At 38.7% G+C, this 72,089-nt stretch overlaps 1 protein-coding gene across 2 annotated transcripts; it reads right to left on the bottom strand.

Annotated features, from left to right (window-relative positions):
* Window positions 1-35,007: 35,007 nt before the first annotated feature.
* Window positions 35,008-71,338, bottom strand: UPRT (uracil phosphoribosyltransferase homolog). Of its 2 annotated transcripts, XM_043570661.1 has the most exons (7): window positions 70,783-71,338; window positions 45,786-45,828; window positions 42,825-42,894; window positions 41,695-41,757; window positions 39,651-39,812; window positions 38,857-38,955; window positions 35,008-36,201 (listed from the first exon to the last, which is right to left on the bottom strand). In XM_043570661.1, exons 1-7 carry the CDS (start codon window positions 71,157-71,159, stop codon window positions 36,095-36,097), a joined length of 921 nt encoding a protein of 306 aa, XP_043426596.1. In that variant the 5' UTR covers window positions 71,160-71,338; the 3' UTR covers window positions 35,008-36,094. The 2 variants fall into 2 exon arrangements, with proteins under 2 accessions (XP_043426596.1, XP_043426597.1); XM_043570662.1 differs by lacking the exon at window positions 39,651-39,812 and having other exon boundaries at window positions 70,783-71,321.
* Between the last annotated feature and the right edge of the window lie 751 nt (window positions 71,339-72,089).

Genomic DNA, 72,089 nt, shown 5'->3' with positions numbered 1-72,089 from the left:
AACTAGTGATTGCCAGAGACTGAGGGAGGCAGAATGGAGAGTGACTACTAATGAATACAGATCTTCTTACTGTGATAATAAATATATTCTTGAATTAGATTGTGCTGGTTGCTCAATGTTGTGAATATATTTAAAAAGATTAAATATTTTATTTTATTTTATTTTATTAATTTAATTTTTTAAATTTACAACCAAGTTAGTTAGCATACAGTGCAACAATGATTTCAGGAGTAGATTCCATAATGCCCATTACCCATTTAGCCCATCCCGCCTCCCACAACTGGGAGAACTGTTTGTTCTCCCTTTTAAAAGAGTTTCTTATGTTATGTTCACTATTTTTATATTATTTTTGCTTCCCTTCCCTTGTGTTCATCTGTTCTGTATCTTAAAGTCCTCAAATGAGTGAAGTCATATGATTTTTGTCTTTGTCTGACTGATTAATTTTGCTTAGCATAATACCCTCCTGTTCCATCCATGTAGTTGCAAACGGCAAGATTTGATTCTATTTGATTGTCAAGTAATACTCCATTGTATATATATATACCACATCTTCTTTATCCATTCATCCATCGATAGACAATTGGGTTCTTTCCATACTTTGGCTATTGTTGATAGTGCTGCTAAAATACTGGGGTGCATGTGCCCCTTCAAAACAGCATACCTGTATCACTTGGATAAATACCTAGTAGTGCAATTGCTGGGTCGTAGGATAGTTCTATTTTTAGTTTTTTGAGGAACCTCCATACTGTTTTCCAGAGTGGCTGCACCAGTTTGCATTCCCACCAGCAGTGCAAAAGAGATCCTCTTTCTCCACATCCTCGCCAACATCTGTTTTTGCCTGAGTTGTTAATGTTAGCCATTCTGACAGGTGTGAGGTGGTATCTCATTGTGGTTTTGATTTGTATTTCCCTGATGATGAGTGATTTTGAGCATTTTTTCATGTGTCAGTTGGCCATCTGGATGTCTTCCTTGGAGACGTGTCTATTCATGTCTTTTGCCCATTTCTTCACTGGATTATTAGTTTCTTGAGTGTTGAGTTTGCTATGTTCTTGATAGATTTTGGATACTAACCCTTTATCTGATATGTCATTTGCAAATATCTTCTCCAATTCTCTAGGTTGCCTTTTAGTTTTCTTGTTTCCTTTGCTGTGAAGGTTTTTATTTTAATGAGGTCCCAATAGTTCATGTTTGCTTTTGTTTCCCTTGCCTCCACAGACGTGTTGAGTAAGAAGTTGCTGCAGCCAAGATCAAAGAGGTTTTTGCCTGCTTTACCCTCGAGGATTTTGATGGCTTTCTGTCTTACATTGAAGTCTTCCATCCATTTTGAGTATATTTTTGTGTATGGTGTAAGAAAGTGGTCCAGGTTCATTCTTCTGCATGTCGCTGTCCAGTTTTCCCAGCACCACTTGCTGAAGAGACTGTCTTTATTCCATTGGCTATTCTTTCCTGCTTTGTCAAAGATTAGTTGCCCATACGTTTGTGGGTCCATTTCTGGGTTCTCTATTCTGTTCCATTGAACTGAGTGTCTGTTCTTGTGCCAGTACCATACTGTCTTGATGATTATGGCTTTGTAGTATAGCTTGAAGTCTGGGGTTGTGGTGCCTCCTGCTTTGGTTTGCTTTTTCAAGATTGCTTTGGCTATTCGGGGTCGTTTCTGATTCCATACAAATTTTAGGACTGTTTGTTCTAGCTCTGTGAAGAATGCTGGTGTTACTTTGATAGGGATTGCATTGAATATGTAGATGGCTTTTGGTGGTATCAACATTTTAACAATATTTGTTCTTCCTATCCAGGAACATGGAATCTTTTTCCATTTTTTGGTGTCTTCTTTAATCTCTTTCATAAGCTTTCTATAGTTTTCAGTGTATAGATTTTTCACCTCTTTGGTTAGATTTATTCCTAGGTATTTTATGGTTTTTTGTGCAACTCTAAATGGGATCGATTCCTTGATTTCTCTTTCTGTCGCTTCATAGTTTGTATAGGAATGGAATCAATTTCTGTGCATTGATTTTATATCCTGCAACTTTGCTGAATTCATGAATTAATTCTAGCAGTTTTTGGTGGGATTTTTTGGGTTTTCCATATACAGTATCATGTCATCTGCAAAGAGTGAAAGTTTGACCTCCTCCTGGCAAATTTGGATGCCTTTTATTTCTTTGTGTTGTCTGATTGCAGAGGCTAAGACTTCCAATACTATGTTGAATAACAGTGGCGAGAGTGGACATCCCTGTCTTGTTCCTGACCTTAGGGGGAAAGCTCTCAGTTTTTTCCCATTAAGGATGATATTAGCATTGGGTTGTTCATATATGGCCTTTATGATCTCAAGGTATGCTCCTTCTATCCCTACTTTCTTGAAGGTTTTTATCAAGAAAGGAGGCTGTATTTTGTCAAATGCTTTCTCTGCATCTATTGAGAGGATCATATGGTTCTTGTCTTTTCTTTTATTGATGTGATGAATCACGTTAATTGTTTTGTGGATATTGAACAAGCCCTGCATCCCAGGTATAAATCCCACTTGGTTGTGGTGAATAATTTTTTTTAATGTATTGTTGGATCCGGTTGGCTAATATCTTGTTGAGGATTTTTGCATCCATGTTCATCAGGGAAATTGGTCTATAGTTCTTTTTAGTGGGGTCTCTGGTTTTGGAAAGCAATTAAATATTTTAAAGTGTTATTTTTATGGTATGTGAATGTCACAATAAAAAAAGTGATGAGAGAAAAAAGCATGAAAGCTTTACATACCTTTATGAATGTGTGCTCACATCCAACATGAGGGCAAGCAAAGAATGGTCCCAATTGTAGAGTCTCTACTTCTGTAGGGGACCTAGGGATGTAAGGATAGGGGAGATACTACATAGCTATTCAGTCTTTTCACACACCACTTCAAATTTTTTTCCTACTTGATAAAGTGGTTTTAGGACCAGGACTACAACAGTGCCTGTCAGAACAAGGGATGATCCGTAAGAAACCAGTTATACCTTTAAATCTTTATGGCAGAATTTCTAAGTTCCTTTTGGTATGGATTATACTTTGACCCCATCTTGCAAAATTGGAATTGACAATGACTGCAGTTGTATTGCCCAATGGCCCAGATAGCCGACTAGTTATCTATCTGTGTAACCCTATTCTATACAAATGGGAATGGACTGGAAGGAAAGCACTTGCTAGACTCTTACTGTTGTTGCCAGCAATCTGAACCAGCACTGTCATTGAATCTGGAACTCCTTCTAAAGATGGAAAGGTTTGGGTTAAAACCAATGACAAATACAAAGAATAAAGATAGTAGTTGTAGGTAAAAGAAATAATAAATGGGTTATGTAACAAAGGACATCCCACATTACATATTCCCTTAAGAGGCTCAAACGAAGAGAAAAATACTGCCTCATCATAATTACACCAGCTATCAAGAGGGTGAAGCTGTATGTTTGCCCAGACCACCACTAATTTTGGATTTTGACAAGGTTGAATGGAAGCTTGCAAAGCTGCGTGGTATTATTATTACTCTGGGAGAGATTCTGGTAATATGCTATAATGAACTGGATCCACTGTTGATGACTGAATAAAATTTTAATAATATATGCCACTACATTTTGCTTCTTAAATTTCAGGTTATATCAACTACAAAAGATATTATTTAGGAAGAAAATTCCAGGAATTGCTCTGTTGAGCCATCAAACGACACAACTCCTGGCAGACTGATCACTATGTAAAACTATAAACTTTGATCCCCAAATACTTAGAAAGGTTCTGGGCTATTATGGTCACAATATACAGCATCTGCATACCTATGATGCCAAAGTGTGCTATGTATAAACACTTAACACACTTCTTTTGTGGTTATAAAGCTAGTAAATAAAGTAGAATGGGTTTCTGATAGGAATAAGGTTGTAGGCATTATATGATTGGCTCAAATCCCCATGGAAAATGGCTTCATCTTGAGATAACGAAGGCTAGGGTAAGCCTTCAAGGCATACTGAAAGTAAACTACATGTAGGCATGACTGCTACCTATATAACCTTACACATGGGACCCAACATTTTAGGGTACGAAACATTTATTCTAATTGCACTCAGGCAATTAGTAGACAATGGCAACAATGTATCTAGTGGATTAAACATTGGTCCATGAGATACAAGAAAGCTATAAGAGAGATAGGTACAAGTTTAAGCATCAAAGGACAAATGGAATTAACTTTCAATAAATGGCATTCAAAAGAAAAAGAAGTGTTAGAATAAACCATTAGAATGAATACTCTTCTAGGAGAAAGAAAAAGGTCAAGAATCAGCCTGGAGAGATGAGGCTTTAGTGAACTGGATCAGGCAGATTTAATAAATAATGCTGGACAATGCTAGGACTCAATGTTGGGAAAGTGTTTAAACCAAGATCCAACAGGATCTCTTGACTATTTTAAAACAGATTGAGCCTGAAATAGCAAAGAAACAATAACTCTTCATTCTAGGGCACACTTCTGAAAATCTTATGGGTCTCCAAATTTACGGACATTCTCTGAGGGCAAGGGCAATTTACACTGATGCACTCTGCCTGCACTCATTCCAAGAATGAATAAAAATAAGATATACCCTGTAGCAGAGTTAGCAGAAATAAGAACCATTCTAAATTATAGTCTTATATTTGTCCTAGGAGGAATGAGCCATGCTACATAACAACACATAATGGAAAAAATCTCCATAAAATCATATGAACTGAGATAAGATGACTAGGTTTGTCCCCATGTTATGGACTGAATTGTGTATCCCCAAAATTCACATTGCAGCCCTAACTCCCAGCACATCGGAATGTGACTAAAATGGAGATAGAGCCTTTAAAGAAGTGATTTAGTTAATCACCCTAATCCTTTTAATCAAATCTAAACTGACTGGTATCCTTATAAAAAAATGAAATTTGGACACACAAAGGGACTCCAGAGATGTGTGTACACTGAGAAAAGACCATGTGAGAACACAGCAAGAAGGTAGCCATCTATAAGTTAAGGAAAGAGTCCTCAGAAAAAAAATAAACCTGCCAACACATGGATCTTAGACTTCTAGTCTCCAGAACTGTGAGAAAATAAATTTCTATCATTGAAGTCACTTAGTCTGTGGTACTTTTTTATGACAGCCCTAGCAAACTAATATAACCATGTGAGTTGGAAACAGAAAATAACCAATTCCTGGTCAAATATAATAATCCTATCCATAACATCTGGTATGGGGCAAAGGCCTATTACACCTGGCAAGAGGGTAGGTGTAATAAATAAATATCTCTCTAATTCTTACTGAGTTGTGCAATAAAACAACTGGACTAAAACCATAGTGTGATATGGTGTAATATCAGCATTACTGGTAAGATTCAATTACCTTATATAAATAAGTCATATAGATATTGATAATTGTATGTATTGGGAAATTAAGCCTCCTCAGGATGTGATATCAATGGAAAATAGTTGGCTTTAGGAGGAACTAATGTTATATCAATGGAAAATACTTGTCTTTAGGAGGAGCTAGATCTAGTTAACATCAGTTAATTAATATGCTAAATAGTTCTATACAAATTTATCACAAAGTACAAATAACTGTAGACTAAGAGAAAATTAACACAAAAATATGTGGTATAATGGCATTATAGGATGGATTAGTTGTTTCTTTATTTCTCTCCCTATCCCACACTGGCTCTTCCAAATGCTGGGCATACTCCTGTTGATATTATTACTATCTCTATTATATAAATGCTATACTAAATGTAGGTTCTCAGAGAAATATGACCATTTTCCTGTAAGAGAGCCTAGGCCAAAGGGCTGGAGGTTGAAAAGTGCAGGAAGTTGACTTATCAGGTCTAAGTTGCTTGAACCTTACACATTCCCAGGAATCCGGTTTCATGAATTGCCCTATTCCAACAACTGGGAGTTAAATTCTTGGAATGTTTTAGCTCATAAAAGTGTTTTTGCATACTTAGAGCTGTTAACCACACTGTACTAATATGTCTAGTTAATTTGTGTAAATAATGTGATTTATTTGCTTCCACTTCAGATTTCACACTTGCTTTCCTAAATCATCTGTTTTGGTAACTGTGATCAATCACATATACACAGTGTGTCAATGTGACCAAACTGCAATAAAAATTCTGGAATTTTAGGCTTAAGCAAATGTCCCTAGTGGACCACACTTCACACATGTTGCTACAATTTGTAGATAAACAAATAAAGTGCATCCAGTGCATTTCCACTGGAAGAGAACTCTTGGAAGCTTGTGCCTGGTTTCTTACAGATTTTGTTCCAGGTTTCCTCCAGATTTTGTTCCATGTACCTACTCCCTTTGCTGATTTTGCTTTGTATTCTTTTTCTGTAAGAAATCATAACCATGAAAACTACAATAAGATATCACCTTACACCTGTCAGAATGGCTAAAATCAATAACACAAGAAACAACAGGTGTTGGCAAGGATGTGGAGAAAAAGGAAACTTCTTGCACTGTTGGTGGGAATGAAAACTGATACAGCCACTCTGGAAAACAGTATGGAGTTTCCTCAAAAAGTTAAAATAGAACTACCCTATGCTCCAGCAATTTCGCTACTAGGTATTTACCCAAAGAATACAAAAATACTATTTCAAAGGGGTGCGTGGACCCTTATGTTTATAGCAGCATTATTTACAATAGCCAACATATGGAAGCAGCCCATAAGTCCATCGATTGATGAATGGACAAAAAAGATGTGAGATACACACACACACATACACACATGTGTGCACACATGCAGGAATATTATTCAGCCGTGAAAAATAATGAAATCTTGCCATTTGCAACAACAGGGATGGAGTTAGAGAGTATAATGCTAACTGAAATAAGTCAGTTAGAGAAATAAAAATACCATATGATTTCACTTATGTGTGGAATTTAAGAAACAAAATAAATGAGCAAAGAGAAAGAGAGAGATAAAGTAACCAAGAAACAGGCTCTTAACTATAGAGAACAAACTGATAGTTACCAGAGGCAAAGGTGGGGTGGGGGGTGATGGGTTAAATAGGTGATTGGGATTAAGAAGTGCACTTGTGATGAGCAGCAGGTAATTTAGGCAATTGTTGAATCACTATATCACACGCTTGAAAATAATATAACACTGTATGTTAACTGGAATTAAAATTAAAACTTAATTTAAAAAATCATAACCATGAATATAAATCTGAGTCCTATTGAGGCCTGGGGGTGCTCTTGGGGAGCCTTGATACAGACACACTAGAAAATATCTAACATAAAAAAAGCAGGAATGGGGGAATAGAAGAACAAAACATATATATAAGACATCTAGGAAACAAATAGCAAAATGGCAGATATAAATCCAACTTGATCAGTAATTACATTAAGCGTAAACAGAAGACTTATAAACATGCAAGAAAGATAGTGAATCATCTTTATAGTATTGAAAGAAACAAAAGCTTCCAATATAGAACTCTCTATCAGCAAAATACTTTTTCACTCAAACACTGAAAGAATCCATTACTAGGGGACCTGCACTATACTAAATATTAAACTAAGCCCTTTGACCTTTTGTAGCAACGTGGATGGAACTGGAGAGTGTGATGCTAAGTGAAATAAGCCATACAGAGAAAAACAGATACCATATGGTTTCACTCTTATGTGGATCCTGAGAAACTTAACAGGAACCCATGGGGGAGGGGAAGGAAAAAAAAAAAAAGAGGTCAGAATGGGAGAGAGCCAAAGCATAAGAGACTGTTAAAAACTGAGAACAAACTGAGGGTTGATGGGGGGTGGGAGGGAGGAGAGGGTGGGTGATGGGTATTGAGGAGGGCACCTTTTGGGATGAGCACTGGGTGTTGTATGGAAACCAATTTGTCAATAAATTTCATAAAAAAAAAAATAAAAAAAAAATAAACTAAGCCCTTTGAGTAGAAAGAAAATAATACCGGATGGAAATCTGGATCTACACAAAGAAATGGAAAGCACCCAAAATGAATGAAAAGACTTCTTTTTTCTTATTTTGTTTTATATCTCTTTAAAAGATAACTTGAGGGGCACCTGACTGGCTCAGTTAAGTGTCTGGCTATTGATTTCAGCTCAGGTCATGATCTCATGGTTCATGAGTTTGAGCCCCACATCAGGCTCTGTGCTGACAGTGCAAAGCCTACTTGGGATTCTCTCTCCATTTCTCTCTGCCCCTCCCTTGCTCATGCACTTTCTAAATGAATGAATGAATGAATGAATGAATGAATGAAAAATAAATAAATAAATAAATAAATAAATAAAATAGCTTGAAAGAAAAATAATTATACATTATGGGGTTTCACATGTGTAGAAGTAAAATGTATGATAATGATAGCACAAAGGCTAGGAAGGGGGGAATGGATGTATATTATTTAAGTTCTTATAGGTGAAATGGACTGTGATAAGTTAAAGGTACATATTATAAGCTCTAAAGGAACCATTAAAAAACCAAAGCATTATATCTAACAAGACAGTAAAAGAAATAAAATGGAATCATAAATAATACTCAATCCAAAAGAAGTTAGAAAAAGAAGAAAAAGCAAATAAAAACAAATGGGACTAAGAGAAAGCAAATATCAAGATGGTAGATTTAAAACCAATAATCACATTAAGAGAAAATGGTCTAGATACCCCAATTAAAAAGCAGAAACTATTGAATTGGATAAAAAACCAAGACCCAACTCTAGCCTACCTACAAGAAACCCTATTTATTTATGTATTTATTTATGTATTTATTTATTTTACATCTTATGCCACATACTTTATTTTTCAATATATGAAATTTATTGTCAAAATGGTTTCCATACAACACCCAGTGCTCATCCCAAAAGGTGCCCTCCTCAATACCCATCACCCACCCTTCCCTCCCTCCCACCCCCCCATCAACCCTCAGTTTGTTCTCAGTTTTTAAGAGTCTCTTATGCTTTGGCTCTCTCCCACTCTAACCTCTTTTTTTTTCTTCCCCTCCCCCATGGGCAAGAAAACCAATTTAATATAAAAACACAAATAGGTTAAAAGCAGAAGGATATAAAAAGGTATAATATACTAACACAATCAAAAGAAAGCTGGAATGTATATAAAATGCCAGCCAAAGTAGATTTCAAAAGAAAGAATATTACCAGGAGTAAAAGAAGACATTCCATAATGATAAAGTTCCAATCTATAAAGAGGATTTACCAATCCTAAAATTTATGCACCTAACATGAGGCAAAAATTGATGGAACTGAAATGAGAAACACACAAATCAAAAAATTTAGTCAGAGATTTCAACACCCTTCTCTCAATAACTGATAGAACAAATTAACAGAAATATCTGTAAAACAAGGACTTGAACAAAACTATCAACTAACTTAACCTAATTGACATTTTATACAACATTCAACAATAGGATACACATACTTTTCAGTTTTTATTATTTTTTAAAATATAACTTATTGCCAAATTGGTTTCCGTACAACATCCAGTGCTCATCCCAAGTGGCCTCCTCAATGCCAATCACCCACTTTTCCCTCTCCCCCACTTCTCGTTAACCCTAAGTTTATTTTTTGTATTTAAGTCTCTTGTGGTTTGACTCCCTCCGTCTCTATAAATTTTTTCTCCCTTCCCCTTCCCCATGGTCTTTCTTCTGTTAAGTTTCTCCAGATCCACATGTGACTGAAAACATTATGGTATCAGTCCTTCTCTGACTGACTTATTTCACTTAGCATAATACACTCCAGTTGCATCCACGTTGCTGCAAATGACCAGATTTCACTCTTTCTCATTGCCAAGTAGTATTCCATTGTATATATAAACCACAACTTCTTTATCCATTCGTCAGTTGATGGACATTTAAGCTCTTTCCATAATTTGGCTATTGTTGAAAGTGCTGCTATAAACATTGGGGTGCACGTGCCCCTATGCATCAGCACTCCTGTATCACTTGGGTAAATTCCTAGCAGTGCTATTGCTGGGTCATAGAGTACTTCTATTTTTAAATTTTTGAGGAACCTCCACACTGTTTTCCAGAGTCGCTACACCAGTTTGCATTCCCACCAACAGTGCAAGAGGGTTCCCGTTTCTCCACATCCTCACCAGCATCTATAGTCTCCTGATTTGTTCATTTGAGCCACTCTGGTGTGAGGTGGTATCTCAATGTGGTTTTGATTTGTATTTCCCTGATGAGGAGTGATGTTGAGTATCTTTTCATGTGCCTGTTGGCCATCTGGATGTCTTCTTTAGAGAAATGTCTATTCATGACTTCTTCCCATTTCTTCACTGGATTTTGTGTTTTTCAGGTGTGGGCTTTGGTGAGTTCTTTATAGATTTTAGATACTAGCCCTTTATCCGATATGTCATTTGCAAATATCTTTTCCCATTCCGTTGGTTGCCTTTTAGTTTTGTTGATTGTTTCCTTTGCAGTGCATAAGCTTTTTATCTTGATGACGTACCAATAGTTAATTTTTGCTTTTAATTCCCTTGTCTTTGGAGATGTGTTGTGTAACAAATTGCTGCAGCTGAGGTCAAAGAGGTTGTTTCCTGCTTTCTCCTCTAGGGTTTTGATGGTTTCCTGTCTCACATTCAGGTCCTTTATCCATTTTGACTTTATTTTTGTGAATGGTGTAAGAAAGTGGTCAGGTTTCATTCTTCTGCATGTTGCTGTCCAGTTCCCCCAGCACCATGTGTTGAAGAGACTCTCTTTTTTCCATTGGATACTCTTTCCTGCTTTGTCAAAAATTAGTTGGCCATACATTTGTGGGTCCAATTCTGGGGTCTCTATTCTATTCCATTGGTCTATGTGTCTGTTTTTGTGCCAATACCATTCTGTCTTGGTGATTGCAGCTTTGTAGTAGAGGCTAAAGTCTGGGATTGTGATGCTTCCCATTTTGGTTTTCTTCTTTAATATTACTTTAGCTATTTGGAGTCTTTTGTGGTTGCATACAAATTTTAGGATTGCTTGTTCTAGCTTTGAGAATAATGCTAGTGCGATTTTGATTGGGATTGCATTGAATGTGTGGATTGCTCAGGGTAGTATTGACATTTTAATTTTTTTAACGTTTATTCATTTTTAAGAGACAGAGTGTCAGTGGGAGAGGAGGAGGAGCAGAGACAGAGAGAGAGAGAGAGAGAGAGAGAATTGGAAGCAGGCTCCAGGCTCCAAACGGTCAGCACAGAGCCCAACGCAGGGCTCAAACTCACGAACAGCCAGGTCATGATGTGAGCCAAAGTTGGATACTCAACCAACTGAGCCACTCAGGTGCCCCGACAATTTAACAATATTTATTCTTCCAAATCCATGAGCATGGAATGTTTTTTCATTTATTTGTGGCTTCTTCAATTTCCTTCATAAGCTTTCTATATTTTTCAGCATACGGATCTTTTACATCTTTGGTTAGGTTTATTCCTAGGTATTGTATGGTTCTTGCTGCGGTTGTAAATGGGATCAATTTCTTTATTTTTCTTTCTGTTGCTTCATTATTGGTGTATAAAAATGCAACTGATTTCTGTACATTGATTTTGTATATTGTGACATTGCTGAATTCATGTATCAGTTCTAGCAGACTTTTGATGGAGGCTGTTGGGTTTTCCATGTAGAGTATCATGTCGTCTGTGAAAAGTGAAAGTTTGACTTCGTCATCACCAATTTTGATGCCTTCGATTTCATTTTGTTGTCTGATTGCTGATGCTATCAGTGAATTCAAACACTATGTTAAACAACAATGGTGAGAGTGGACATCCCTGTAGTGTTGCTGAACTGAGGTGGAAAGCTCTGTTTTTCCCCACTGAGGATGATGTTAGCTGTGGGCTTTTCATAAATGACTTTGATGATACTTAAATATGTTCCTTCTGTACCGACATTCTTGAGGCTTTTTATTAAGAAAGGATGCTATATTTTGTTGAATGTTTTTTCTGCATCTATTCACAGGATCACATGGTTCTTATTCTTTCTTTTATTAATGGGATGTAACTTCTTCCAGGTTGTCCAGTTTGTTGCCATATAATTTTTCATAGTATTCTCTGATAATTGTTTGTATTTTTCAGGGAATGGTTGTAAAGCATTTGGATTGCTGTGTTTTCCTTTTCATTGGTTTCCATATATTTTTTAGTTTCTTCTCTAATTGCCTGGTTGACCCATTCATTCTTTACTAGGGTGTTCTTTAACCTCCATGCTTTTGGAGGTTTTCCAGGCTTTTTCCTTTGGTTGATTTCAAGTTTCATAACATTGTGATCTGAAAGTGTGCATGATACGAACTCAATTCTTTCATATTTATTGAGGGCTGTATTGTGACCCAATATGTGAGCTATTTTGGCGAATGTCCCATGTGCACTTGAGGAAAAATTATATTCTGCTGCTTCAAGATGCAGAGTTCTAAATATATCTGTCAAGTCCATCTGGTCTAGTGTATCATTCAGGCCCATTGTTTCTTTACTTATTTTCTGTCTAGATGATCTGTCCATTGTTGTAAGTGGAGTATTAAAGTCCCCTGCAGTTACCACAGTCTTATCAATAAGGTTGCTTATGTTTGTGATTAATTGTTTTATATACTTGCGTGCCCTAGAATTTGGTGCATAGGCATTTATAATCATTAGTACTTCCTGACAGATAGACCCTGTAATTATTATATAATGCCTTTCTTCATCTCATTTCAGCCTTTAATTTAAAGTCTAGTTTGTCTGATAGAAGTATGGCTACTCCAGCTTTCTTTTGACTTCCAGTAGCATGATAGATAGTTCTCCATCCCCTCACTTTCAATCTGAAGGTCTAAAATGAGTCTCTTGTTGACAGGACATAGATGGGTCTTTTTTTTATATCCATTATTAAACCTTTTCTTTTGATGAGAGCATTTAGTCCATTTACATTCAGTGTTATTATTGAGAGATATGGGTTTAGAGTCATTGTGTTATCTGCAGGTTTCATGCTACTAGTGATGTCTCTGGTACTTTGTGGTCCTTGCAACATTTCACTCACAGCATCCCTCTTAGGATTTCTTGTAGGGCTGGTTTAGTGGTGATGAATTCCTTCAGTTTTTGTATGTTTGGGAAGACCTTTATCTCTCCTATTCTGAATGACAGGCTTGCTTGATAAAGGATTCTAGGCTGCATATTTTTCCTGTTCATCACATTGAGGATTTCCTGCCATTCCTATCTGGCCTGCCAAATTTCAGTTACTGGACTGCTACTACCCTTATGTGTCTACCTTTGTATGTTAAGGCCCATTTATCCCTGGCTGCTCTCAGAATTTTCTCTTTATCCTTGTATTTTGCCACTTTCACTATGGTATGTTGTGCAGAAGATTGATTCAAGTTACATCTGAAGGGAGTTCTCTGTGCCTCTTGGATTTTTATGTCTGTTTCCTTCCCTGATTGAGGAAGTTCTCAGCTATAATTTGTTCAAGTACACCTTCAGCCCCTTTCTCTCTCTCTTTCTCTTCTGGAATTTCAATGATACAGATAATGTTCCATTTGATTTAATCACTTAGTTCTCTAATTCTCCCCCTAATGATGGTGGATTTTTTTATCTCTTTTTCTCAGCTTCCTCTTTTTCCATAATTTTATCTTCTAATTCACCTTTCTCCCCTCTTCCTCTTCAATCCATGCTGTGGCTGCCTGCATTTTATTTTGCCCCTCATTTATAGCATTTTTAATTCATCTTGACTATTTTTTAGTTCCTTGATCTCTGCAGGAATAGATTCTCTGCTGTCTTCTATGCTTCTTTTCAAGCCCAGTGATTAATTTTATAACTTTTATTCTAAATTCTTGTTCAGTTATATTCCTTATATCTCTTTTGATCAATTCTTTAGCTGTCACTTCTTCCTGGAATTTATTTTGAGGGGAATACTTCCGTTTCATCATTTTGGCTAGTTTTCTGTCCCTTACAAGTTTTAAAATCTTGTTATGTACTCTGCACCTCGGAGCACTGCTATATTAAAACAGGGTCATGCACTGTCCAGCACCTGACCCTTCAGGAGGTGTTTTTTGGAGAGTGTTACTTGCTCTCTGTTGTTGTGACTCTGGTCATTTTGTTTCCCTACTTATAGTGATGTTTTAGACCCTCTGCCAGGAATACACATACTTTTCAAGCACACAGGGAAGATTTACCAAAAGAGACTATATTCTGGGCCATAATACAAGTCTTAATAAATTTAAAGATTTCAAAACATATAATGTATATTCCCTGAATTAAATTAGGAATCAATAATAAAAAAGCATCTAGAAAATGTTATAAAATTTGGAAACTAAATACACTTCTAAAATAACCCTATATAAGGAAAAATCAAAACAGAAATTAAAAAGAGTTTCATTCAAAATGAAATTGAAAATATATAATTTGTGGGGTACAGCTAATATAGTATTTAATTTATTTTTAAATTTAAAATTTATTATCAAATTGGTTTCCATACAATACCCAGTACTCAACCCAACAGGTGTCTTCCTCAATGCCCATCACCCATACTTTCCTTTCTCCCACCCCCCATCAACCCTCAGTTTGTTCCCAGTTTTTCATAGTCTCATGTTTTGGCTCCCTCCCTCTCTAACCTCTTTTGTGCTTTTTTCCTTCCCCTCCCCCATGGTCTTCTTTCAAGTTTCTCAGGATCCACATAACAGTGAAAACATATGGTATCTGTCTTTCTCTGTATGACTTACTTCACTTAGCATCACACTTTCCAGTTCCATCCACATTGCTACAAAAGGCCATATTTCATTCTTTCTCATTGCCACGTAGTAGTCCATTGTGTATATAAACCACAAGTTCTTTCTCCATTCATCAGTTGATGGACATTTACACTCTTTCCATAATTTGGCTATTGTTGAAAGTGCTGCTATAAACATTGGGGTACAAGTGCCCCTATGCGTCAGCACTCCTGTATCCCTTGGGTAAATTCCTAGCAGTGCTATTACTGGGTCATAGGGTAGATCTATTTTTAATTTTTTGAGGAACCTCCACACTGTTTTTCAGAGTAGCTGCACCAGTTTGCATTCCCACCAACAGTACAAGAGGGTTCCCGTTTCTTCACATCCTCTCCAGCATCTGTAGTCTCCTGATTTGTTCATTTGAGCCAGTCTGACTGGCATGAGGTGGTATCTCAGTGTGGTTGTGATTTGTATTTCCCTGATGAGGAGCGATGTTGAGCATCTTTCCATGGGGCTGTTGGCCATCTGGATGTCTTCTTTAGAATAGTGTCTATTCATGTTTTCTGCCCATTTCTTCACTGGATTATGTGTTTTTCAGGTGTGAGGTTGGGTGAGTTCTTTATAGATTTTGGATACTAGCCCTTTGTGCGATATGTCATTTGCAAATATCTTTTCGCATTCCATTGGTTGCCTTTTAGTTTTGTTAATTGTTTCCTTTGCAGTGCATAGACTTTTTAACTTCAAGAAGTTCCAATAATTCATTTTTGCTTTTAATTCCCTTGCCTTTGTGGATGTGTCAAGTAAGAAATTGTTGCAGCTGAGGTCAGAGAGGTTTTCTCCTGCTTTCTCCTCTAGGGTATTGATGGTTTCCTGTCTCACATTCAGGTCCTTTATCCATTTTGACTTTATTTTTGTGAATGGTGTAAGAAAGGGGTGTAGTTTCGTCCTTCTGCATGTTGCTGTCCAGTTCTCCCAGCACCATTTGTTAAAGAGACTGTCTTTTTTCCATTAGATATTCTTTCCTGCTTTGTCAAAGATTAGTTGGCCATATTTTGTGGGTCTAATTCTGGGTTTTCTGTTCCATTCCATTGGTCTATGTGTCTGTTTTGTGCCAATACCATGCTGTCTTCATGATTACAGCTTTGTAGTAGAGGCTAAGGTCTGGGATTGTGATTCCTCCTGCTTTGGTCTTCTTCAAAATTACTTTGGCTATTCAGGGCCTTTGGTTGTTCCATACAAAATTTAGGATTGCTTGTTCTAGTTTCAAGAAGAATGCTGGTGCAATTTTGATTGGGATTGCATTGTATGTGTAGATAGCTTTGGGTAGTATTGACATTTTGACACTATTTATTCTTCCAATACGTGAGCATGGAATGTTTTTCCATTTCTTTATATCTTCTTCAATTTCCTTCAAAAGCTTTGTGAATGGGATCAGCTTTTTATTTGTCTCTGTTGCTTCATTATTAGTTTATAAGAAAGCAACTGATTTCTGTACATTGATTTTTCATCCTGCAACTTTGCTCAATTCATGTCTCAGTTCTAGCAGACTTTCGGTGGAGTCTATCAGATTTTCCATATATAATATGTGATCTGCAAAAAGTGAAAGCTTGACTTCATCTTTGCCAATTTTGATGCCTTTGATTTCCTTTTGTTGTCTGATTGCTGATGCTAGCACTTCCAACACTATGTGAAACAACAGCAGTGAGAGTGGGCATCCCTGTCGTGTTCCTGATCTCAGAGGGAAAGCTCTCAGTTTTTCCCCATTGAGGATGATATTAGCTGTGGGCTTTTCAGAAATAGCTTTGATGATGTTTAAGTATCTGCCTTCTCTCCCGAATTTCTCGAAGGTTTTTATTAACAAAGGATGCTGAATTTTGTCAAATGCTTTTTTCTGCATCCATTGACAGGATCATGTGGTTCTTAACTTTTCTTTTATTAATGTGATGTATCACGTTGATTGATTTGCAAATGTTGAACGAGCACTGCAGCCCAGGAATGAATCCTACTTGATCATGGTGAATAATTCTTTTTATATGCTGTTCAATTCGATTTGCTAGTATCTTATTGAGAATTTTTGCATCCATATTCATCAGGATATTGGCCTGTAGTTCTCTTTTTTTGCTGGGTCTCTGTCTGGTTTAGGAATCAAAGTAATGCTGGTTTCATAGAATGAGTCTGGAAGTTTTCCTTCCCTTTCTATTTCTTGGAACAGCTTGAGAAGGATAGGTATTATCTCTGCTTTAAATGTCTGGTAGAATTCCCCAGGGAATCCATCTGGTCCTGGAATCTTTTTTGTTGGGAGATTTTTGATAACTGATTCAATTTCTTCACTGTTTATGGATCTATTCAAGCTTTCTATTTCTTCCTGTTTGAATTTTGGAAGTGTGTGGGTGCTTAGAAATGTGTCCATTTCTTCCAGGTTGTCCAGTTTATTGGCATATAATTTTTCATAGTACTCCCTGATAATTGAATGTATTTATGAGAAATTGGTTGTAATAATTCCATTTTCATTCATGATTTTATCTATTTTGGCCATCTCCCTTTTGTTTTTGAGAAGCCTGGCTAAAGGTTTATCAATTTTGTTTATTTAAAAAAAAAAACTCATGGTTTCGTTGATCTGCTCTACAGTTTTTTTAGATTCTATATTGTTTATTTCTGCTCGGATATTTATTATTTCTCTTCTTCTGCTGAGTTTTGGGTGTCTTTGCTGTTCTGCTTCTAGTTCCTTTAGGTGTGCTGTTAGATTTTGTATTTGGGATTTTTCTTGTTCCTTGAGATAGGCCAGAATTGCAATGTATTTTCCTCTCAGGACTCCCTTCGCCGATCCCAAAGGGTTTGGATTGCTTTATTTTCATCTTCATTTGTTTCCATATATTTTTAAATTTTCTCTAATTGCCTGGTTGATCCACTCATTCTTTCATAGGGTGTTTTTTGACCTCCATGCTTTTGGAGGTTTTCCACACTTTTTCCTGTGGTTGATTTCAAGCTTCATAGCATTGTGGTCTGAAAGTATGCATGGTATGATCTCAATTCTTGTATACTTATGAAGGGCTGTTTTGTGACCCAGTATGTGATCTATCTTGGAGAAGGTTCCATGTGCACTCGAGAAGAAAGTATATTCTGTTGCTTTGGGATGCAGAGTTCTAAACATACCTGTCAAGTCCATCTGATCCAATGTGTCATTCAGGGCCCTTGTTTCTTTATTGACCGTGTGTCTAGATGATCTATCCATTTCTGTAAGTGGTGTATTAAAGTCCCCTGCAGTTACCAAATTCTTATCATTAAGGTTGCTTATGTTTGTAATTGTTTTATATATTTGGGGGCTCCTGTATTCAGCGCATAGACATTTATAATTGTTAGCTCTTCCTGAAGGATAGACCCTATAATTATTATATAATGTCCTTCGTCAACTCTTGTTTCAGACTTTAATTTAAAGTCTAGTTTGTCTGATATAAGTATGGCTACTCCAGCTTTCTTTTGACTTCCAGTGGCATTATAAATAGTTCTCCATCCCCTCACTCTCAATCTAAAGGTGTCCTCAGGTCTAAAATGAGTCTCTTGTAGACAACAAATAGATGAGTCTTTTTTTTTTTATCCATTCTAATACCCTATGTATTTTGGTTGATGTATTTAGTCCATTTACGTTCAGTGTTATTATAGAAAGATATGGGTTTAGAGTCCTTGTGATGTCTGTAGGTTTCATGCTTGTAGTTATGTCTCTGGTACTTTGTGGTCCTTGCAACATTTCATTCACAGAATCCCCATTAGGATCTCTTGTAGGGCTGGTTTAGTGGTGATGAATTGCTTCAGTTTTTGCTCTTTTGGGAAGACCTTTATCTCTCCTTGTATTCTGAATGACAGACTTCCTGGGTAAAGGATTTTCAGCTGCATATTTTTTCTGTTCATCACATTGAAGATTTCCTGCCACTCCTTTCAGGCCTGCCAAGTTTCAGTAGATAGGTCGGCCACTAGTCTCATCGGTCTCCCTTTGTATGTTAGAGCGTGTTTATCCCTAGCTGCTTTCAGACTTTTCTCTTTATCCTTGTATGTTGCCAGTTTCACTATGATATGTCATGCAGAAGATCGATTCAAGTTATGTCTGAAGGGAGTTCTCTGTTCCTCTTGGATTTCAATGCCTTTTTCCTTCCTCTGATAAGGGAAGTTCTCAGCTATGATTTGTTCAAGCACACCTTCATCCCCTTTCTCTCTCTCTTCCTCTTCTGGATTTCCTATTATATGGATATTGTTCCGTTTCATTGCATCACTTAAGTTCTCTAATTCTCCCTCATCCTCCTGGATATTTTTTTATCTCTCTTTTTCTCAGCTTCCTCTTTTTCCATAATTTTATCTTCTAATTCACCTATTCTCTCCTCTGGCTTTCAATCTGAGGTGTGGATGCCTCCATTTTATTTTGCACCTCATTTATAGCATTTTTAGCTCCTCATGACTATTTCTTAGTCCTTGATCTCTGTAGCACTAGATTCTCTGCAGTCCTCTATACTTTTTTCAAGCCCAGCGATTAATTTTATGACTATTGTTCTAAATTCTTGTTCCGTTATATTGCTTAAATAGTTTTTGATCAATTCGTTAGCTGTCGCTACTTCCTGGAGTTTCTTTTGAGGGGATCTCTTTCGTTTCATCATTTTGGGTAGTCCCTGGGGCGGCACCAAACTGCAGGGCACTTCCCCTGTGCTATCTGGAGTAATTGTGTTGGTTGGGGGGCCGTAGTCAGACCCGATGTCTGCCCCCAGTCCACCGCTGGGGCCACAGTCAGACTGGTGTGTACCTTATCTTCCCCTCTCCCAGGGGAAGGACTCACTGTGGACTGGTGTGGCCCCTGTCTGGGCTACTTGCACACTGCCAGGCTTGTGGTGCTCCTTTGATGGGATCTGGCGTATTAGCCGGGGTGGATCTGCAAGGTGCACAGGGGCAGGAGGAGCAGGCTCAGCTCGCTTTGCTATCATTGATCTGCTGCGGGAGGGGCCTGCAGCACCGAGAGGGAGGCCGACTCGTCGGAGGGATGGATCCACAGAAGCACAGCATTGGGTGTTTGTGCGGTGCAAGTAAGTTCGGTGATGGAAACTGGTTCCCTTTGGGATTTCACCTGGGTGACGGGAGAGGGAGATGGCGCTGGTCAGTGACTTTATTCCCCGCCCAGCTGAGCTCTGTCTTCCAGGGCTCAACACCTCTCACTCCTGGTGTCCTCTTGCCCTCTCACTCTCCGAGCAGAGCTGTTGACTTATAGAATTCCAGATGTTAAGTCCTGCTGGCTGTTAGAATTCATGCAGTCTGGCCCCTCAGCTTTTGCAAGCCAGACTTGGGGGCTCTGCCTTGCCAGGCGGGCTGCCCTTCCACCATCCTGGCTCCCTCCCGCCAGTCCGTGTAGCGCACACCACCTCTCAGCCCTTCCTACCCTCTTCTGTGGGCCTCTTGTCTACACTAAGCTCTGGAGATTCCATTTTTCTAGTCTTCTGGCAGTTTTCTGTGTTATTCAGGCAGGTGTGGGTGACATCTAAGTGATCAGCAGGACGAGGTGCGCCCAGCGCCCTCCTATGCCATCATTGTCCTCCTCAAGAAGTCCTAATTTAGTATTTATAAGGAAATTTATATCATGAGATGCTTGTATTGTAAAAGTATCTAAATCAAAGTGTGACCAGCAGACCAGCAACATCACCATTATCCAAGAACTTAGAAACTCAAGTCCTCAGGCCTTACTCCAGACCGACCAAATCAGAAATTCTAGTGGTAAGACCAAGGTAATTCTGATGCACATTCAACATTTGAAAAACACTGCTATACTATTTGAGTGTCATTTTTATTGTGTCAGGCTTTTTTTCTGGAATCTACACAGTTTAAACTGCTCTGAAGTTCATGTCATTAAAAACAATCTTGTTTTGAGTAGTGTGTTAATTTTGTACCATTTAGAAATTTTCCTAGGCCCAGAGTCATGCAAGTGATTAACCCTACAAATAATGCCTCACTTGCTAAAAATGTCCAAATTTCAGAAGACAGAGTTATAATTTTTCACAAAATCTGCAGGCGAGTAGACGACAAACATCAGTGGGGAATATCATCCCACTGAATAATTCTTACTGCTTACAGTAGGAACTCCCACCATGTGGGAACCATGTGTAGTCAAATCCCAATCATGTTCAATGATTAAAAGAAACAAGACAAATTAAATCTAAATGGTTGATAATATGAAAATAATTTCCAATATGGTTTTATTATCTGCACTTGAATATGAACTTGTCTGATGTTCCAGACAGTTACTTCAAAATGTTGAAACCCTAACATAAGCACTAACTCAGAAGCATGGACTACTATAGTGGTAGACATCACCTTTCCAACTAATTCAATACATCAATATAAGCCAAATCCAATCTCTACCTAAATTTTCTGCTTATATTTTTCCTATAACAGTGAGTTAAAGATTTTGACTTTCATGGGCTTCAGTTACAGCTTCGGCTACTCAAAAATAAACAAATTGAAAATCCTATCACAATATTAACTGACGAGTGTAAATGATAATTTCAATAAGAACATGAAAGCAACATTTGCCATATTAGAATTGTAATATGGGTTATCTATCAATTAATCTCAGTCTTCATTATTATGACAGTTTTCAAAAATAAAAGGACATAGGATAGAGCTAACATGACAGCATAGTAGGAGAACCCTAGGCTCCTGTCATCCCTCAACACAACTGGCTCACAAATGATTCTAAATGCCCCAGAAATAAGCCTGAACACTGACAGAACAAACTCCACAACTAAAGGGAGAGAAGAAACCACATCGAAGAAGGTAGGAAATGCAGCTAAAGGGAGAGAAGAAACCACATTGAAGAAGGTAGGAAATGCAGAGACATGGTTTAGGGGAGAAACAGATCGAGCGTGTTGCAGAGGGGAGGGAGTTGTGGTCATAGAAAAAGGCAACAGAGAGAGGAACACACAGGGGAACACACAAGGGGAACATTTCCCCAAAGCCATTTCCAAGGAAAATAAGAGGGGCTAATTTTTGTGGGTTCTTGCAATCAGGAAGGCTTAAAGACTGGAATTTTAAGGGTCAGCAGGCAGGGCTGGGATAGAGCCCGGAGGGCACTACCTACTCCTGGAGAGAAAATAGGCTAACAACCTGGGGGAAGATGGAAATAAGAGATCTAAAGAACTCTTATAACACACATGGGTGGGGGAATTATTTCCTTTTCTTGGAGTAAGTCTCTGAGAGACGTTTCAGAGAGATGCCTCTCTGAGGACAAGGAGTTGGGCAGAGTCACTTCCTTCCCCAGCCCCTCAGCATTAATACAGGGCCATCTGTGGAAAGCAACACTGGTTGCCTAACCTATTTACACCCTCCGCTCTAGCAGCACTGCCCTTCTCAGTCAAGTTTTCCTCAGTCCCAGTGCAGCGGGCCCCTTCCTCAGAAGAGCAGGAGAAACTTCGGCCAACACCATGTCTCCCCACCAGAAAATTCATCAGGGCTTCATTTCTAGTGAAAGTAGTATCAGGTCTCATTTAACAAGCAGACCAGAGTAAACATAGTTAAAACTCACCACATTATGGCCATGGACAAACACTGCCCACTGCAGTTTAGGAGAGCTTCTGCAGATGACTGGCCTAAAGGACGGAGCAGCCAAAACACAACAGCAGATACATGCAACACACACCTGAGACACTCCCTAAAGGGCCACACTATCTGACCTCTTATTCATAAAGCCATTAATCTCAGGAGCAGGAGACATAACAGGCTATTCTAACACAGAGAAGTTGCAGACATAGACAAAATGCCAAGAAGGAGGAATTCATCCCAAATGAAAGAACAAACTAACATCAAGGCCAGATACCTCAGTAAAACAGATATAAGTCACATGCCTGATGGAGAATTTCAAGGAACAATCATAAGTATATTCACTGGGCTTGAGAAAAGAATGGAAGACTTCAGGGAGGCCCGTACTGCAGAGATAAAGGAGATAAAAAGCAGTCAGAAACAAAAAATGAAATGAAATTGAAACAGGCTTGATGGAATGAACCAAGGCTAGAAGAAGCAGAGGAACAAATAAGTGATAGATGCCAAAATCATGGGAAAATAAGCTGAACAAAAAAGAGAAATAATTATGGAACACAAGAATAGACTTAGGGAACTCAGGGAATCCATCAAATGTAAAAACATTCATATTATAGCACCACAAGAAGAAGAGAGAAAAGGGGTCAGAAGATTTATTTGAGGAAATAATAGCTGAAAACTTCCCTAATCTGTGGAAGGAAATAGACATCAAGATGCAGGACACACAGAGAACTCCCATCAAAATCAACAAAAGCAGGCCAACACCAAGACATATTGTAATTAAATTTGCAAAATATAGCAATAAAGAAAAAATCTTAAAAGCACCAAGACAAAAGAAGTCCTTAGCTTACAAGGGAAAAGCCATAAAGCTAGCCAGAAATTTCTCAACAGAAACATGGCAAGCCAAGAGTGGCATGCTATATTCAAAATGGTGAATGAGAAAAATCTGCAGACAGAAATACTCTATCCAGAAAGGCTATCATTCAGAATAGAAGGAAAGATAAATCCTAGACAAACAAAAACTAAAAGAGTTCATGGCCACTAACCCAGCCCTGTAAGAAATATTTGAAAGGGGACTATTTGAGTGGAAAGGAAAGATCAAAAGTGACAAAGACAAGAAAGGAGCAGAGAAAATCTCCAGAAATAACAAAATAAGTAATAAAATGGCACTAAATACATATACGTCAATGATTATTCTGATTGTAAATGGAATAAATGCTCCAATCAAAGGACATAGGGTGTCAGAATGGATAAAAAACAAGACCTAACTATATTCTGCCTATAAGAGACTCATTTTAGACCTAAAGACACCTGCAAATTGAGAGTGAGGGGATGGAGAAATATTTATCATGCAAATGTATATCAAAAGAAAGCCAGAATAGCAATACAAACTATATCAGACAAATCAGACTTTAAAACCAAAGAAGGGTATTATATCATAATAAAGGTGACTATCCAACAAGAAGATCAAACAATTGTAAATATTTATGCACCCAACATGAAAGCACCCAAATATATAAAACACTTAACAACAAACATAAAGTAACTCACTGATAATAATACAATACTAGTAGGGAACTTTAATACCCCACTTACAACAACAGACAGATCATCTAAACAGAAAATCAACAAAGAAATAATGGCTTTGAATGACACACTGGACCTGAAGGATTTAACATATATATTCAGAACATTTCATCTTAAAGTAGCAGAATACACATTCTTTTCATGTACACATGGGACATTCTCCAGAACAGATCACATACTAGGTCACAAATCAGGCCTTAACAAGTACAAAAACAACTGAGGTCATACCATGCATATTTTCTGACCACAATACCATGAAACTTGAAGTCAGTCACGATAAAAAAAAAAAAAATGAAGACCACAAATACATGGAGGTAAAATAACATGCTACCAAACGACGATGGGTAAATGAGGAAATCAAAGAAGAAATTTTAAAAAATACATGGAAACCAATGAAAATAAAAATGCAACAGTCCAAAACCTTTGGGATGCAAAAAAGCAGCCCTGAGAGGGTAGTTGATAGCAATATAGGACTAGCTCAAGAATCAAGAAAAATGTCAAATAACCTAATCTTATACCTTATACCCAAAGGAACTATAAAAAGAGTAACAAAAGAAGCCGAATGCCAGCAGAAGGAGGGAAATAATAAAGATTAGCACAGAAATAGATGATATAGAAACTAAAAAAACAATACAACAGATCAATGAAAACATGAGCTTGTTCTTTGAAAAAATTATTGAAATCCCCTAGCCGAACTTATCAAATAGAAAAGTAAAAGGAAACAAATAAAATCACAAATGAGAGAGGAGAAATAACATCCAACACCACAGAAATACAATTATAAGAGATTATGAAAAATTATTTGCCAACAAACTGTACAACCTGAAGAAAAGGATAAATCCCTAGAAACATAAAAACTACCAAAAGTGAAATAGGAGGAAACAGAAAATTTGAACAGACCCATAAACAACAACGAAATTGAATCGGTAATCAAAACCTTCCCAACAAACAGAAGTCCAGGTCCAGATGGCTTCACAGGGGAATTTTACAAACATTTAAAGAAGAGTTCGTACCTATTTGTCTTGAAGTATTTTGAAAAAATAGAATCAGAAGGAAAACTTCCAAATTCATTCTATGAGGGCAGCATCATCCTGATATCAAAACCAGACAAAGACTCCACTAAAAAAGACAACTACAGGCCAATATCACTGATTTACATGGTTGCAAAAATTCTCAATAAAATACTAGGATATTGAATCCAATCATACATTAAGAGAATTATTCACCACGATCAAGTGGAATTTATTCCTGCATTGCGAAGGTGGTTCAACATTTCCAAATCCTTTTTTTTAAGTTTATTTATTTTTGAGAGGCAGAGACAGAGGGAGAGAGAGACTCTCAAGCAGGCTCCATGCTGTCAGCCCCCAACACAGGGCTTGCTTTCATGAACCATGAGATCACCACCTGAGCCAAAATCAAGAGTCAGATGCTTAACCAACTTAACCCAGATGCCCCTCAATATTCCCAAATCTATCAACGTGATACACCACATTAGTAAAAGAAAATAAATATATGATCATTTGAATAAATGGAGAAAAATCATTTCACAAAGTACAGCACCGATGCTTGATAAAAACCCTCAACAAAGTAGGCATAGAGGGAACATACCTCAACATGATAAAGGCCATATATGAAAACCCCACAGCTAATATCATCCTCAATAGGAAAAAAATGAGAGTGTTTCCTCTATGGTAAAGAACAAGACAGGGATGTCCACTCTCACCACTGTTACTCAACAAAGTAATGGACTGTCAAGCCTCAACAGAAAACAAAAAGAAATAAAACGCATCCAAATCAGCACGGAAGAAGTCAAATTTTCACTATTTGCAGATGACAGGATATTCTATGGAGAAAATTCAAAATACTCCACCAAAAAATTGCTAGAAATGTACATGAATTCATTGAAGTCATAGGATACAAAATCAGCATATAGAAATCTGTTACATTTCTATATACCAATAATGTAGCAGCAAAAAGAGAAATCAAGGAATCAATCCCATTTACAACTGCACTAAAATCTGTAAGATACCTAGGAATAAATCTAACCAAAGGGATAAGTGATCTGTACTCTAAAACAATAAAAATCTGATGGAAAAAAATTAAAGTAGACACAAAAACAATGGAAAAACATTCCATGCTCATGGATCAGAGGAACAAATATTGTTAAAATCTACAATATATTTTGGGGTATACTACCCCAAAATAGACACATATATCAATGGAACAGAATAGAGAACCCAGAAATGGTCCTACAAAATATACAACCAACTAACCTTCGACAAAGCAGGAAAGAGTATCCAATGAAAAAAAGACAGTCTCTTCACCAAATGGTGCTGGGAAAATTGGACAGCAACATGCAGAAGAATGAACCTGGGCCACTTTCTTACACCATAAACAAAAATAAACTCAAGGGAGGAGCCAAGATGGCAGAACAGCATGGAAGTTTTTTGTGTGTCTTACGTCCATGAGATACAGCCAAACACTAAACCATTCTGCACACCTAGAAAACTGGTTGGAGGATTAACACAACAATCTGCACAACCTGAACCACAGAACTCAGCAGGTATGTGGCGCAGAGAGGTGAACTTGGGGAGCAAGAAGCCATGGTGGGCAGGGAGGTGTGCTTTTGTGGGTGAAGAGAGTAGAGAGATGGGGGGAGAATATGGGAAAAGCACCCCTCCCCAAAAGCAGCTGGAGAGAAAGTGGAAAATTGGAAACAGCCACAGGGTCTAAATTAAAAAGGGAGAAAGGAGAAAGGAGAAGGTTTAAATTCCATTAAGACTGTAAACAAGTCTGGGGCACCAGAGTGGCTCAGTCAGTTGAGCGTCCAACTTCAGCTCAGGTCATGATCTCACAGTTTGTGAGTTTGAGCCCCGTGTTGGGCTCTGCGCTGTCAGCTCGGAGCCTGCAGCCTGCTTCGGATTCTGTGTTTCCTTCTCTCTCTGCCCATCCCCGGTTTGTGCTCTCTGTCATTCAAAAATAAACAAATAAATGTAAAAAAAAATTTTTAAAAGACTGAAAACAAGGGGAGCACAAAGTCTGCAACTCCGCAGCTCAATACCTGGTGGTTCTCTGGTGGGCAGGGCGAATCCCCAGGAGCAGAGTGGAGTCCAGGAGGTTCTTGGGCCACACAAGGAAAAGCAGTTCCACTGCTAGAAGGACACTTGGTAGAGACAATTGAGGCCACCTGGTCCCAGGAGACCCCGGAGAAGGGCCACATTCGCTGGTGCTGGAACAAGGTCATTAAGGGTGAAGCCTGGTGCCAGTTGTGTGTTGTGATTTTCAATAATCTCTGTAAAGCTGCTGCTACACTATCTCAAGAACTTTTTCTGGGGCAGGCTGGCACCTGGCTGCAGGTTCGGGGCACCGGCAGCAGCAGGGTCCAGCAAGCATACCTGGGTGGAGCCGACATCAGGCCATTGCTCAGTGAGAACCTTCCGCAGAGGGGTAGAACAGGTCAAAGCCACACTCCTTCAAAAGTAAGGGACTGGGCAAAACAGCCGCATCTGAGACAAAACTCGGGAGAGAGGTACAGCCTGAGGCTTGGTCACGAACAGTGAAAAAGCAAGGAGTGGACAAAAGCTGAAGACAGAGGACAGGTGTGTGAATGCTGACTGGGGAGAAGAGAGTTCCAATACTAGAGACTGGGTAGGTGGGTGACACCATTTTCACCGCTCCCGTGCATGTGCATATACACCTAGAGCACCACAACACCCCACCCCAGTAGGCTAGCAGCGCCATCTAGTGGACAATGGAGCCATTACACTGAGCCCCTTCAATTGGGTCAACCTTGCTCTTCAAGAACACAAGTCTCACTGCCTGCTTAGTTTATCAACTATAAAGTGCTTCATAGTCTGACTTCTAAGGGAAAACGAAGTAATTTCAGTCCTATTTCAATCTGTTAGGTCCATCTATTCAATTTTCTTTTTTTTTTCTCTTTTTCACTTCTTTTTCTTGAATACAGAATGAAAAAAATTCATTTTTATTTTCAATTTTTATTAAAAATATTTTTAATTTTTTCACTATATATTTTACTTTTGTGTAAATTTTTTCAAATTCTATTTTACTTCCATTGTTTTATTTCAGCCTACTTCAATTTACTATTTCAAATTTTCAAACAATTTCCTTTTTTTCCTTTTCTTTTTTCTCCTTTTCGTATCTTTTCCTTTTCTTGAATGCAGAAAGAGAAAACTTTTTTTAATTTCAATTTCTATTAAAAATATTTTTCCTTAATTTTTTACTATATTTTTTACTTTTATGTATATTTGTTCATATTCTATTTTACTTCCATCATTTTATTTGGCTCTACTACACTATACTCACTTTTTCAAATTTTCAAATGATTTCCTTTTTTTCTCCTTTTCATCTCTTTTTTCTTGAATATGGAAAGAGAAAAATTGATTTTAATTTTTAATATATATTAAAAATATTTTTATTTAATTTTTTTCTACTATATTCTTTACATTTGTGTAAAGTTGTTCAAATTCTATTTTACTCCCATCATCTCATTTTAGTCTACTTCATTGTATTCATTTTTTCAAATTCTCAAATGATTTCCTTTTTCCCCCTTTTTTCCCTAATCTGTCAAACCACTTTCAATGCCCAGACCAAAACACACCTAGGATTACCATCATTTATTCAATTTGTGTGTGTGTGTTTAATTTTTTAATTTTAATTTTTTAATCTTAATATTTTTTAATTTTAATTATGATAGCTCATCAATTCCATTTCTTCCTTCAAAATGACAAAACGAAGGAATTCACCCCAAAAGAAAGACCACAAAGAAACAACAGCCAGGGATTTAACCAGCACAAATACAAACAAGATGTCTGATTCAGAATTCAGAATCATGATAATAAGAACACTAGCTGGAGTCCAAAATAGATTATAATCCCTTTCTGCTGAGATAAAAGAAGTAAAAACTACTCAGAATAATATAAAAAATGCTGTAACTGAGCTGCAATCACGGATGGATGCTGCAGCAGCAAGGATGAATGAGGCAGAACAGAGAATCAGAGATATAGAGGACAAACTTAGAATAACAAAGCAGAAAAAAGAGGGAGATTAAGGCAAAAGAGCATGATTTAAGAATTAGAGAAATCAGTGACTCACTAAAAAGGAACAACATCAGAATCATAGAGGTCCCAGAAGAGGAAGAGAGAGAAATAGGGGTAGAAGGGTTATGTGAGCAAATCATAGCAGAGAATTTTCTTAAGCTGGGGAAAGACAGACATCAAAATCCAGGAAGCACAGAGGACCGCCATTAGATTCAACAAAAACAGACCATCAACAATGCATATCATAGTCAAATTCACAAAATACTCAGGCAAGGAGAGAATCATGAAAGCAGCAAGGAAAAAGATGTCCCTAACCTACAAGGGAAGACAGATCAGGTTTGCAACAGACCTAAGCACAGAAATGTGGTAGGCCAGAAAGGAGTGACAGGATATATTCAATGTGCTGAATCAGAAAAAATATGCAGCCAAGAATTCTTTATCCAGCAAGGCTGTCATTCAAAATAGAAGGAGAGATAAAAAGTTTCCCAGACAAGTAAAAACTAAGGAGTTTGGTGACCACTAAACCGGCCTTGCAAGAAATTTTAAGGGGGACTCTCTGAGGAGAGAAAAGGTGAAAATATAAACAAACAAACAAACAAACAAATAAATTCCAAAAGCAACAAAGATTAGAAAGGACCAGAGAACACCACCAGAAACTCCAACTCTACAAACATCACAATGGCAATAAATTCATATCTTTCAGTACTCACTCTAAACGTCAATGGAATCAATGCTCCAATCAAAAGACACAGGGTAACAGAATGGATAAGAAAACAAGATCTATCTATATGCTGTTTACAGGAGACCCACTTTAGACCTAAAGACACCTTCAGATTGAAAATAGGGATGGAGAACCATCTATCATGCTAATGGCCAACAAAACAAAGCCAGAGTAGCCATACTTATATCAGACAATCTAGACTTTAAAATAAAGACTGTATCAAGAGAGGCAGAAGGACATTATATCATGATCAAGGGGTCTATCCACGAAGAAGACCTAACAATTGTAAACATTTATGCGCCAAATGTGACAGCACACAAATATATAAATCAATTAATCACAAGCATAAAGAAACTCATCAATAGTAATGCCATAATAGTAGGAGACTTCAACACCCCACTCAGAGCAATGGACAGATCATCGAATCAAAATATCAACAAGGAAACAATGGCTTTGAATGACACACTGGACCAAATGGACTTAACAGATATATTCAGAACATTTCATCCTAAAGCAACAGAATATACATTCTTCTCCAGTGCACATGGAACATTCTCCAGAATAGACCATATACTGTGACACAAATCAGCCCTAAGTACAAAAAGATCGAGATCATACTGTGCATATTTTCAGACCACAACACTACAAAACTCGAAATCAACCACAAGAAAAAATATGGAAAAGTAACAAATACTTGGAGACTGAAGAACATCCTACTAAAGAATGAATGGGTTAACCAAGCAGTTAAAGAGGAAATTAAAAAGTATATGGAAGTCAATGAAAATGATAACACCACAACCCAAAACCTCTGGGACACAGCAAAGGCAGTCATAAGAGGAAAGCATATAGCAATCCAGGCCTTCCTAAAGAAGGAAGAAAGATCTCAGATACACAACTAACCTTACACCTTAAGGAGCTGCAAAAAGAACAGCAAATAAAACCCAAAACCAGCAGAAGACAGGAAATAATAAAGGTGGAGCAGAAATTAATGTTATCAAAACCAAAAAAACAGAATAGATCAATTAAACCAGAAGCTGGTTCTTTGAAAGAATTAACAAAATTGATAAACCACTAGCCAGTTTGATCAAGAAGAAAGAGGAAAGGACCCAAATAAATAAAATCAACAATGAAAGAGGAGAGATCACAACCAACACAACAGAAATAAAAACAATAATAAGAGATTATGAACAATTATATGCCAACAAAATGCGCAATCTGGAAGAAATGGACAAATTCCTAGAAACATATACCCTACAAAAACTGAAACAGGAAGACAATAGAAAATTTGAACAGACCCATAACCAGGAAGGAAATCGAATTAGTAATCAAAAATCTCCCAAAACACAAGAGTCCAGTGCCAGATGGCTTTCCAGGGGAATTCTACCAAACATTTAAGGAAGAGTTAACACCTATTCTCTAGAAGCTGTTCCAAAAAATAGAAATGGAAGGAAAACTTCCAAACTCTCTATGAAGCCAGCATTACCTTGATTCCAAAACCAGACAGAGACCCCACTAAAAAGGAGAACTATAGAACAATTTCACTGATGAACATGGATGCAAAAATCCTCAACAAGATATTAGCCAACTGGCTCCAAGAATACATTAAAAAAAATTATTCACCACGACCAAGTGGGATTTATACCTGGGATGCAGGGCTGGTTCAATATCTGCAAAACAATTAACGTGATTCATCACATCAATAAAAGAAAGGACAAGAACCATATGATCCTCTCAATAGATGCAGAAAAAGAATTTGACAAAATACAGCCTCCTTTCTTGATAAAAACCCTCAAGAAAGTAGGGATAGAAGGAGCATATCTCGAGATATAAAAGCCATATATGAATGACCCAACGCTAATATTATCCGTAATGGGAAAAACTGAGAGCTTTCCCCCTAAGGTGAGGAAACAAACAGGGATGTCCACTCTCGCCACTGTTATTCAATATAATATTGGAAGTCTTAGCCTCTGCAATCAGACAACACAAAAAAATAAAAGGCATCCAAATCAGCCAGGAGGAGGTCAAACTTTCACTCTTCGCAGATGGCATGAAAAACCCAAAAGATTCCACCAAAAAAATGCTAGAATTGATTCATGAATTCAGCAAAGTTGTAGGATATAAAATCAACGCACAGAAATTGGTTCCATTCCTATACACCAATAATGAAGCGACAGAAAGAGAAATCAAGGAATTGATCCCATTTACAGTTGCACAAAAAACCGTAAAATACCTAGGAATAAATCTAACCAAAGAGTTGTCTATACACTGAAAACTATAGAAAGCTTATGAAAGAAATTGAAGAAGACACAAAAAAATGGAAAAAAGACTTCATGTTCCTGGATAGGAAGAACAAATATTGTTAAAATGTCGATACTACCCAAAGCAATCTACACATTCCATGTAATCCCTATAAAAGTAACACCAGCATTCTTCACAGAGCTAGAACAAACAGTCCTAAAATTTGTATGGAACCAGAAAAGACACTGAATAGCCAAAGCAATCTTGAAAAAGCAAACCAAAGCAGGAGGCACCACAATCCCAGACTTCAAGCTATACTATAAAGCTGTAATCATCCAGATAGTATGGTACTGGCACAAGAACAGACACTCAGATCAATGGAACAGAATAGAGAACCCAGAAATGGACCCACAAACATATGGCCAACTAATCTTTGACAAAGCAGGAAGGAATAGCCAATGGAATAAAGACAGTCTCTTCAACAAGTGGTGCTGGGAAGACTGGACAGTGACACGCAGAAGAATGAACTTGGACCACTTTCTTACACCATATACAAAAATAAACTCAAAATGGATGAAAGACCTCCATGTAAGACAGGAAGCCATCAAAATCCTTGAGGGTAAAGCAGGCAAAAACCTCTTTGATCTTTGCCACAGCAATTTCTTACTCAACACATCTGTGGAGGCAAGGGAAACAAAAGCAAACATGCACTATTGGGACCTCATTAAATAAAAACCTTCTCCACAGCAAAGGAAACAATCAAGAAAACTAAAAGGCAACCTAGAGAATTGGAGAAGATATTTGCAAATGACATATCAGATAAAGGGTTAGTATCCAAAATCTATAAAGAACTTATCAAACTCAACACCCAAAAAACAAATAATCCAGTGAAGAAATGGGCAAAAGACATGAATAGCCACTTCTCCAAGGAAGACATTCAGATGGCCAACTGACACATGAAAAAATGCTCAACTTCACCCATCATCAGGGAAATACAAATCAAAACCACAAAGAGATACCACCTTACACCTATCAGAATGGCTAACATTAACAACTCAGGCAACAACAGATGTTGGCGAGGATGCGGAAAAAGACGATCTCTTTTGCATTGTTGGTGGGAATGCAAGCTGGTGCAGCCACTCTGGAAAACAGTATGGAGGTTCCTCAAAAAACTAAAAATAGAACTATCCTACGACCTAGGAATTGCACTACTAGGCATTTATCCAAGGGATACAGGTGTGTTGTTTTGAAAGGACACATGCACTCCAATGTTTATAGCAGCACTGTCAACAATAGCCAAAGTATGGAAAGAGCCCAAATGTCCATCAATGGATGAATGGATAAAGATGTGGTATATATATACAATGAAGTATTACTCGGCAATCAAAAAGAATGAAATCTTGTCATTTGCATCTACGTGAATGAAACTGCAGAATATTATGCTAAGTGAAATTAGTCACTCAGAGAAAGACAAATATCATATGACTTCACTCACATGAGGACTTTAAGAGACAAAACAGATGAATATAAGGGGAGGGAAACAAAAATAATATAAAAACAGGGAGGGGGACAAAACAGAAAATACTCATAAATATATGGAGACCAAAGTGAGGGTTACTGGAGGGGTTGTGGGAGGGGGGATGGGCTAAATAGCTAAGGGGCACTAAGGAATCTACTCCTGAAATCATTGTTGCACTATATGCTAACTAGTTTGGATGTAAATTTTTAAAAAATAATAAATAAAATAAAATAAACAAATAAACAATAAATAAAAATAAACTCAAAATGGATGAAAGACCTAAATGTGAGACAGGAAACCACCAAAATCCTACAGAACACAGGCAGCAACCTCTTTGACCCCAGCCGCACTAGCTTCTTACTATATATGTCTCTGGAAGCAAGGGAAATAAAGGCAAAAATGAAGTTTTGGGACCTCATTAAGGTAAAAAAAACTTCTGCACAGCAAAGAAAACAATCAAGGAAACTAAAAGGCAACTGACAAAATGGGAGAAGACATTTGCAAATGACATATGGGATAAAGGGTTAGTATCCAAAATCTATAAAGAATTTATGAAACTCAACATCTGAAAAACAACAGTTAAGCAATGGGCAGAAGACATGAGTAGACATTTTCCAAAGAAGACATCCAGATAGCTAACAGACACACAAAGAGATGCTCAACATCACTCATCACCAGGGAAATACAAATAAAAACCACAATGAGATACTACCTCACACCTGTCAGAATGGCTAAAATTAACAACTCAGGAAACAACAGATGTTGGTGAAGATGTGGAGAAAGGAGAACCCTTTAGCACTGTTGGTAGGAATGCAAACTGGTGCAGCCACTCTGGAAAACAGTATGGGGGTTCCTCAAAAAATTAAAATTAGGACTACCCTATGACCCAGCAACTACACTACTAAGTATTTTCTCAAAGGATACAAAAATACAGGTTCAAAGTGGTACATGCATCCCAATGTTTATAGCAGCATTATCAACAATAGCCAAATTCTGGAAAGAGTCCCAATGTCCATTGATTCATGAATGGATAAACAAATTGTGGTACGTATATATGTATTTATGTGTGTGTACACACACACACATACACACACACACATACATACAATGGAATATTATTCAGCCATAATAGAATGAAATCTTGCCATTTGCAATGATATGGATAGAGCCGGAGAGTATTAGCTAAGCAAAGTAAGTCAGAGAAGACAAATGCCATATTATTTCACTTATATGTGAAATTTAAGAAACAAGTGTTCATAGTGGGGGAAAATATAGGCAAATAAGGAAACAGACTCTTAAGTATAAAGAACAAACTGATGGTTAGTAGAGGGGAGGTGGGGTGGGGGATGTGTTAAATAGGTGATGGGGATTCAGAGGGCACTTCTTGTGATGAGCCATGGGTGTTAGATGTAAGCAATGAATCACTAAATTCTTGAAACTAATTATTACACTCTGTTAACTAACTGGAATTTAAATAAAAACTAAAAAAAATAAAAATAAAGGGAAAAATATAGTGAAGTCCTTTTAGCATTCCTAGGCTCTATAGGGAAAATGTAATCCATTGTCCACCAGCTTTTGCTCCTGCCCCCTAATCTTTGCTGACTTTCATCAGCTTTGTTTCCTTTTGCTCTTTTCTGGATATTTTAGAACAGAGGCTCACAACAACTGCCTATGGGGCAATGAGAATATAATTATTCAAGTAACCAGCCAGAACCACTGTTAAAATGTTTATTATCAATGTAAAATGAGATCAGGATTTTACAAGCAAGTTTCCAAACACAAATATTGTTTTCTATAACAGTTTATCTTCCTTTTCAAGGCCTAAATATGAACACATATATAACTGGAGAATTTTTAAAATATGGTGTTTTTAATTTTAATACATCTTCAGTTGACAGGCATGCAAAATAACTCATTTCCAAATCATATGAAATATCCAAACTGAAAATGTAGCATTTTAATGTACTTACTGGCCATAAAACTCAGCAAGAAACTGTTCTTCCCCATACCTCAGAAAAATCACCACCAATTCCTTTCTAGGGCATTGATGACATTAACAGTAATTAGCCCTCCCTTGTCAGCATCCAGATATCCCTGGCTCAATCTATCTATGTAAATTAATGTTATATTTCCAGTTGCTGGAAATGCTCCATCATCTCTTCACTGCATTACGCTTGGCAAGGCACCTACCAACAATGCACACGATGGGAACTGAGCCACGAAGAACATTAATGGCTTGACTGAAGAGCTAACTACATATTCTTGGTCTGCTAATTGAGTGAGGATATTAACAAAATGTAAAATTCCAGGAGGCATTCTTTTTTCACCCTGCCCAAGTTACCAGCATGTATAGTACTTGGAAGTAAAGAGGAGAAGAAGGTGACAACAGCCATTAACATGAAATCTCCCTAGTACTAAAAGCAAACTAAACAAAATGTAAAGTAGAGTGGGCCAAAGGACAGAATCCCATTGGGTTTTATTTGTGGCTGCAAACAACATCCAAACTGAGAGGTTCAAAAATTAAGAAACAGTGTCCATGCACTGAGGGATCATCAACTTGCATTAGAATATTATTAAAATATTTTCTAAGAGTTGTGTGTGCTGCATTGTTGAATTTGGTGCCAACAGTCAAGAAATAACCAAATACATTAAAGTACAGTAAATAATTTTTACTATACCCACTTCCAAAAATTATAAAGCATAATTTTCTTTGCCATTCTTCAAGTGAATTCGTAAAACAGGTAGAAACTCAAAACATTAACTGTAATATTACACAAGATAATTAATTTGTCTTTGGTAACTCAGTCTGTCCCAAAATATTTCTGTCCAAAATGTGTAGGTGCAACAGGATGAACTTCAGTAGTTAAAATTGTGATCTCTGGAAACTCCTGAATGATTGATTTGGCACCTTCAAAAAATAATAGGAAAATTGCTGTTATGGCAGGACTTTTTGGTAACATTAGCTGGAATTCAGGAATTTCATAGCCACTAAGTATAATAAAGACAGAAGGGGCGCCTGGGTGGCTCAGTCAGTTAAGCGTCTGACTTTGACTCAGCTCATGATCTTGTGGCTTGTGAGTTCAAGCCCCACGTCAGGCTCTGTGCTGACAGCTCAGAGCCCAGAGCCTGCTTCAGATTCTGTATCTCCATCTCTCTCAGTCCCTCCCCCACTCACCCCTGTTGGTTTGTCTCTCTCTCAAAATAAATAAACATTAAAAAATGAGATAAGACAGAAAGCAATGACCTCCTAGTCAGACTTTGCTAATCTCTTAGTTTATATGTCTGATACCTGAAAAGCTTTGACAATCATCACACTATGCCCTCACCCAGTAACTAATGAATTCTTAGAATCAAATTGTTTTATATCCGAGATATTACAAATACATTCAGTTATAGCAACTTTCTCCCTGAAGTCTTTGTTTTGTTTTCATTTTAAATTATTCTTTCTTTTTTTTTTTTTTTTTAACGTTTTTATTATTTATTTTTTTTGGGACAGAGAGAGACAGAGCATGAACGGGGGAGGGGCACAGAGAGAGGGAGACACAGAATCGGAAACAGGCTCCAGGCTCCGAGCCATCTGCCCAGAGCCTGACGCGGGGCTCGAACTCCCGGACCGCGAGATCGTGACCTGGCTGAAGTCGGTCGCTTAACCGACTGCGCCACCCAGGCGCCCCTTAAATTATTCTTTCTTTAAAAAAAATGTTTATTTTTGAGAGAGAGAGGAGAAAGCAGAGAGAGAGAGAGAGAGAGAATCCCAACCAGTCTCTGCAATGTCACGTGGAGCCTGACATGGGGCTCAAACCCATGAACCGTGAGATCATGACCTGAGCCAAAACCAAGTGTAGGATTCATAACCAACTGAGCCATCCAGGTTCCCCTGTTTTGTTTCATTTTAAAGGCAGCTATAATAGAAAGAATATATACTCCTTTCCAGAAACAGCATCATATATAAGATGATGGATGGTTTCTCAACTGGAACACTGAAACAAGTGTGAAAACTTATTTGGTATGTCAGAGCGAGCTAGCTTTTAGAAGTTAGGACTCTAGCTTTGGGGGTTGCATGGAAAGAGTCTAGCTAGGATCCTAGCCAAACTAAAAAGCCATAATGATGCTGTCACGAAATAAGATTTTTTCATCTACAATGTCAAAGAATAGTATACTATTCTAATGTATACTCTTAGAACTAATACAGTTACTTTTCTACTTCCAAGGGCAGAAAGCCCAATAATTATTTGGTTATCTCAACATTTACAGTGCCGTCTCTGCTATATATAAATGGATGACCAAGCAAATTGCCCTTTGTCACCATCAACATTTGAACTACCAGTAAGTTTTTATTATGAAACAGCAAAATAATCAATGGCCTACTGAAAGCAGCCCTCCCAACAAGATATGCTGTAGCCTCTTCAGGGTTGGCTGAGACTTGGAACCTTTGGACATGAGGAAGCACTCTAACTAGAAGCCACATATTTCTTTTTCCTTTCAATTATGAAACAAATACAAATTCATTGTCAAACATCTGAAAAATACCAAAAACAAAACTTAAAAAATAAAATGAAGCACTTAGAATCCCACCATCCTAAGATAACCACTATTAATATAGTGTGTATTTTGAAATTAAATTTGAAATAGTACTGTGCATCTGTCTAGCCTCTCATGCTAAGGAAACACTTATTAGGGTCGATGTTATATCCAAGTCTGATTGTGGTAGTGATAATAGTCGTAATTTGTCTTAATTGTCTCTAAACTTGGTGATAACATTTTACATTATTCTAATGCAGTTACTTTTTAACATTTACCATGAAGATGTTTTGATGTTATTAAATATTTTTCAAAAACATGATTTAGTTATATAATATTACATCCTTTGAATATATATTTACTTAACCACTTCTTTATTGTAAGGCATTTATATACTATCGAATTTTTTCTTACAGTAGACATAACTCTGCAATGAACATCCTGAAAGCTAAGTTTCTACATGCATGTATGATTATTTTCTTAGGACACTTTCACAATTGTCCTAGATTGTATGTTAAAAAAAACTAAGGCCTTACATTAGGTTTATTTTCCTGAGGAAATGGAGAACAAACACACAGTTCTACCATTATGCCCTTTGAGCAGAAATAGAACTTAAAAAAAACTTCTGATCTTTGCTTCATGCTGCAAAGTTTACTGCAGCAAGACCACAGAATCTAACCAGATCTTCAAGTTGATTGTGGTGTGGGAGCAGTTCTCAGGATCGGCTGAGAAGTCAGGAGAAACAGAGACATTTCAGCTATTCGCAGGCTCTACCCAAACAATGTTACCACAAAAACAATCGCAATCCCCTTCAAAGGGATTAGTTCATCACCTTCCATATCAATTTGAACATTAGAATGGTGTAAAATATCCTATCACCCAGCTTAAAGCTTATTAACACAAGTTATAAACTACCAAAATTAGATTTAGATTTAATGTGGAAGCAAATGAACTTTTTCTCCCCATGAGAGTCTGGGCAGATACACACTTACCCAACCCTTGACCATCTGAAGGCCCAGTTACTGCCTCATGCTGAACTCACCATGAGGAGTGGAGAACAGGCTGAGTAGGATAATAACACTGGGTTGAACTCCATGTTCTATAAGAACCTTTACAGCTTCAATTACAGTATTTCCAGTGCCTGAAATTAAATGACAACCAAATGCATTAGCAACTTTAACATTTATCTCAAAACGTCTTTGAAGTTTCTTTGAAGTTAAAGGCAGTTTAGTAATCTAACATAAGACACTAGGCAAAGCTTCATTTGCAGGTACCTTTTCTTTACCAATGACATTATTTTCAATAATGGACATGACACATACACTTTTCAATTTTCAAATGCACAACAAACCCTAAATTCATTCAGTATTAGAGATATCAAATTTGACACCCACCCTCCACCACCAACGCTAGGAGACAATGTCGTGTGTGATCTGAGTAAGCTTAGGAAACAATACAATAGGAGAAAAAATATTACTTCCAGAGAGGATAAATCCTTGAGAAAATCACTGTTATGCTCACTGGGCTAGAGAAGGGACATATTTCAATAGTCCTTCTGTGTTCTATATATTCTGCCTCATTAGGTCCTTTGCTTCAGTGTGAATACTCCTGTTAAAACAAAAGCTCTTTGGAGCTAAAAGAAATTTAGATAACATATATTCTCTTATTACACAATAAAAATTCCCCAGTGAAACTGCCCAGGGCAACTCCAAATCCAACAGAAAAACATATTTAGAAAGGGGTTTGCCTTTATGTAAGGGTACCTAAAAGGCAGTCACTAAGTGGAATTGCTTTAAACCCTAAGCAAAGTATACAAATTAAACTCCAGCCACTCACTGAGAATTGGATACATCAGAAGAACTTTTCTCCGGTAAATGTCTGGAGGGAATTTGGCATAATATACTTTGGCTCTTTGTGTTTCCTCATCACTCTGAATCAGGATCTTTCCAATTCGTATAGATCGACAGCAGTCTCGTAAACCTTGTTCCATTGCCTCACCTTGAAAAAAAGGAAAATTTTCAAAAGAAAAAAAGGGTAGGGGGAGATAAAAATAAGGTCCAAAAATAGGCCAAAGCAGAGCATGTGACTATAATTAATACAAAAAGGACATTGCCAAAATGGGAGCAATTCTTCTTAAGAGCTTTCATTTCTAATATGCTCATATTTTATACTTAGTGCAGGTCAATTAAGCCAGATTAAGGGCTGGCCAATGAAAGTAGGATAAGCTTATCTTTATTGCTGGCTTTCAAGTTTGAGGGATGTCACACGCTTCCATGAAATTCAACAAATAGTGTTCTGTTAGGCTGCTCCCTGAGCTTTTCCAGTATCAGGACCATTTTACTCTTATTATTTTAAGGAAGACTTTTAAACCACCTAAACCTGGTATTTTCATCTGAAAAGATATATAAAAGATTTATGGAAGAAATGAGGGCTACAGACCAAGGAGGAGGAGATGGAGATATCTCCATCAGGAGATATCACTAATCCCCAGCAATGACTTCAATGGCAGAAGTTTGCTGGCAAACAGTGAAAAACTATACTGTTCCCTTCTTCCCCTTCCCCAAGAACCATAACCAACGCTACTACTACCCACTTGGTTTCTGAACACTGAGTCATTTTGAGTCTGAATTCCATTAGAAAGTATTTGCCAAAAGTCAATCATTCTAGTACTATCTTCAAGATTTGAGGCCACATCAGAATTCTACCTGTACTGTTATTTACTTAATATTTTTCTTTAACTATTTTCATTTACATTTATTTTAAGGGGAAACTTTCTATCACTACTGTAAACATAAAAACAGTTTCTAATATATAGGAAAATCAACCAACAGCTAATAAGGTTAAAAAATAACCCTGTCTATGCATTACCCCAAGGTCATCTGCTATGTACTAGGGGTGTGGAGATGCCACTGACGTTAGGGCAGGAACTGGACTAAAATAGAAGAAAAAAATGCCATTAAAGCCCATCTCCATTGTCTTCACCAGTTTTAAAAGGTTAAATACCATTGTTCTGAAAATCCGATCATTGCTTAAAAGCTACCTTATATAAAAAAGGGAGCTAAACGCTTCTATTTTACTTGAGGTATTCAATTGTTTACAAACAGAACTTGACAGCCACAGAAAAGGCAATGCTTGTATGTAGAAAAAATTCATTTGTCTAGTGCAAGTGAGGCTTTTACGGAACAATGGGACCTTGTGCAAAAATTAGTTAATTTATTTGTTAAGTTGCTGAATAAAAATAATCCTCCCCATGTAACAGGTAGACGCTCTAATTATAGGCATGTGATTTTGTTGCATAAAGTCTGGTTTAGAAGAGTAATCAGTTGGACTCAAATACAAATGCAGCATTTATAAGACCAGAATTTGGAAATACATAGAGAGTTAATAACATTTAAGTGCTTCTGCCATATAGTCACATACACATCAAATATAAAACTAAAAATATTGAATAAGTCATCCAGTCCAGTTCCTGATAGGGTAGGACTGTTCCCTATAAAAACAAACAAACAAAAACAGAACAAACATTTCTCCAGTCAGGTATTCAAAGCTCTGCAGGCCTGAATTTGTGCCATATTCTGTCAGTCTTCAAACTGCCCTGTTCTCCCCAGGACAGCATCATCTCATCATCCTATCCTCCCATCCTACCCTGAATCTCTCTGAAAGCTTATTTATTTTAATGGAGTAGATGCCCTGCAGTTAAAATCAAATTCAGTAATACAGAGGCCATCATCCAAGGCACCATGAGGACAGACAACACAAGTGGTGAGATTTAAGTTAAGGCAGGCTTCAATTATGACAGACAAGCTCACCTCTCTCCTGGAAAAAAAAAAACTGTTTCTATGCATGCAAAGAGACAAAAATCACACATATGCAAACCTACCGCTTCTCATTATGCTGACCCCACAATTTCCCTTCTCAAATTTCACTCCTTCATACTTGTACCCTGTTGGGGAACAAAACCAAAGAATTTATCTTTCATCACTGGAGCAATCCACTTATTTTATAAAGTGCCTACCTATAGTTTAAAGCAGTTGGGTACAGAGCAATCCTTGTCTAGACATTCTGTATAACCTCTTAGACTCCTTGTGAAAGTAATGAGAAGAGTCATGATTTTTCAGTTATTTCTTAATTCTTCCTAAGAAACCTGTGGGGATAATTGGGAGAGGTAGACTTTACTGAGGAGGAACAAGATTTATGATAGCATGATATTCACATACACATTCCTCAAATTGAATTCAGAGTGGAATCATTGCACTCTGAGTGCTATAAACCCCATCAATTCAAACTGAGACCACACTGTGAGCCACAGCAGAGAGGCTACTCATTCCATCCTTTTTTCTGAACTTCAATTCTGCCTTAAAAAGCAGAAGACAAAGGCTGAAGTCATTACCTAGACACGTTCAACCCTTAGTTTCATACTGATTTTGTATCAATTATGATGCAACAATCTCAGCCCCCAATTTTCATAAAGTCAACCTCTGAATAGAACAGCTTTCATTATTTACTAAAGAAAAAAATCAGAATTTCAAATTCCTGAAATAGGGATGTTCAGCTGTGTTCTATTAGAGTAAAACAAAGTACCCTCTCCAGTTCTCAACATTTTTCATTTTCTCTGTCTTTTTTCCTTCTCATTCTTTCACCTGGAATTTCAGTGCCAAACCAGCCCACCCATTTATTAACACCAGCAGCTTCCCTACAGATGTGAAGATAAACTGCCAGTTTATCCCAATGGGCTGTTATCAAAGGCAACACTTGCATGCTAAAGCATATTTATTAACCTTTAACTTGAATTGACAAGCAAGCCATTAACAAAAAGTCATCCACATAAATTTCTTTACTAAATGTGTCTGAGTTTATTAAGTTGTTTAAAAGAACAACTTAGGCTCCACCTCAGTCTAGGCTTCACCTAGACTCCTCATTTACTGATTTACTCAGACTGCTTATTTTTCCATTTTCCCATGATTCTCAGAATTTTTATGAGGAGAATATGAGAGGAACATCCCTGGTTACCTGTTGGGGTGGTCACCATGCATTCTTTATATGGCAGTTGATTCAACCCCTCTTCCACAACAAGTCTGATCTAAGAGTCAAAAGAAGAATAAGTTGAAAGACTTCTAGGAATCTAGTGTTGGCTGTTAGCTTAAGGAGCTGAACACTAGGCAAAAAGTCAGTAATGCAATAGGCAAGGGTGGAGCTCATGGAGGTAGGATATAGCTCATCCCTATTTCAGATCCCCATGCTCGGCTGCTTGCTGCTAGGTATCCAACCTTGGTTAGGCACATGATCACCACCAAAAGGCTCAAGTATGCCTTCTGATTCTCATTCAGTTAGTCCAGCCTGTATTATGAGAGATGCAAAACTACAGCAAGTGACAAGAGTCATGGCAGGCACCCTTGGAAGTAATATACTTCTGGTTACTCTGAAAATAGTGCCCACTGGGAATTCCTCTGCCTTGTTCAGTACTTTGAAATTAAGGTGGTTTCTTTTTATCAAAGGCTCACCATAATGCAAATAAAGCCTGCAACTTCTTAGGAGGAAATAAATGAATGGATGGGGCTGAACCAATTTCCTGAGTTTGAAGTAGGATCCAGTAATCTCTAGACCCAGTGTGGGGCTCAAACTCATGACCCTGAGGTCAAGACTCACATTCTCAGCTTTCAAAAAAAAAAAGTCTCCTAATGATCTTAATGTGCAGTATAGAGGAAAGAATCCATCAGAACTACTAGGAACAGCCTCCAAAACCCAGATATGATATTCCTCTGAGCACCCAGAGCTTCCAGAGCCTACTACAATAAAGGTGGTACTCAGTTTTCAATGCATTTTATCTCATCAATATTACATTATTAAGAATTAGGAACAACAGGGAGAAACACCAGGCTCCATGTTCTGTTATTACAACACAACACCCTGCTGCCATTAAAATGATCAATGCTAAATGGGCCAGCACTTTGTCAGCCTATAGCATCAGAGGGTCCAGGAACCTCATGAATACTGTGTATGTATGCACATTCATCTCTAGCCACCCCTTCTGTGGAGGTTAATGTTTCTTAAGAGCAAGGGAAGAAAAGAATCCTTTTCTTTGGAGAGCCTAGATCTCCCAGTAACACTCCTCTAAAAAGTCTTACCTCCTGCCCATCTCCTGCAACCCTGGGACAGAAACTGGATGTGTCCAAGCCTTATAGAACATAAAACCAGAAGAAGGGTAACTACATATAAAGAACTCAAGATTCAAGTACCCAGGAAGCCAATCCTGACAAATCCACGATGCAATTAATGTCAACTGTAATGGTATCCTTGTGCTAGAATAGACAAATGTACTAGAAATCCTCAATACCAGAAACCTAAATAGCTCCAGTCTCTACCACAATGACAGAAGGCCCTCCACACACAACCCCCAATATCATCAGAACCTGCAAAGCCAAATACAGAGAACAGAGAGGTTCCAATTACCATCCCCTCATGTGAATTATGTCGTGGATCCTTATTTTTTATTTAAGATATAAGGCCTGCCCTTTCAGGCAAGCATTTTATAATAACCATGAACTTAATTCCTGCCTTCTGTAGAAAAAGGGCAAAGAAAGCAAAAGAAAGAGGAACCACTTTCTATTAATGAACACCAACATTTCTGTTTTCTCCACAGCAGCCGATGGCACATGTTCCTTCCTCCTTGAAACTGCTCCTTTGGTTTGATAAAAGCATAAAGACAGGGGCACCTGGGTGGTTCAGTCAGCTAAGCGTCCAACTTTGGCTCAGATCATGATCTCATGGCTCATGGGTTCGAGCCCCATGTCAGGCTCTGTGCTGACAGCTCAGAGCCTGAAGCCTGCTTCAGATTCTGTGTTTTCCCTCTCTCTCTCTGCCCCTCTCCTGCTCGTGCTCTGCCCCTCTCTCTCTCAAAAATAAACATTTAATTTTTTTTAATTTAAAAAAAGCATAAAGACAGAATGACCTAATTATCACTACAGGAGTGTCAATTAATTAAGAACCAAGAATACTTAAAGCCAAAAGCCTACACTGTTTTGGAATTAAGATTTTCCCAGGGAAAATCTAAATGAAAAGTTTCGTGCCTTTCTTCCCTTCTCACATTCCCTTTAATAATCTGTCTTTTGCTCTCTGATTATACCTGTGAGGTTAATAAGCCACTTTTCTTTCTTTCCCAAACTAAATACTGACAACAGTATTTAGAATGTAAACTCCATTAGATCGGGGACAATGTCTGTATTCTTTACTGCTGTATCTTCTCCCCCTGCAACACAGCCTAGCCCAGTGCCTGACTTGAGTTCAGTATGTATTTCATGAGTATGAATACTAATAACCACAGCAGAAAATGTGTGCTTATTCCAAGCACTAAGCACACTTAGATGTAAATACAAGAAGAAAATGCAATGCTTCATCTGAAGACAACCCAACTTGGCCTGAGATCCTTTCAGAGCACACTTAGCTAAACTGAATTGGGCATGGCCAATCCTTAACAGGAAGTCTCTGAGGAAAGCATACACAGTCCAACTCAGTATTTCACATGTAAAGATAGTACAGAAAGGAAAAAATAAATAACTCCCCATGTAAACTACAAGAGAGGTATTACTTTTTCTGTATCAAATGAATACCACAAAAGTAACTACTAGGTCTCCCTACATCTTTGGTTTTCTTTTCATGTACTTCACTTCACTGTTCTAAGATGAGACATTTAGGGTTTACTCAAGATCAGGTTACCAAGATCCCCTTTGAGAGGTAGAAGTACCTCAGAATTACAGAGAACAAGTTCATGGGCAATACTCTGAGGTGAAATGGATTGAGGTACAGCTTTAATGAAAGAGTAGAGACAAAATACTTCAGAAGTTTACCAGGATGATGTTTACTTGGCACAAACTCTCTCACCCCTCAGAATGCTGTAGAACAAAAAAGTCCCTTGGCCCTACTATGATTATATCACTAGGAACAATGAAACAAAAATGGAGAGCCTCTACCTACCAAACGATCTGCAGAAAACATGAAGTCCCCTCTACTGGCTGTCCTAGAAAGAAAGTAGTAAAAGTTTTAGTCCAGATTAGAGCTTTAAAGTAAAATATTACTTAACACATATAGTAACACTGATATTAAAACCTATTACATACTAAAAGCCTAAAAGCTTACATGTACAAACTATTGCTGAGGCAAGATATTTTTCACTTGCATACAGGAACCTAAATGGAATGACTCAATAAATACTGTTTAAAATGCTTACTTGATATCAACATTAGAGACAGGAATTGAAAAGATCATGCATTCTCCCACTGAGCTGCCCAAGTATATATTATTCAACCAGGAGATGAATGAAGCTACCCCTGCAAGATGGCAGCAAGCCCACAGCTCAAGTTAAGAGAAAAACTTCACAGTATGAAAAACAGATTCTTCCCATTCTCCCCCTCCATTCACCTTGAACTAAAACCCAGGTAATTGGGGGGCCTAAGTAGATCAGTTGGTTTAGAGGCCGACTTCAGCTCAGGTCATGATCTCACGGTTCGTGGGTTCGAGCCCCACATCAGGCTCTGTGCTGACAGCTCAGAGCCCAGAGCCTGCCTCAGATTCTGTGTCCTCCTTCTCTCTCTACCCCTCCCCCTTCCCCACTCGTATTCTGTCTCTATCAAAAAATGAATAAACATTAAAAAATTTTTGGGGCGCCTGGGTGGCGCAGTCGGTTAAGCGTCCGACTTCAGCCAGGTCATGATCTCGCGGTCCGTGAGTTCGAGCCCCGCGTCCGGCTCTGGGCTGATGGCTCGGAGCCTGGAGCCTGTTTCCGATTCTGTGTCTCCCTCTCTCTCTGCCCCTCCCCTGTTCATGCTCTGTCTCTCTCTGTCCCAAAAATAAATAAACGTTGAAAAAAAAATTTAAACAAAAAAAATTTTTAAACCCAGGTAACCAAGATAAGTAACCCATCTACTTTTTCTCTAATTCCATTTTGGAATGCTAATTGACACAAACAAATCTTCTAATGTTACCATTGTTTTCAAGAATGCATAACCTAATTTCTAAGACCTCTTTCTAAAATTATTGATAATTTGTTCCTTTTACCTGTTTTCTCAATCAAATACTTTATTCCCTAGATCTTTCTGCCATTTTCCTGTACATTCCCTTCTGGTCAACACTTTTATATCCTGAGGTGCCCAATTAATAATAATCTAGGGTTGCACCTGACCACCTGACCAACCAAAAGGGGAATATTTAAAGGCTGACATTTTTTTTCTGTATGTAAAAATCTAGTATTGTTCTACCCAACATAAGTTAAATGATCTGACTGAACAGACTGATTTACACTTTATGTACTTAAAAATCCCCATCTGCCTATCCACAGAATACCTAAAATATTCCCCCAACACAGCATCAAAATGGCATATGCAAGCATATATTATCTCGGTATAACATTAACCACTACCTCTTTTTTCCCAAGCTGCGATTACTTTCTCTGACAGGAAAAAGAAATGAAATATCCCTGACACAAATGACATTTGGTTTCTTAGAGTAACCACAGTTCTATCATATTACAGTTCTATCATATTATATTATCATATAATAACTCTCTAAAATATGAACCAAAACTGAGCAATGGCAAGAATACAGGTCTGTATTCTTTACATATAAATATTCCCTAAACTCAGAAAACTATCCACACACACCTACACATACACACACACACACACACACACACACACACACACACAGAGCCCATTTAAAACAGGCTGTATTTAAAGAACAAACCAATAGTTGCCAGAGGGGAGGGGGATAGGGATATGGGCAAAATGTGTGAAGGCAAGTGGGAGATACAAGCTTTCTGTTATGGAATGAATAAGTCCTGCAAATAGAAGGCAAAGCATAAGAAATATAGTCCATATACTGTAATGGCACTGTATGGTGTCAAATGGTAGCTACACTTGTGGTGAACATGGCATAGCATATAAACTTGTGGAATCACTATGTTGTACACCTGAAATTAATGTAACATTGTGTGTCAACAATACTCAAATTTAAAAAATAAATTAAATAAATAAATAAAACAGACTATTTCATGTACTGTGGTTTTCAAATAAAACCACACTATTATGGTAGCATCTTTGATTTCTGGAATCAATCTTCACAATATGCTCATCAAGGAAGTAAAAGTTAGTGTACTACAAAAAAATAACTGAAGACTACTTTCTGTTTACTAGACATATACAAACATACAATCTAGGCAGCCAGAACACAGTTTTTCAATAGGGAAGAAAAATCTGGTTTGCCTTAAAAGAAGTATTAAGTGATTATTAGGCGGTCTCGGGAAGATATCGGCTTAGGAGGACGCTGGGCTCACCGCACGTCCTGCTGATCACTTAGATTCCATCTACACCTGCCTAAATAACCCAGAAATCTGCCAGAGGATTAGCAGAACGGAGTCGCCGGAGCCAAACGCAGACGAGAGGCCCACGGAAGAGGGTAGGAAGGGCGGCGAGGCGGTGCACACTCAACAGACTGGCGGGAGGGAGCAGGGGCGGAGGGGCGGCTCGCCGGCCAAGCAGAGCCCCCGAGTCTGGTTTGCAAAAGCGGAGGGGCCTGACGGACTGTGTTCCCACAACAAGCGCGACTTAGCGTCTGGGAGGTCATAAGTTAACAGCTCTGCTCGGAAAGCGGGAAGGCTGGAGGACAAAAGGAGGGAGAGCTGCTGAGCCCCCTGACAACAGAGCTCAGTTTGGCGGGGAACAAAGGCGCTCGCCAGCGCCATCTCCCCCGCCCATCCCCCAGCCGAAATCCCAAAGGGAACCGGTTCCTGCCAGGGAACTTCCTCCCTCCGTGCAAACACCCAACTCTGCTCTTCTGCGGAGCCAAGCCTCCGACAGCGGATCTGACTCCCTCCTGCTGCCACAGGCCCCTCCTGAAGTGGATCACCTAAGGAGAAGCGAGCTAAGCCTGCCCTTCCTGCCCCTGTGCACCTTGCCTACCCACCCCAGCTAATACGCCAGATCCCCAGCATCACAAGCCTGGCAGGGTGCAAGTAGCCCAGACGAGCCACACCACCCCACAGTGAATCCCGCCCCTAGGAGAGGGGAAGAGAAGGCACACACCAGTCTGACTGTGGCCCCAGCGGTGGGCTGGGGGCAGACATCAGGTCTGACTGCGGCCCCGCCCACCAATTCCAGTTATACACCACAGCACAGGGGAAGTGCCCTGCAGGTCCTCACCACGCCAGGGACTATCCAAAATGACCAAGTGGAAGAATTCCCCTCAGAAGAATCTCCAGGAAATAACAACAGCTAATGAGCTGATCAAAAAGGATTTAAATAATATAACAGAAAGTGAATTTAGAATAATAGTCATAAAATTAATCGCTGGGCTTGAAAATAGTATACAGGACAGCAGAGAATCTCTTGCTACAGAGATCAAGGGACTAAGGAACAGTCACGAGGAGCTGAAAAACGCTTTAAACGAAATGCATAACAAAATGGAAACCACCACAGCTCGGCTTGAAGAGGCAGAGGAGAGAATAGGTGAACTAGAAGATAAAGTTATGGAAAAAGAGGAAGCTGAGAAAAAGAGAGATAAAAAAATCCAGGAGTATGAGGGGAAAATTAGAGAACTAAGTGATACACTAAAAAGAAATAATATACGCATAATTGGTATCCCAGAGGAGGAAGAGACAGGGAAAGGTGCTGAAGGTATACTTGAAGAAATCATAGCTGAGAACTTCCCCGAACTGGAGAAGGAAAAAGGCATTGAAATCCAAGAGGCAAGAGAACTCCCTTCAGACGTAACTTGAATCGATCTTCTGCAGGACATATCATAGTGAAACTGGCAAAATACAAGGATAAAGAGAAAATTCTGAAAGCAGCAAGGGGTAAACGTGCCCTCACATATAAAGGGAGACCTACAAGACTCGTGACTGATCTCTCTTTTGAAACTTGGTAGGCCAGAAAGAATTGGCACGAGATTTTCAGGGTGCTAGACAGAAAAAATATGCAGCCAAGAATCCTTTATCCAGCAAGTCTGTCATTTAGAATAGAAGGAGAGATTAAGGTCTTCCCAAACAAACAAAAACTGAAGGAATTTGTCACCACTAAACCAGCCGTACAAGAGATCCTAAGGGGGACCCTGTGAGACAAAGTCCCAGAGACATCACTACAAGCATAAAACATACAGACATCACAATGACTCTAAACCCGTATCTTTCTATAATAACACTGAATGTAAATGGATTAAATGCGCCAACCAAAAGACATAGGGTATCAGAATGGATAAAAAAACAAGACCCATCTATTTGCTGTCTACAAGAGACTCACTTTAGACCTGAGGACACCTTTAGATTGAGAGTGAGGGGATGGAGAACTATTTATCATGCTACTGGAAGCCAAAAGAAAGCTGGAGTAGCCATACTTATATCAGACAAACTAGACTTTAAATTAAAGGCTGTAACAAGAGATGAAGAAGGACATTATATAATAGTTACAGGGTCTATCCATCAGGAAGAGCTAACAATTATAAATGTCTATGCGCCGAATACCGGAGCCCCCAAATATATAAAAAAATTACTCACAAACATAAGCAACCATATCGATAAGAATGTGGTAATTGCAGGGGACTTTAACACCCCACTTACAGAAATGGATAGATCATCTAGACACACGGTCAATAAAGAAACAAGGGCCCTGAATGACACATTGGATCACATGACTTGACACATATATTTAGAACTCTGCATCCCAAAGCAACAGAATATACTTTCTTCTCGAGTGCACATGGAACATTCTCCAAGATAGATCATATACTGGGTCACAAAACAGCCCTTCATAAGTTTACAAGAATTGAAATTATACCATGCATACTTTCAGACCACAATGCTATGAAGCTTGAAATCAACCACAGAAAAAAGTCTGGAAAACCTCCAAAAGCATGGAGGTTAAAGAACACCCTACTAACGAATGAGTGGGTCAACCAGGCAATTAGAGAAGAAATTAAAAAATATATGGAAACAAACGAAAATGGAAATACAACAATCCAAACGCTTTGGGACGCAGCAAAGGCAGTCCTGAGAGGAAAATACATTGCAATCCAGGCCTATCTCAAGAAACAAGAAAAATCCCAAATACAAAATCTAACAGCACACCTAAAGGAACTAGAAGCAGAACAGCAAAGGCAGCCTAAACCCAGCAGAAGAAGAGAAATAATAAAGATCAGAGCAGAAATAAACAATATAGAATCTAAAAAAACTGTAGAGCAGATCAACGAAACCAAGAGTTGGTTTTTTGAAAAAATAAACAAAATTGACAAACCTCTAGCCAGGCTTCTCAAAAAGAAAAGGGAGATGACCCAAATAGATAAAATCATGAATGAAAATGGAATGATTACAACCAATCCCTCTCAGAGATACAAACAATTATCAGGGAATACTATGAAAAACTATATGCCAACAAATTGGACAACCTGGAAGAAATGGACAAATTCCTGAACACCCACACTCTTCCAAAACTCAATCAGGAGGACATAGAAAGCTTGAACAGACCCATAACCAGTGAAGAAAATGAATCGGTTATCAAAAATCTCCCAACAAATAAGAGTCCAGGACCAGATGGCTTCCCAGGGGAGTTCTACCAGACGTTTAAAGCAGAGATAATACCTATCCTTCTCAAGCTATTCCAAGAAATAGAAAGGGAAGGAAAACTCCCAGACTCATTCTATGAAGCCAGTATTCCTTTGATTCCTAAACCAGACAGAGACCCAGTAAAAAAAGAGAACTACAGGCCAATATCCCTGATGAATATGGATGCAAAAATTCTCAATAAGATACTAGCAAATCGAATTCAACGGCATATAAAAAGAATTATTCACCATGATCAAGTGGGATTCATTCCTGGGATGCAGGGCTGGTTCAACATTCGCAAATCAATCAAAGTGATACATCACATTAACAAAAAAAAAGAGAAGAACCATATGATCCTGTCAATCGATGCAGAAAAGGCCTTCGACAAAATCCAGCACCCTTTCTTAATAAAAACCCTTGAGAAAGTCGGGATAGAAGGAACATACTTAAAGATCATAAAAGCCATTTATGAAAAGCCTACAGCTAACATCATCCTCAACGGGGAAAAACTGAGAGGTTTTTCCCTGAGATCAGGAACACGACAAGGATGCCCACTCTCACCGCTGCTGTTTAACATAGTGCTGGAAGTTCTAGCATCAGCAATCAGACAACAAAAGGAAATCAAAGGCATCAAAATTGGCAAAGATGAAGTCAAGCTTTCGCTTTTTGCAAATGACATGATATTATACATGGAAAATCCGATAGACTCCACCAAAAGTCTGCTAGAACTGATACATGAATTCAGCAAAGTTGCAGGATACAAAATCAATGTACAGAAATCAGTTGCATTCTTATACACTAACAATGAAGCAACAGAAAGACAAATAAAAAAATTGATCCCATTCACAATTGCACCAAGAAGCATAAAATACCTAGGAATAAATCTAACCAAAGATGTAAAGGATCTGGATGCTGAAAACTATAGAAAGCTTATGAAGGAAATTGAAGAAGATTTAAAGAAATGGAAAGACATTCCCTGCTCATGGATTGGAAAAATAAATATTGTCAAAATGTCAATACTACCCAAAGCTATCTACACATTCAATGCAATCCCAATCAAAATTGCACCAGCATTCTTATCGAAACTAGAACAAGCAATCCTAAAATTCATATGGAACCACAAAAGGCCCCGAATAGCCAAAGGAATTTTGAAGAAGAAGACCAAAGCACGAGGCATCACCATCCCAGACTTTAGCCTCTACTACAAAGCTGTCATCATCAAGACAGCATGGTATTGGCACAAAAACAGACACATAGACCAATGGAATAGAATAGAAACCCCAGAACTAGACCCACAAACGTATGGCCAACTCATCTTTGACAAAGCAGGAAAGAACATCCAATAGAAAAAAGACAGCCTCTTTAACAAATGGTGCTGGGAGAACTGGACAGCAACATGCAGAAGGTTGAAACTAGACCACTTTCTCACACCATTCACAAAAATAAACTCAAAATGGATAAAGGACCTAAATGTGAGACAGGAAACCATCAAAACCTTAGAGGAGAAAGCAGGAAAAGACCTCTCTGACCTCAGCCGTAGCAATCTCTTACTCGACACATCCCCAAAGGCAAGGGAATTAAAAGCAAAAGTGAATTACTGGGACCTTATGAAGATAAAAAGCTTCTGCACAGCAAAGGACACAACCAACAAAACTAAAAGGCAACCAACGGAATGGGAAAAGATATTCGCAAATGACATATCGGACAAAGGGCTAGTCTCCAAAATCTATAAAGAGCTCACCAAACTCCACACCCGAAAAACAAATAACCCAGTGAAGAAATGGGCAGAAAACATGAATAGACACTTCTCTAAAGAAGACATCCGGATGGCCAACAGGCACATGAAAAGATGTTCAGCGTCGCTCCTTATGAGGGAAATACAAATCAAAACCACACTCAGGTATCACCTCACGCCAGTCAGAGTGGCCAAAATGAACAAATCAGGAGACTATAGATGCTGGAGAGGATGTGGAGAAACGGGAACCCTCTTGCACTGTTGGTGGGGATGCAAATTGGTGCAGCCCCTCTGGAAAGCAGTGTGGAGGTTCCTCAGAAAATTAAAAATAGACCTACCCTATGACCCAGCAATAGCACTGCTAGGAATTTATCCAAGGGATACAGGAGTACTGATGCATAGGGGAACTTGTACCCCAATGTTCATAGCAGCACTCTCAACAATAGCCAAATTATGGAAAGAGCCTAAATGTCCATCAACTGATGAATGGATAAAGAAATTGTGGTTTATATACACAATGGACTACTATGTGGCAATGACAAAAAATGAAATATGGCCTTTGTAGCAACGTGGATGGAACTGGAGAGTGTGATGCTAAGTGAAATAAGCCATACAGAGAAAGACAGATACCATATGGTTTCACTCTTATGTGGATCCTGAGAAACTTAACAGGAACCCATGGGGGAGGGGAAGGAAAAAAAAAAAGAGGTTAGAATAGGAGAGAGCCAAAGCATAAGAGACTGTTAAAAACTGAGAACAAACTGAGGGTTGATGGGGGGTGGGAGGGAGGAGAGGATGGGTGATGGTATTGAGGAGGGCACCTTTTGGGATGAGCACTGGGTGTTGTATGGAAACCAATTTGTCAATAAATTTCATTTAAAAAATAAATAAATAATGTTTTATTAGAACACACACAAAAAAAGAAGTATTAAGTAATATATCTTGGGAACACATCTGAAATATTTGTTTTTAATTTCTGAACAGTTACACAGAAATTTATTACATAGAAAAGTTATATTTGGTTAAGTGATCAGAGTCATCCAAATCCATTACAGTAAAACCTTGGTTTGCAAGCATAATTCATTCCAGAAACATTCTTGTAATCCAAAGCACTTGTATATCAAACTGAATTTCAAGAACCATTGGCTCAGTTGTGATCATGTGACATTTGGCATCACGTACTACTTGTGTTGCAAGACATCACTTGTTTATCAAGTTAAAATTTATGAGAAACGTTTGCTCATCTTGTGGAACACTCACAGAACAAGTTACTCACCATCCAAGGTTTTACGTATTTTACTCTAAAATCAGACATTTTAAGATATTTCATACCCTCCCCCCAAATATCAGCCTCAACTGATAAATTTTCTGTAATAATCACCTTCTCTACATTCCAAAAAGTACATGCTAGGAGAAATGTCATCTCTTGATAGCTATTTGACTCCCAATTAAAGCATTCACTGCCGTAAGTCATCTCACTACAAACAGTAATTACTAACATATTTCCTGCTGTTTTAGACCCATACTGTTCAAGACCCATACTGTGTACTTTAAATCAATTTAGAAATTAAACTTCGACTAGAATACAGTAAGTTGATTGCATTTTTTAAAAACCACAGTAGTCTTCAATATTCACATCTAAGTCCCTAACACTGTTAACATTAGAGTTTCATAAAACAGATATATACTTGTTGTACCAGCAAGTTATACATAATCTCTGAGCCCCTACTTTATGTCCAATGCTGCACTAAAGTGTTTGTTAATAAAGGAGTTTTAATGTAAACCCAGGTCTTCTTCACTCTATACACTGTTTCAAATTATCATTCTATTCACTTGTATCAAAATCATTTTTTAAATTTTTTAAGTTTATTTACTTATTTTGAGAGAGACAGAGACAGTGTGAGTGGAAGAGGGGCAGAGAGAGAGGGAGACAGAGAATCCCAAGCAGGCTCCACGCTGCCAGCACAGAGCCCAATGCCAGGCTTGAATTCCCAAAACCGCAAGATCATGACCTGAGCAAAACCAAGAGTCGGACACTTAACTGACTGACCCACCCAGACACCCCTCAAAATCATTCTTTAAAAAAAGTCTCTCTTACTAGAAACAATTTTTGAAAGACACTTTAATCGCCTTCTTTTTTAATGTTTATTTTTGAAAGAGAGAGGAAATGAGCAGGGGAGGGGCAAAGAGAGAGGGAGATAGAGGATCTGAAGCAGGCTCTGTGCTGACAGCAGAGAGCCCAATGTGGGGTTCAAACTCAAAAACTATGAGATCATGACCTAAGTCAAAGTCAGATGTTTAACTGACTGAGCCAACCAAGCTCTATCTTCTATCTAATCATGTTCCATCTAACAACAGTCCCAAATAAAATCTAATGCAAAATTAACACACAGCAATAAACACTGACACACATTCCTGGAATATTCTAAAATACAGCCAAATGATCAAATATCAAATATTTAAACAGTGATATCCAGATACTCTTAATTCAGAATATGGAAATCTTTTTTTAATATGAAATTTATTGTCAAATTGGTTTCCATACAACACCCAGTGATCATCCCAACAGGTGTCCTCCTCAATACCCATCACCCACCCACCTCTCCCTCCCACCCCCCATCAACCCTCAGTTTGTTCTCAGTTTTTTTTTTAATTTTTTTTTTAACGTTTATTTATTTTTGCAACAGAGAGAGACAGAGCATGAACGGGGGAGAGTCAGAGAGAGAGGGAGACACAGAATCTGAAACAGGCTCCAGGCTCTGAGCTGTCAGCACAGAGCCCGACGTGGGGCTCGAACTCACAGACCGTGAGATCATGACCTGAGCCGAAGTCGGACGCTTAACCGACTGAGCCACCCAGGCGCCCCTGTTCTCAGTTTTTAAGCGTCTCTTATGTTTTGGCTCTCTCCCTCTCTAACCTCTTTTTTTCCCCTTCCCCTCCCCCATGGTCTTCTGTTACGTTTCTCAGGATCCACATAACAATGAAAACATATGGTATCTGTCTTTCTCTGTATGGCTTATTTCACTTAGCATCACACTTTCCAGTTCCATCCACATTGCTACAAAAGGCCATATTTCATTCTTTCTCATTGCCACGTAGTATCCCATTGTGTATATAAACCACAATTTCTTTATCCATTCATCAGTTGATGGATATTTAGGCTCTTTCCATAATTTGGCTATTGTTGAAAGTGCTGCTATAAACATTGGGGTACAAGTGCCGCTATGCATCAGCACTCCTGTATCCCTTGGGTAAATTCCTAGCAGTGCTATTGCTGGGTCATAGGGTAGATCTATTTTTAATTTTTTGAGGAACCTCCACACTGTTTTCCAGAGAGGCTGCACCAGTGCGGAAGCTTTTTATCTTCATGAGTACCCAATAGTTCATTTTTGCTCTTAATTCCCTTGCCTTAAGGGATGTGTCAATTAAGAAATTGCTGCGGCTCAGGTCAGAGAGGTTTTTTCCTGCTTTCTCCTCTAGGGTTTTGATGGTTTCCTGTCTCACATTCAGGTTCTTTATCCATTTTGAGTTTGTTTTCGTGAACGGTATAAGAAAGTGATCTAGTTTCATTCTTCTCCATGTTGCTGTCCAGTTCTCCCAGCACCATTTGTTAAAGAGACTGTCTTTTTTCCATTGGATATTCTTTCTTGTTTTGTCAAAGATTAGTTGGCCATACTTTTTTCCATTGGATATTCTTTTCTGCTTTGTCAAAGATTAGTTGGCCATACTTTTGTGGGTCTAGTTCTGGGGTTTCTATTCTATTCCATTGGTCTGTGTCTGTTTTTGTGCCAATACCATGCTGTCTTGATGATGACAGCTTTGTAGTAGAGGCTAAAGTCTGGGATTATGATGCCTCCTGCTTTGGTCTTCTTCAAAATTACTTTGGCTTTTCAGGGTCTTTTGTGGTTCCATACAAATTTTAGGATTGCTTCAGAACATGGATATCTAATTAGTGTCAAGCTGAGCATTTTTTAAAATTACAAACCCCATACAGGATTAACAATGCAGACCTAATCAGATCCGAAAATACATTTTTTGACACCCCCCCCAACACATGTGTCACACATACATCTGTATCAACAACATAAAAGCCAAAGGCAGCCATTTAAAAAAATTACCTTTGCAATGAAACAACAAAAGAATGAGAATCATACAGGAAGTCAAATCTTCATTTTATATTTTTAAATGTTTGTTTATTTTTGAGAGAGAGAGAGAGAGAGAGAGAGAGAGAGAGAATATGAATGGGGGAGGGGCAAAGAGAGAGAGGGAGAATCCCAAGCAGGTGCCATGCTCTGTGCAGAGCCCAATGCAGGGCTTCATCTCATGACCGCAAGATCACAACCTGAGCCAAAATCAAGAGTCAGGTCATTTAATCGACTGAGCCACCCAGGTGACTGTCAAATCCTCATTTTAATGTGTACTTGGTAAACCTGACTCTCCCCTACTTAAGAACTTGGAAAGCACTTTAAAATTTACACAGAGGCTTCAGCAATTATGTATATCTACAAACATGTATGTCTCATAGCAAACACAAACCAAGATAAAACTTATTGAATCTCACTGAACTTTATTTACTTATCATCCACAAGGCAGAACTATAAGAGAGTAAAGTTTTTATAATATTAAAAAATTAAGACTTCAAGTAGAGATTGATGAGGAAAACAAAGGCAAGAGAAATGTAGCTTAAATCTCCTTATAGCTTGCAGCCCTGATAAACACCTGGAACATGCAGAGTGTGACCTTCCTCAAGCAACTCATGGCTGCTTTACTTCCTTAATGTTTTTGTTTTATTAAAGACTAAAACTAACCTTATCTTAACAATAACTAGCCCCTCAAGGTCCTGAAAGCCTTGCTTCCAAATTTCCTAGAAACTTACTTTATTTACCTCTATTTCCCTCCCTCCACAAACTTAAAAATATACAATCAGGCACTCCTCACAACCCCAGTGCAGCTCTTTCTGCCCATGAGTCCTTCCCCCGTGTTTTACTAAAATAACCTTTTTGCACCAAAGATGTCTCAAGAATTCCTTCTTAGCCATTTGCTCAAGAACCCCAAGAGATCATCTCCCCTATTCCTTCTAGGACTTACTACTACTACTACTACTACTATTACTACAGGGATCCTCTAGTATGTTGGAAGATGTCCTCCCCTGGGACAATTACAACTTCAATTTCTACAGCAGAAATTGCCATTTGATCATTCTCTGCCACTTCTCTCTACTCAGAATAAACTTGAAAGCCCCCACATTTTTTTAACAAAAACCATTTTAACAACCACACACACACTCACACACACTAAGTGTACAAAGATTTACTTATAAAGCTTTTCTAAAAAGGTCTGAAAGTTACAGCAGGTACCTAATATTATACATATATTACTCCCTTCTTTCCCACAGGTCACAATTTATTAAGAGCTTCCTTGGTGCCAAGTATTAAACACTTTTGGCTCACTATCTAATCTACTCCTCACATAACCTTAAGAGGTAAATTTTATTACTTCCACTTTACTGATGAAATAGTGAGGCTTATAGAAACGAAATACTTCAAGATACTTCCCAGCCTGAATCTCCCCAATTCCAAGTCCCTGAGTAAAGTCATTATTTATATTTTGCTCTAATAAGGGAATGTTTTGTAAAGGTCAGTTTTTAGCTGTATTTTAATGATATTTCTCTCCCTGCAATTCAGACTCATATGGACATACAATGCAAACAATGAAATAGAGTCTGGTAGGCAAATAAAACATCATTAAAATAGTCCTGAAGAGGGAGAAGCCACTATTATAAAGTGGCTTGTAAAAAGGTTAATTGCATACAACAATACACCCTTTTCAAAACTTATTAAATCAAAACTTCAGAACCATAACTTAAAACAGTGCAATTTAAATCAAATCCCAGTAGAACTGATTTAGCTGTCATTTAAAAAACAAGGACTATTTTCAGCATTTGGGGTGGGAGAATTTAGGATTAGCATAGGGTTGACAGATTTATCAAATAAAAATACAGGATAAATCTTTATTTCAGAAGTATATCCCATGAGATGTTTAGGATATATGAAAAAAAGTTCATTGTTTATCTGAATTCAAATTTAACTGGGGGTCCTGTATTTTACCTTGTAACCTAAGTTACAAAGAACTAAATAGACTCAAATTCAGCTCTATTATGTTTTTGTTTTTGATATTGATTTTTAGGCAACAGGTTAAAGGTTAAGTGGAAGATAATAGCTTTTCTGGCAGGTTTAATCCAAAGGAATGTTTTACTTAGAGTTAAGGTTTAGTGAAAGCTCTGAAAACATAAACTCTACTTCCATAGCTTTTTTGTTATTATGTGATCACTAAAATAAAGAATAATTCCAAAGTTTGTCATGGTATGCAGATGTTTTGTAAATGTTTTCTTCCTCCTTCCTTCACCCTCATAAAAAAAAATGAGTGAAATACTTGAAGCAAAACTAATCTGATGTGAAAAGTCAAAATATATATATATATTGCTTTTACTACCTGCCAGGTACATGTCAGCAAGGCCACAGCTCTATAGCACCTTTAATTTTTCTAATGCTTATTTATTTTTAAGAGAAAGAGAGAGACAGAGCACGAGCAGGGGAGTAGCAGAGAGAGAAGGAGAGACAGAATGTGAAGCAGGCTCCAGGCTCTGAGCTGTCAGCAAAGAGCCTGACCTGGGGCTTGAACTCACAAACTGTGATATCATGACTGAAACCAAAGTCTGACGCTTAACCAACTAAGACACCCAGGTGTCCTTCTATAACACCTTCATTAAAAACTATTAAAATAGTGTCGGGGGGATCCTGGGAAGATGGCGGCGTAGGAGGAGGCTGGGCTCACCGCCTGTCCTGCTGATCACTTAGATTCCACCTACACCTGCCTAAATAACCCAGAAAACCGCCAGAAGACTAGCAGAACGGCATCTCCGGACCCAAGCACAGATGAGAAGCCCACGGAAGAGAGTAGGAAGGGCGGAGAGGTGGTGCGCGCTCCACAGACTGGCAGGAGGGAGCCGGGGCGGAGGGGCGGCCCGCTGGCCAAGCAGAGCCCCCGAGTCTGGCTTGCAAAAGCAGAGGGGCTGGACCGAGTGTATTCCGACAGCAAGAGGGACTTGACATCTGGAAGGTTATAAGCTAACAGCTCTGTTTGGAGAACGGGAGGGCTGAAGGACAATGGGAGGGAGAGTTGTTGAGCCCCGGATGACAGAGCTCAACTTGGAGGGGAACAAAGGTGCTCGCCAGCACCATCTGCCTCGCCATCCCCCAGCCAAAATCCCAAAGAGAACCAGTTCCTGCCAAGAAACTTGCTTGCACCGCGCAAGCCCAACACTGTGCTTCTGCGGATCCATCCCTCCGGCGGGTCTGACTCCCTCCCTGTGCCACAGGGCCCCTCCCGAAGCAGATCTTCGAAGGAAAAGCAAGCTGAGCCTGCCCCTCAGGCCCTTGTGCACCTTGCCTACCCACCCCAGCTAATACGCCAGATCCCCAGTACCACAAACCTGGCAGTGTGGAAGTAGCCCAGACAGGCCACGCCACCCCACAGTGAATCCCGCCCCTAGGAGAGGGGAAGAGAAGGCACACACCAGTCTGACTGTAGCCCCAGCGGTGGGCTGGGGGCAGACATCAGATCTGACTGCGGCCCCACCCCACAATGCAAGTTATTCAAGACAGCACAGGGGAAGTGCCCCACAGTCCCACACCACTCCAGGGACTATCCAAAATGACCAAACGGAAGAATTCCCCTCAGAAGAATCTCCAGGAAATAACAACAGCTAATGAACCGATCAAAAAGGATTTAAATAATATAACAGAAAGTGAATTTAGAATAATAGTCATAAAATTAATCGCTGGGCTTGAAAACAGTATAGAGGACAGCAGAGAATCTCTTGCTACAGAGATCAAGGGACTAAGGAACAGTCACGAGGAGCTGAAAAACGCTTTAAACAAAATGCAAAACAAAATGGAAACGACGACGGCTCAGATTGAAGAGGCAGAGGAGAGAATAGGTAAACTAGAAGATAAAGTTATGGAAAAAGAGGAAGCTGAGAAAAAGAGAGATAAAAAAATCCAGGAGTATGAGGGGAAAATTAGAGAACTAAGTGACACACTAAAAAGAAATAATATATGCATAATTGGTATCCCAGAGGAGGAAGAGAGAGGGAAAGGTGCTGAAGGGGTACTTGAAGAAATAATGGCTGAACTTCCCGGAGCTGGGGAAAGAAAAAGGCATTGAAATCAAAGAGGCACAGAGAACTCCCTTCAGACGGAACTTGAATCGATCTTCTGCAGGACATATCATAGTGAAACTGGAAAAATACAAGGATAAAGAGAAAATTCTGAAAGCAGCTAGAGATAAACGTGCTCTAACATATAAAGGGAGACCTGTAAGACTCGTGACCGATCTCTCTACTGAAACTTGGCAGGCCAGAAAGGCAGGGCAAGAGATCTTCAATGTATTGAACAGAAAAAATATGCAGCCAGGAATCCTTTATCCAGCAAGTCTGTCATTTAGAATGGAAGGAGAGATAAAGGTCTTCCCAAACAAACAAAAACTGAAGGAATTCGTCACCACTAAACCAGCCCTACAAGAGATCCTAAGGGGGATCGTGTGAGACAAAGTACCAAGACATTACTACAAGCATGAAACCTACACACATCACAATGACTCTAAACCCATATCTTTCTATAATAACACTGTATGTAAATGGACTAAATGCGCCACCCAAAAGACACAGAGTATCAGAACGGATACAAAAACAAGACCCATCTATTTGCTGTCTAAAAGAGACTCATTTTAGACCTGAGGACACCTTTAGATTGAGAGTGAGGGGATGGAGAACTATTTATCATGCCACTGGAAGTCAAAAGAAAGCTGGAGTAGCCATACTTATATCAGACAAACTGGACTTTAAATTAAAGGCTGTAACAAGAGATGAAGAAGAGCATTATATAATAATCACAGGGTCTATCCATCAGGAAGAGCTAACAATTATAATATCTATGTGCTGAATACAGGAGCCCCCAAATATACAAAACAATTACTCACAAACATAAGCAACCTTATTGATAAGAATGTGGTAATTTCAGGGGACTTTAACACTCCACTTACAGAAATGGACAGATCATCTAGACACATGGTCAATAAAGAAACAAGGGCCCTGAGAGATACATTGGATCAGATGGACTTGACAGATATATTTACAACTCTGCATCCCAAAGCAACAGAATATACTTTCTTCTCGAGTGCACATGGAACATTCTCCAAGATAGATCACATTCTGGGTCACAAAATAGCCCTTCATAAGTATACAAGAATTGAAATCATACCATGCATACTTTCAGACCACAATGCCATGAAGCTTGAAATCAACCACAGGAAAAAGTCTGGAAAACCTCCAAAAGCATGGAGGTTAAAGAACACCCTACTAAAGAATGAATGGGTCAACCAGGCAATTAGAGAAGAAATTAAAAAATATATGGAAACAAACGAAGATGAAAATACAACAATCCAAACACTTTGGGATGCAGCGAAGGCAGTCCTGAGAGGAAAATACATTGCAATCCAGGCCTATCTCAACAAACAAGAAAAATCCCAAATACAAAACCTAACAGCACACCTAAAGGAAATAGAAGCAGAACAGCAAAGATAGTCTAAACCCAGCAGAAGAAGAGAAATAATAAAGATCAGAGCAGAAATAAACAATATAGAATCTAAAAAACTGTAGAGCAAATCAACGAAACCAAGAGTTGTTTTTTGAAAAAATATACAAAATTGACAAACCTCTAGCCAGGCTTCTCAAAAAGAAAAGGGAGATGACCCAAATAGATAAAATCATGAATGAAAATGGAATTATTACAACCAAGCCCTCAGAGATACAAGCAATTATCAGGGAATACTATGAAAAATTATATGCCAACAAACGGGACAACCTGGAAGAAATGGACAAATTCCTAAACACCCACACTCTTCCAAAACTCAATCAGGAGGAAACAGAAAGCTTGAACAGACCCATACCAGTGAAGAAATTGAATCAGTCATCAAAAATCTACCAACAAATAAGAGTCCAGGACCAGATGGCTTCCCAGGGGAGTTCTACCAGACGTTTAAAGCAGAGATAATACCTATCCTTCTCAAGCTAGTCCAAGAAATAGAAAGGGAAGGAAAACTTGCAGACTCATTCTATGAAGCCAGTATTCCTTTGATTCCTAATAAAAAAAGAGAACTACAGGCCAATATCCCTGATGAATATGGATGCAAAAATTCTCAATAAGATACTAGCAAATCGAATTCAACAGCATATAAAAAGAATTATTCACCATGATCAAGTGGGATTCATTCCTGGGATGCAGGGCTGGTTCAACATTCGCAAATCAATCAATGTGATACATCACATTAATAAAAGAAAAGATAAGAACCATATGATCTTGTCAATCAATGCAGAAAAGGCCTTTGACAATATTCCGCAACCTTTCTTAATAAATACCCTCGAGAAAGTCGGGATAGAAGGAACATACTTGGGGCGCCTGGGTGGCGCAGTCGGTTAAACGTCCGACTTCAGCCAGGTCACGATCTCGCGGTCCGTGAGTTCGAGCCCCGCGTCGGGCTCTGGGCTGATGGCTCAGAGCCTGGAGCCTGTTTCCGATTCTGTGTCTCCCTCTCCCTCTGCCCCTCCCCCATTCGTGCTCTGTCTCTCTCTGTCCCAAAAATAAATAAACATTGAAGAAAAAAAAAAAAGAAGGAACATACTTAAAGATCATAAAAGCCATTTATGAAAAGCCCACAGCTAACATCATCCTCAATGGGGAAAAACTGAGAGCTTTCTCCCTGAGAGCAGGAACACGACAGGGATGTCCACTCTCACCGCTGTTGTTGAACATAGTGTTGGAAGTGCTAGCATCAGCAATCAGACAACAAAAGGAAATCAAAGGCATCAAAATTGGCAAAGAGGAAGTTAAGCTTTCACTTTTTGCAGATGACATATTATACATGGAAAATCCGATAGACTCCAACAGAAGTCTGCTAGAACTGATACAGGAATTTAGCAAAGTTGCAGGATACAAAATCAATGTACAGAAATCAGTTGCATTCTTATACACTAATAATGAAGAAACATAAAGACAAATAAAGAAATTGATCCCATTCACAATTGCACCCAGAAGCATAAAATACCTAGGAATAAACCTAACCAAAGATGTATAAGATCTGTATGCTGAAAACTATAGAAAGCTTATGAAGGAAACTGAAGAAGATATAAAGAAATGGAAAAACATTCCGTGCGCATGGGTTGGAAGAATACATATTGTCAAAATGTCAATACTACCCAAAGCTATCTACACATTCAATGCAATCCCAATCAAAATTGCACCAGCATTCTTATCGAAACTAGAACAAGCAATCCTAAAATTCATATGGAACCACAAAAGGCCCCGAATAGCCAAAGGAATTTTGAAGAAGAAGACCAAAGCACGAGGCATCACAATCCCAGACTTTAGCCTCTACTACAAAGCTGTCATCATCAAGACAGCATGGTATTGGCACAAAAACAGACACAAAGACCAATGGAATAGAATAGAAACCTCAGAACTAGACCCACAATCGTATGGCCAACTAATCTTTGACAAAGCAGCAAAGAACATCCAATGGAAAAAAGACAGTCTCTTTAACAAATGGTGCTGGGAGAACTGGACAGCAACATGCAGAAGATTGAAACTAGACCACTTTCTCACACCATTCACAAAAATAAACTCAAAATGGATAAAGGACCTGAAGGTGAGACAGGAAACCATCAAAACCCTAGAGGAGAAAGCAGGAAAAGACCTCTCTGACCTCAGCTGTAGCAATCTCTTACTCGACACATCCCCAAAGGCAAGGGAATTAAAAGCAAAAATGAACTACTGGGACCTTATGAAGAAAAAAGCTTCTGCACAGCAAAGGACACAACCAACAAAACTAAAAGGCAACCAACGGAATGGGAAAAGATATTTGCAAATGACATATCGGACAAAGGGCTAGTCTCCAAAATCTATAAAGAGCTCACCAAACTCCACACCCGAAAAACAAATAACCCAGTGAAGAAATGGGCAGAAAACATGAATAGACACTTCTCTAAAGAAGACATCCGGATGGCCAACAGCCCCATGAAAAGATGCTCAACCTCGCTCCTCATCAGGGAAATACAAATCAAAACCACGCTCAGATATCACCTCAGGCTAGTCAGAGTGGCCAAAATGAACTAATCAGGAGACTATAGATGCTGGAGAGGATGTGGAGAAATGGGATCCCTCTTGCACTGTTGGTGGGAATGCAAACTGGTGCAGCCACTGTGGAAAACAGTGTGGAGGTTCCTCAGAAAATTAAAAATAGACCTACCCTATGACCCAGCAGTAGCACTGCTAGGAATTTACCCAAGGGATACAGGAGTACTGATGCATAGGGGCACTTGTACCCCAATGTTTATAGCAGCACTCTCAACAATAGCCAAATTATGGAAAGAGCCTAAATGTCCACCAACTGATGAATGGATAAAAAAATTGTGGTTTATATACACATTGGAGTACTACGTGGCAATGAGAAAGAATGAAATACGGCCCTTTGTAGCAACATGGATGGAACTGGAGAGTGTGATTCTTAATGAAATAAGCCTTACAGAGAAAGAGAGATACTATATCGTTTCACTCTTATGTGGATCCTGAGAAACTTAACAGAAACCCATGGGGGAGGGGAAGGAAAAAAAAAAGAGGTTAGAGTGGGAGAGAGCCAAAGCATAAGAGACTGTTAAAAACTGAGAACAAACTGAGGGTTGATGGGGGATGGGAGGGAGGGGAGGGTGGGTGATGGGTATTGAGGAGGGCACCTTTTGGGATGAGCACTGGGTGTTGTATGGAAACCAATTTGACAATAATCTTCATAAAAAATACTGTAAAAAAAATAGTGTCAATATATACTTGCACCTCAAAGCAGAGTTTAACGTAAACATTCAAAATCAGGTAGAAACAAAGATAAATTATCATTTTCCCTTAGAACCCAGGCCTCAGTCATTGAGAAGTTTATTTTTTATAATGATTGAATATCAATTCCCTTCTGTGTCAGGTACTGTGCCAGGCAAGATATCAATCCCTTCTGTGTTAGATACTGTGCCAAGCCAGATCTTCTTTCTGCATCCCTGGAGTACCTACCAACTAGTTGGTGAGCCATTACTAGGATATGCAAAATAAATATTGTAACAGGGGTATGCATAGTTTAAAGAGATGACTTCTCCCCTCCTGCCCTAAAGGCCAGTTAGAAAATTCACATGTGAAACCAAAACCATGTCCATGTTTTAAACAATTTGCAGGTCATAGCTTTTTCTGTGGTTAGCATTTTGGTTTTGTATAAGTTAAAGGGAAAATACCTGAGATTCCTCCAGTCTCTGGGTGACACCAGGCCAGGCTCGCTAAAGTTGGCTCTGTTTGGTGTGTGGAATCCCTAGCATAAATACCCCATATCAGAAGCCAGGCAAATCGCCATGCAAGGGAGAATGGCCATTCTCCCATGGGCAGTGGCCCAGACTGGGCACAACACCTGTGGTGTTTGTAAAGCTACAGGTGCTCAAGTTCCATTGAGGACCACCCTAAGGGTAGACACCAAAAACTTTTTTGGGGGGCAAAAAAAGATTCCCCAGGCAATTCAGACATACAGCCTTGGTTAAGAACATTACATCACCTAGTCAGAGGACTAAATCACACTAGGGTGCATTCACAATAGGGCTGAACAGGATGTTCATGCATCCTGAAGTTGTCTCCACTCCAGGTGACTAAAAAAATAAAGTCACAAGGCTGATTTGGCTCCTTCTTTAGTGATATTTCACAGACTAAAATAAAATTCTCTGAGAAAGCTCACTTTTCATCCAAGTTGTCTGCTGAGGCCATGGCAAAGCCCTTCCAACAACAAGTATAAGGAAACATTCAACAGCTCATGAAACAGCTTTACTTTAACGTTTTAGGAGACAAAAGAACAAAACTGGGAGGGGAAATGATCCTTTATACACTGCATTGCTTTAACAATGAGGTCATGAACAACGTTCAAGGGAAAAGTACATTACATTGAGATTTTGCTGGGTTTAGTATATAAAGGAGGCAGAAAGAGGGATGTGTGGTTTAATCCACTGCAACAACAACAACAAAAACTAAAAGTGAAGAACTAATTTCTCTTCTCAAGTTCACCAGTGTCCCATATGTGACTGAGTAACTAATCTACTCTTTCGATGTTTAGATTACTGCACTCTCACAGAGAGAAAAACCATTTACTTGAAATTCAATAATACAACCAACATATTATATTGCAAATACTGCACATTAAAAAAAAGTAAAGACACTTTAGATCAGTCTAATGTTCTCAACCTTGCCTGCTTTATATATTTACAACATGCAGTCCTGCTGGCTCAACCTCCACTTCTCCATGCCAAATTCAGAAAGCAATCCCTTCAATAGATAGATACTAAGGACAAGGACCAATAAAGGAATATCAAGTACTCCGATCGCCTTTATTATCAGACAGCTCCATAGTGCACATACATGATGTCACATCAAAACAGAGAAGAGCATAAACTCTGAGGAAAACAGGATCTGATAACTGATGGCAACTTCCATAAATTAACCTAAGTAAATATAGCTTCTCTTACCACAGGTGCCCTAAACTGGCCCCCTAGAAGGGATGAAACAGGTCTTATTTGTGTGAGGGGATGCCAATTTTTGTTAACAGATTCGATTAACAAAAACAAAACTAAAACACTGTCTCCAGCCTAAATTAGTTATCAAGAATTTTAGTGAGTCTTTCTACATACTATACAAATTATCTAGGATCTAAGATCTCTCAGTGTTGCTTTTGAAAATAAGAATGTGAGTTCTATGCGGAGTTAAAATTCCTTTTACTGTCTTCTGAAAGCTCAAGAAACCAGCTCTTATGAATGCAATTAGAACTATGCACAAATCGAAACACGAAGGCATGAAATGCCTTTAATGCTCACAGCCCTTCACAGTTTATAACAAGTGTTCAGATAGTATCTGGTTGTAGGCATCCCAGGAGCTCCATGAGATATTACCAACATCCTCATTTTACAAATGGTAAAGTTGAAGCACAGAGATGCTAAACATCTTGCCTAAAATCACTTTGGATCCAGCTATCTCTTTCCAAACTCACAAAAGAAAAAAGATTTCACTTACACTCAGGTTTACCATACAAGCCACGATATTCTGAGCAATGCAGTAAAATCGAGTATTGATGCTGTCCTATATGAATTCTGACCTTCATGCCTTTTCCAACTCCTATAGCAATGGTTCCCCTTTACATTGTCATGAAGACCCCTTTGCAAAATCTAATGAAAGTTGAGGAATTCTCAGCCCATAAAAAAAGGCACATATGCAAATGTGAGTAGTAGTATTATTCATAATAGCCAAAGAGTAGAAACCACCCAAACACCCATCATCTGATGAACAGATAAATAAAATGTAGTATATCAATACAGTGGAATAACATTCAGCCAAAAAAGGAATGGTGTACTGATATAATGTGGATGAAACTTGAAAACATTATGCTAAATGAAAGAAACCAGTCACACAAAAGACCATATGTTGTATGACTCCATTTATATGAAATGTTCAGAATAGGCAACTTAACAGAGACAAAATGTGTATTAGTGGCTATCTAGATTAGCTGTTGGGTGGCTTGAGGGGAAATGAGGAGTGACTGCTCACATGTACAGGCTTCCTTATTGAAGTAATGAAAATGTTCTACAATTGATTGTGGTGATGGTTGCATAGCTATGAGCATACTTAAAAACCACTCAGTTGTACAATTTAAGTGGTGTATTATATGGTATGCAAATTATATCTCAATAAAGATATTATTTAAAAAACTACCAATAAAAATGCACATAATGAACAGTGTTTCCCAGATAATTTCAAACGGTTCACCAAGACCCTGAAGCCCATCTACAAGTGCAGTGGTGTCCAAGACTCGAGGTCATTAACTCCTTATCTATAGCAACAAGAATCACCATCCTATTTTCTTTGTTCTACTGTTGAGTTTTATTTCAGCTTCCCCTACTACAACTATCAAACCTATGCCTCCGACTTTTTAAGATCACTACTTCCATCTATTAGATCACATGACACTAGTGTTCAATATTGATTCATTAAAAACAAATAGTATAGTTTCATAAATATAATTTTAAGAGCTAGAAAGAACTTTTAGTGATTGAGCATCTATTATTTGCAAGGCATGGTCAGAAAGTAATGTAAAAGATGTAAAAATGTAAAAGACACAATTTCTGCCCTCAAGGAACTTAAAATCTAATAGGTAAGACAAGATTGATACACAAATAACAATATACAAAAGAGAAGGTGAATCTTGCATTTAAAAGCCAGGGATGATCAGCAGGGAAGAATGATTAAAGGAAAGTTTCTTGGCAGAGGTGGACTTTAATGCTGGGTTTGACTTTGAAGAGTACGTAAGATCTGAAAATGCAGAGGAGTAAAGAGAATTTCAGAGGAGAGAAGAATCAGGGATGTTTCAGAATAGTTCCTAGGAACCATAAACAGGGTACTTAATGTCAAGGTCAGGATCCTGGACTTAATTTGATAGGCTCTAAAAAGCCAAGGAAGTCTGCTGAGTAGGGCAGTTACCTAATCAAAGCTGTATATTACGATTGTTCAGCAATGTGTGGAAGTATATGGAAGGCAGAAAAACTGAAAGCAGGGAAACAAATTGGGAGCCTATTAACAACAGTATGAAGAAAAAGTTACTATAGTCTGATTTGGAGAATGGTATCTTGACTCAGTAGCCATTTTTAAAGATCAAGGCACCCACTGAAAAATGAGTGCTTTGACATGCTGTTGCTACTCATTTAAAGTACGGCCAATATAGAAACCAGCTGTAGTTAATCATGGTACATATTTCCCTTGAAAAACCCCATTTACAACATGAGTTTTGAGATCTCCTTAAGATACCATTTTAACATTAATTTCTTGGCTATCTTGGTTTGTGGGATTAGGAGGGGGCGCCAAAGATTCCTTTAGGGTCCCTTTGCTCCATTAACTATACAGGAAACATTTGAGGTTCTGTAACTTTATAAAAATCAATCCTGATAAGGGCTGAATAAGCTTCCACGGGACCAACAAAACCTAAAATCCAAGACTAAAAGACCTTAGACAAAATGACATTATTTGCGATAGAAAACAGTAAACGGTCAGAGAACTTGTTGAGCACAACGGAATTTCCTTTGAATTGCTTTATTTATATTTGTGAGCCTGAGGTGATTTGTGGTAGCCTGAGGTTGTGGGTCACAACCATTTCTGGGTTATAGACGAGTACTGGACTGATAGCATTGGCGCGTTTACCAGCCAGGAATGGTTAAGGATTAGTACTCGCTCAGAAGAGACAAAGAGGGAATCAGGGGCTACTTAAAAGGATTCCTCCCTACTCAAAGCGCAGTTAAACCCTGGGACTAGGGAAGGCAGTAGGAGGCCTGAATCACGTGACACCCCTCCCGGTACTAATCACACACAAGTTTCCGAGGGCCAAAAACATTAACCCTTAGCCCTTTTACTTCCAATCCTTGTCCCCTCCTCCCTCGCCTCGAGAGACCTTCCACTTCCCTTTCCCCTCTGATCTCGGCTCACTTGTCCCGGATGATGGTCTGCAGCTCCCGGATCTGATCATTCATCGGCAGCAGTTTAAGCTGCGTCCCGATCTGCTGGGAGAGTTCGTAGTTCCCTAGGAGGGATTCGCCGGCTGGTGCGTCACAGTTGCCAATGCCACCTTTGCTCTCTGAGTTGAGGCTGGCTGTGCTGCACGCCTGAGGGTCCCGTTCAGCGGGTTCACTAGAATGAGCTTGCCCTGTAGGGAGAGTCGGCTTGGCCTCAGAAGCGCTGTTTCCCCCGGCTTGATCTGAGATCCGGCCGCCAGGTCGCAGCGGCTCGGAGCTTGGGGTAAAGACAGAATTTACTTCATGGTTTTGACCGGGCACGGAGTCCGAACCCCGTAAGTCCATGGCCATACACCAGGCCCTGGGCCGACAGCTACCGACCCCTAAGGATAAAGGAGAGCAGGGAGAAGGGGCCGATGCTCACTTGCTCCACTATTCCCCGTAACACTTTCAAACTCCTAACCCGGGTCAGCCTTCTCACCCCTAGGCCTCCGTAGGTTCCCTTAGGCGGGCTACGCCCCTGCTCCGCCCACAGAGGACGTACGGCCTGCTGAAACACTATTGGCTTTTCTCCCTGTCACTCTCCAGCGTACCCTTTGAGTCAGCAGTCGGCCTGGGTTCTCAGACCTCAGCCAGGCAGATGGGATGAAGCTGGGGATGTTTGCTTGCAGGGTCTTCGGGAGCCCTTAGGGAATTCTGCATGCAAAACTGGGTGAGCGGGAGAGCCAGAAAAAAAGTAGGGGTGAAGTGACAAAGTGATTACATATATAAGGCCCATGATTTTAGACTGTGTGCCTTGGCAGAGAGATTATACTTCAGTAAGTGCATCTTCAGTTAGTTTGTCTCTGTAACCAAAAGGGGAAGTAAAAAAAAATGCCTAGCAAGCTGCTGAAGAGCCTGCCCACTACTAGACTGTTTCTACAAACTGCAGCTTCCTAAGTGTGCTTGACCAACAGTGTTCCTTGTCTATTCCTTGGGACCTACACTGTTCAGTTACCATGGGGATCCTGACAGCATTTCAGATCCAAAACCACTTAGCTTCTTTTAAGTACTTGCAAAGACATTTTTTTTTTTAATTCTTTTGAGAAAGAATGTCTAGGGCAGTACTTTTCAACACCAGTGTGTATTGGAACAATTGTAATACTTGTTAAAATGCAAGTTCTCATGGCCTTTGAGATTCTGATTGAGTAGATCTGAGATGGGATCAAAGAATCTTTGTTTTTAACAAGTAACCTGGCAATTATGACCTTTTTTTAAATGACGCTCTGTGAAAAAGAGTGA

The sequence above is a fragment of the Prionailurus bengalensis genome, chromosome X, assembly GCF_016509475.1.
Source record: "Prionailurus bengalensis isolate Pbe53 chromosome X, Fcat_Pben_1.1_paternal_pri, whole genome shotgun sequence".
Classification (NCBI taxonomy): domain Eukaryota; kingdom Metazoa; phylum Chordata; class Mammalia; order Carnivora; family Felidae; genus Prionailurus; species Prionailurus bengalensis.
This window is presented reverse-complemented; position numbering and strand designations above follow the sequence as displayed.

What these genes read in the sequence shown, in the direction of transcription:
- UPRT (XM_043570661.1), bottom strand. Translation starts at nt 71,159, where the DNA reads ATGGCCATGGACTTACGGGGTTCGGACTCCGTGCCCGGTCAAAACCAT. An exon ending in GGTCAGCATAATGAGAAGCG is followed by an intron (nt 39,813 to 41,694) that starts GTAGGTTTGCAT and finishes CTTTTTTTCAAG; the next exon opens with GTGAGGCAATGGAACAAGGT. An exon ending in CCTGTTCTCCACTCCTCATG is followed by an intron (nt 36,202 to 38,856) that starts GTGAGTTCAGCA and finishes TATTTTTTGAAG; the next exon opens with GTGCCAAATCAATCATTCAG.